General features: G+C 43.8%; 2 protein-coding genes across 2 annotated transcripts in view; both read right to left on the reverse strand.

The window, feature by feature from the left end:
• Nucleotides 1–25,588: 25,588 nt before the first annotated feature.
• On the reverse strand, nt 25,589–27,231 carry LOC127311391 (coniferyl alcohol acyltransferase-like). The gene has a single exon (XM_051341851.1). The coding sequence runs from the start codon at nt 26,818–26,820 to the stop codon at nt 25,627–25,629; it is 1,194 nt and encodes a 397-aa protein (XP_051197811.1). The 5' UTR covers nt 26,821–27,231; the 3' UTR covers nt 25,589–25,626.
• A 43,998-nt stretch (nt 27,232–71,229) lies between these two features.
• The window catches only part of LOC127336270 (triacylglycerol lipase SDP1-like), a 3,206-nt gene continuing 2,346 nt past the window's right edge, over nt 71,230–72,089 (reverse strand). Inside the window, exons 3-4 of the mRNA XM_051363064.1 lie at nt 71,673–71,816; nt 71,230–71,577 (exon numbers count right to left, since the gene is read on the reverse strand). Of these exons, the coding sequence (XP_051219024.1) occupies nt 71,230–71,577; nt 71,673–71,816 (492 nt within the window). The remainder of the gene's footprint in view (nt 71,578–71,672; nt 71,817–72,089) is intronic.

A 72,089-nucleotide genomic window follows, 5' to 3' on the forward strand; every position in this document is an offset into this window, starting at 1 on the left:
CGCTCCTGGGTTCTCGAGGATTTCTCTGTGCTGCTCGAGCGTTAGCATGCTCTGCCCACCTTAACATTGCCTGGAAATTGCGACAATCTTTCTGTAGATGTCCTGACTGTCTTTTCCCGTTGCTATCGAGGAAAAAATGCATCTGACACGGCCCATTCATCATCTCTTCAGGAGACACGAAAGGCCTCGGGAACCTAGGCCCACTATTTTTCCTGTTGTTTCGAGAGTCATCTCTGTTGTCGCCTCGCTGCTCATTGCTTCTCTGATAATCATCTCTGTTGTTTCCTCCGGTGTTTGCTCGAAAACCTGCCGAAATTTGTCCTGGGGCATCATAGCTCGGGTACTGCCGAGGAAATCGTCGCCTCGGTTGATAATTTCGGCCACGGTCCTCTTCTGGCGACCTGTGCCGTTTGTTGTGAACAACATCTTCTCCATCTGCCCATCTGTTTGCTATTTCCATTAACGCGGATACTGTCTTTGGGTTGGTCCTCCCCAAGTCTTCGACAAAATCTCCACGCCTGATTCCTGCGACAAACGCATCTATCGCTCTCTCGTCAGATATATTTTCTGCCGAGTTTTTGATGATGTTCCACATGTGGATATATTTTCTCATTGGCTCGTCTGGCTTTTGTCAGCATGCTCTCAACTCCTCTAATGACGCAGGTTTCTTGCACGTGGACCGGAAGTTCTTAACGAACACATCCTCGAAGCTTTCCCAGCTGTCGATAGATCCTGGGGGAGTTTCTTTATCCAAGATCGCGCGGCTCCACTCAAATGCACTTGGATGCTTTGCATAGCTGTTGCTCTGGTTCCTCCTGTGAGCTTCACCGTCTCGAGATAATCAACTAGCCAATCCTCTGGATCTTGAAGGCCGTCGAATTTTTTGAAATTATCAGGCAACTTGAATCCCGAAGGTACTCGAGTTTTTCGCACTCTCCGCGTGAAGCACGGCAAACCACACATATCCTCGTCGTTTAACTCTGGGGACTGCCGATGTTCCCTTCTGCTTTGTCGCGCTCTGTCGACCCTTGCTTGTGCTGCCGTATCTCTTGCTCCACTTGGTCCTTCAGGAGCTGCTGCAGCTGCTGCCGCAGGTCGTGGACTATTTTGTCTTGCTGTTCCTTCGGGAGGTGTTGATACAAACGCCGTCCCCATGGCTCCAACTCCTGCTATCGCCATGTTGTACAGTGTTTCCCTTGGATCTCCTGGAGGTGGTTTAGATACGAGGATAAAAGCATGTGTCGCCATATACCCAGCCTCTGGTGTCTTAGGGATGATGTTTCCTCTTGTGTCTATCGACATAAAAGACATGTCGAGGTTTTGGACCAGGTGCTCTCTTTCTCCTTCGGGTATGTGTTGTAACCTTGATCTTGCTCTGTTCCGAGCCTCCCTGTGGCTATCACCCGAAGTTTTAGATTGTCGACTCAGCTCTGCCCTTCTCCTGATGGATGCAGAAGCTGCCTCCTTTCTTATGTTTAACTCAGCTGTCTGTTTTTCCAATTCCCTTGCAGCTCGTGCGAGCCTATATTGATATGCTTGTAATTCCTCTGGCGTGGCTGTGGTGGCCATTGGTTCTGAGCCGTCCATAGCTCTCGCGGCTCTATCCCATGCTGCTTGCGGGAGTCGAACTCTGTGTCGCGGCTGTGGCCCAACGTATTTATTGCCCAGGCCTCGTCGCAGATCGGAGGGATCGACGTATGGATTTCCCAGATCGTCGAAAGCCTCAGATGTTTCCTCTTGGTCATGGCTTGGCTCTCCAATGACATAAATCTGATGATATTTTGTATTCAGATCTATGTTGGGTTTGGTGACACCATCGTTGAGATTGGTGAAGACCTTGCCCACTGTAGTAGATTTGTCGATGAAGTCGTAACTGTCGACACTGCTTGAGCCATCGCTTATATATGAGTCCGCAGATGACTCAAACGACATGTCACTGAAGATCTTGGCGAGTTTCTCTCTTGCCCTGGTGCTGATGTAGCATGACGACGAAGTTTCTTCTTCTTCTGATTCGGTTGACGATGTATAGGTTGAAAAATCGGAATCGACCGCCGACGATCCCGACGAAATCGGAATTTCGATACGATACGATCCTTCTTTCTCGACGCGAAAGCGAATCCTTCCGAACGTCATCTCCATAGGCTCCGCCAGATACGCATATGCATCCAAACGGGAGGGTGGGTGAGGAACAAAATCAACATAACCAGTAGCGATCTGTTTACCTCGATCCATTGCGTTGCTTGCGATTGATGAAGTCGATGATTTTGCGGTTGATGAAGTCGATGATCTTGAACTTGCCATCGAGACCAGATCCTTGACACCTCTAGTCCCCACGGTCGGCGCCAATTGACAAGGTATTAACTTGTCAATGCCTACGGATTGTAGACTAGGGTTTAGTTGGAAGTAGAGGGCAAGTAGATCTCGAAGGTTTCAGCCGAAAAGTACTCGACGATTATGAAACTAGGGTTTGTAAACAATGATTCGATGATTTCTGCGTCCCTCGACTCCCCCTTATATAGGAGGCGGAGCCGAGGGATTCGTGCCGTACAAGTTACAGAGTCCGGGAAGGTTTCTAACTCATCCCGCAAGATTACAAATAAGACTTTCTATTACAACTCTAGCTTTCCTTAATAATATCTTGGGCTTCCGAATCTTCTTATTCTTCGGGTAATGGGCCTTCAGTAAACCCGGGTACTATCTTCGGCAGGCCCATTTGGGATGCCTATGTCAGACACGGCGGTGGACCCGGCGACTGATGCCGTGGCAGTGGAGTCGGCGTCGAACGCCGCGACGACGGAGTCGGCGGCTGGGGTTGCAGCGACGGAGTTGGCGGCTGACGCCGTGATGGTGGGATCGGCGATCGGCGCCGCGGCCGCCGAGTCGGCGTCGTCCTCCAGGGCCGACTCGGCCTTCGTGTATACCTCGCCAGTGACTGGGCGAGTGGCGGTGAGGAGTTGGCCCGGTGCGAAGGGGTCGTGTGATCGGCCGGGACGGGGCTCGGTGGGGTCGCTGACGCCGGCGAGCCCAACGAAATGGTTGATCGAGCCGATCGGCACCATCCAGGCGTGCTTGAGGGGCGATGAGGCGGGCCGGTAGGTGCTTGGCTGGATGTGGAAGAAGTTGCCGGTGGCGATCATCCTGCCGGAAGCGACCGGCCGCCGCACTGGCGAGTAGGGCCTCGCCACAGCTCGGAGGCTTGATGTCCCATGCCCCACGGTGGGCGCCACTGTCGTGGATATGACCACGGCAGATGCTACAGGGGGTAGCACTTCGTTAATGCGGGGGCAAGGGAACATTGCCATCTGCGGGTCGAGGTGCAAGGGACGCAAGGTTTTACCCAGGTTCAGCCCCTCCGGAGAGTAAAAGGCCTACGTCCTGCTAGATCTTATTGCTCAATGGAGAATTACAATGGGGGGGGGGGGGGGGCTCAGTCGGCGCAGAGCCAAGAGCTTACAGGGGGAGATCGGATCTCAGATGTTGTGTCCTCTAGGGTTTAGCCCGGGGGTTTATATATCCATCCCCGGTCTAGGGTTACAAGGAGATAACTCCGAATCGTGTCAGTTGCTACTAATCCGGGATACATCACCCTTCTGCAAGTAATCTCCTTATCCGGCCGTACGGATCTCCTCCTTGAATCTTCGGCCCAGTCGCCTTTGAGTCCAGTCGGCCGGGCGACTGGCAGTCTACTTGGGCCTTCATCCTCATGACGAGTGGAACTGGCGACCCACCCCCTATGGGCATATCCCCATCAACAGATGTTGCGCTTGATTTCTTGGCCCTGCCTATGATGCAGAGGCTGAGGCACTTTCTTTTGATAAGAATAGATACTTTTATAGGGGTTTTCAATTTTATTGATGATTTTGCATATCACCTCTATGCAAGATTGAGAGAAATCCATCTCTCTATACACCTAGGTGAAAATCTAGTTGAAGGGTAGTGAGATGGGATTACTGTGTATATTTCTTTTATTTGATCTCATATGTCTATGCAAACTAAGAAAAAATAATATGCTTAATTTTTTGCCCAACCACCTGTTGTTGAGGAATAGATTGGTCCTCTGGTCTGTTGATCCACCTCCTCCTTGTGGCTAGCTTGATCCCCCTCTCTGCTTCTCCTTCTTCCTACTGAGCTAGCTGCAGCTTGGGGTATTACTTGCGTTATTCTAGTGGATCATGATGTGTTCTTGTTGGTTTAGTTCTGCTCTAGCTACTGATATATGGCTGCTATACTGGCCATTTATTTTTGTTATAGATAAGATAATTTACAAGTGGCTCTTCCTAATGGCTTTGATATTATTTGTGGGCTTTCATATTGAACTCTATGGCTGAGCTATTAGTGACTGATATTATTATCAGAGCTAAATAAATCAAGTGTGCCTCTAAATTTAATTTGGAAGGCTAACCATGACATCATCCTATACCCTGTCTATCATGCTCACCGGTTGCTCAAAATGAATGCAGTTTATATGCTCATGCTCACTGGTTTGGTTCAAAATGAATGATCATGCTCACTGGTTGCTATATATGTGTATATGTTGTACATGGTTCTCTGGAAAGTAGAGCATATAGAAATAAAATGGGCATTCTCTAGTTATAAATGATTTGGTCTTTAATTTTATTTGTACTTGCCGATGATTAGAATGTTTGGTCACTACACTCCGGGGTGTGGTGAGCAAACCTAGTGTGATAGCACAAATATCAATCTATTGTGCATCCTACTTGGCTTCACTTACCCCATCCCTGAATGTTAATGTTTGTTTCGACCAACAAAGTATGAGGCATATGCTATCTAGTTGATACCACTTGGCTCTTTCTTCCATTCTAGTGCCGATGATTAGAATGTTTGGTCACCTGTACACTCGGGGGTGGTGCAAGCGAGCCTGGTGTGATAGCCCAAATATCAATCTCTTGTGCATCTGCTTGTGACGGTAAAGCACACGTCCGTTGGGAACCCCACGAGGAAGGTATGATGCGTACATCAACAAGTTTTCCCTCAGTAAGAAACCAAGGTTATCAAACCAGTAGGAGATGAAAGCCACATGAAGGTTGTTGGTGTAGGAGTGTAGTGCGGCGCAACACCAGGGATTCCGACGCCAACGTGGAACCTGCACAACACAATCAAAATACTTTGCCCCAACTTAACAGTGAGGTTGTCAATCTCACCGGTTTGCTGAAAACAAAGGATTAAACGTATGGTGTGGAGAATGATGTTTGCTTGCAGAAAACAAAGAGAACAGATTGCAGTAGGTTGTATTTCAGATGTAAAAGAATGGACCGGGGTCCACAGTTCACTAGTGGTATCTCTCCAATAAGATAAATAACATGTTGGGTGAACAAATTACAGTTGGGCAATTGACAAATAGAGAGGGCATAACAATGCACATACATATCATGATGACTACTATGAGATTTACTTAGGGCATTACGACAAAGAACATAGACCGCCATCCAGCATGCATCTATACCTAAAAAGTCCACCTTCGGGTTAGCATCCGCACCCCTTCTAGTATTAAGTTGCAAACAACAGACAATTGCATTAAGTACTGTGCGTAATGTAAACAATACAAATATCCTTAGACAAAGCATTGATGTTTTATCCCTAGTGGCAATAGCACATCCACAACCTTAGGGTTGCTGTCACTGCCCCAGATTCAATGGAGACATGAACCCATGATGACCCACAAGTATAGGGGATCGCGGCAGTCTTCGAGGGAAGTAAAACCGAAATTTATTGATTCGACACAAGGGGAGGTAAAGAATACTTATAAGCCTTAACAACTGAGTTGTCAATTCAGCTGCACCTGGAAAAGCACTAGCAACAGGGGTGATGTGAAAGTAGCAGTAATATGAGAGCAGTAGTAACAAGAATACAAAGAGCAGTAATAGCAATATGAGAGCAATGGCACCAGAAAATAGTTGATACTACTTCCAATGACATGTAGAACGAGTATGTAATGATGAGAGATGGACCGGGGTTCCCAGCGATCTACACTAGTGGTAACTCTCCAATAAGTAACAAGTGTTGGGTGAACAAATTACAGTTGGGTAATTGATAGGAATCAAAGCATTAAGACAGAACATCAATTCATTAATTATGTAGGCATGTTTTCCAATTATAGTCGTACGTGCTCGCAATGAGAAACTTGCACAACATCTTTTGTCCTACCAGCCGGTGGCAGCCGGGCCTCAAGGGAATCTACTGGATATTAAGGTACTCCTTTTAATAGAGCACCGGAGCAAAGCATTAACACTCCGTGAAAACATGTGTCCCTCACATCACCGCCATCCCCTCCGGTTGTCCCGATTCTTGTCACTTCGGGGCCTTTGGTTCCGGAGAGTGACATGTGCATACAACTTGTAGATACAATCTAAGCAATACATATAGAGCTCAAATCTAAGATCATGCCACTCGGGCCCTAGTGACAAGCATTAAGCATAACAAGATTGCAACAACAATAACTTCACAAACTTTATAGATAGACTAATCATAATGTATCATCCATCGGATCCCAACAAACACAACACCGATTACATCAGATGAATCTCAATCATGTAAGGCAGCTCATGAGATCATTGTATTGAAGTACATGGAGGAGAGAATACCAACTAGCTACTGCTAGAACCCGTAGTCCATGGGGGAACTACTCACGGAGCATGATGGAGGCGGTGGCGTCGATGGAGATGGCTTCCGGGGGCACTTCCCCGTCCCGGCAGGGTGCCGGAACAGAGACTTCTGTTCCCCGAATTGGAGTTTCGTGATGGCGGCGGCGCCCCTGGAGTCTTTCTGGAGTTTCGTCAATTGGTACTGCGTTTTTAGGTCGAAAGGGGTTATATAGGCGAAGAGGCGGCGCAGGAGGGTCGACAGGGTGGCCTCCCCATAGGGGGGTGCGGCCAGGGTGTGGCCCGCGCGGCCCACCCCTCTGGTGGCCCCCTGGCTCTCCTCCGACTCTTCTTCGGTGTTCTGGAGCCTTCCGGGAAAAATAAGATCTTTGGCGTTGATTTCGTCCAATTCCGAGAATATTGCCCGAACAGCCTTTCTGGAACCAAAAACAACAGAAAACAGGAACTGGCACTGTGGCATCTTGTTAATAGGTTAGTTCCGGAAAATGCATAAAAACATTATAAAGTGCAAGCAAAACATGTAAGTATTGTCATAAAACAAGCATGGAACATCAGAAATTATGGATACGTTGGAGACGTATCAGCATCCCCAAGCTTAGTTCCTGCTCATCCCGAGCAGGTAAACGATAAAAAGAATAATTTCTGTAGTGACATGCTACTTACATAACCTTGATCATACTATTACAAAGCATATGAAATGAATGAAGTGACTCAAGGTAATGGTCTATAGTTGCTAACAAATAGATAACATATAGCAAAACTTTTCATGAAGAGTACTTTCAAGACAAGCATCAAAAGTCTTGCACAAGAGTTAACTCGTAAAGCAATAAGTTCAAAGTAAAGGCATCGAAGCAACACAAAGGAAGATATAAGTTTCAGCAGTTGCTTTCAACTTTCAACATGCATATCTCATGGATAATTGTCAACATAAAGTAATATGATGAATGCAAATAAGCAAGTATGTAAGAATCAATGCACAGTTAACACAAGTGTTTGCTTCCAAGATGGAAGGAAGTAGGTAAACTGACTCAACATAAAAGTAGAAGAAAGGCCCTTCGCAGAGGGAAGCATTGATTGCTATATTTGTGCTAGAGCTTTGGTTTTGAAAACATCAAGAGAGTATAAAAGTAAAGTTTTGAGAGGTGTTTGTTGTTGTCAACGAATGGTAGTGGGCACTCTAACCCCCTTGCCAGACAAACCTTCAAAGAGCGGCTCCCATTTTATTTTATTTTTGTGTATCACTCCTTCCAACCTTTCTTTCACAAACCATGGCTAACCGAATCCTCGGGTGCCTGCCAACAATCTCATACCATGAAGGAGTGCCTTTTTATTTTAGTTTTATTATGATGACACTCCTCCCAACCTTTGCTTACACAAGCCATGGTTAACCGAATCCTTCGGGTGCCGTCCAACAATCACATACCATGGAGGAGTGTCTATTTTTGTTAATTAGTTTGGGACTGGGAATCCCATTGCCAGCTCTTTTTGCAAAATTATTGGATAAGCGGATGAAGCCACTAGTCCATTGGTGAAAGTTGCCCAACAAGATTGAAAGATAAACACCACATACTTCCTCATGAGCTATAAAACATTAACACAAATTGAGAAGCATTTTGAATTGTTTAAAGGTAGCACTCAAGCAATTTACTTTGGAATGGCGGAGAAATACCATGTAGTAGGTAGGTATGGTGGACACAAATGGCATAGTTTTTGGCTCAAGGTTTTGGATGCATGAGAAGTATTCCCTCTCGATACAAGGCTTAGGCTAGCAAGGCTATCTGAAGCAAACACAAGTATGAACCGGTACAGCAAAACTTACATAAGAACATATTGCAAGCATTATAATACTCTACACTCTCTTCCTTGTTGCTCAAACACTTTTACCAGAAAATATCTAGACCTTAAGAGAGACCAATTATGCAAACCAATTTTAACAAGCTCTTCAGTAGTTCTCCACTAATAGGTTTAAGCTACATGAAAAAACTTAATCATGATCTACTTGAGAGCTCAAAACAATTGCCAAGTGTCAAATTATCCAAGTCATTATGAGGCATTTTCTGTTTCCAACCAAATAACCATAAGTATTGTAGCTTCCAACTTTTATCATTGAACATTAAAAGTAAAACGAAGAACAAGTGTTCATATGAAAAAGCGGAGCGTGTCTCTCTCCCAAACAAGGATTGCTAGAATCCTAATTTATTCAAACAAAAACAAAAATAAAAGCACACAGACGCTCCAAGTAAAGCACATATGATGTGACCGAATAAAAATATAGTTTCAATAGAAGAAACCTGATAAGTTGATGAAGAAGGGGATGCCTTGGGCATCCCCAAGCTTAGACGCTTGAGTCTTCTTGAAATATGCAGGGATGAACCACGGGGGCATCCCCAAGCTTTGACTTTTCACTCTTCTTGATCATATATCATCCTCCTCTCTTGACCCTTGAAAACTTCCTTCACACCAAACTTCTCATAAACTTCATTAGAGGGGTTAGTACTCAAAAAAAATTTGAATCCACCTTGGTCCTGTAGTGACACATTGCAAGAACTCAATAAAACATTAGCTACAGCTCTCCACGTGTAGAGAGCCTTGCTTAAAGTCCGCAATAGACAATGCAAAAAAAAAGAGACAGAATCTGCCAAAATAGAACAGCCAGTAAAGATGAATTTATAATAATAATTCCGTTGCTCAAATCAGAAAACTCAAAACTAATTAAAGTTGCGTACATATCTGAGGAACACGCACGTAAATTGGCACATTTTTCTGAGTTACCTACAGAGAAAACAGCCCAGATTCGTGACAGATAGAAATCTGTTTCTGCGCAGAAATCCAAATCTAGTATCAACCTTCGATTAGAGGCTTCACTTGGCACAACAAAACACAAAACTAAGATAAGGAGAGGTTGCTACAGTAGTAAACAACTTCCAAGACACAAATATAAAACAAAGTACTGTAGCAAAATAACACATGGGTTATCTCCCAAGAAGTTCTTTCTTTATAGCCGTTAAGATGGGCTCAGCAGTTTTAATGATGCACTCGCAAGAAACAAGAGTAGAGGTAAAAGAGAGCATCAAAAAGCAAATCCAGAACACATTTAAGCCTAACATGCTTCCTATGCAAAGGAATCTTGTACATAAACAAGTTCATGAAGAGCAAAGTAACAAGCATAAGAAGATAAAACAAGAGTAACTTCAAAATTTTAAGCATATAGAGAGGTGTTTTAGTACCATGCAAATTTCTACAACCATATTTTCCTCTCTCATAATAATTTTCAGTAGCTTCATGAGCAAACTCAACAATATAACTATCACATAAAGCATACTTTTCATGATCCATAGACACATAATTTTTATCAAGCTCAAAAATAGTGGGATCCAAACTTTCAAACTCACTGTTATCAATAATATAACAAGGTGATCGATCAATCTCAAGAGATATGGGACACATATATAAAGTCAAGAACTCTCCAATCCCATTTTCATTAGTAGTACAATTAATATTATCAAGTAACATAGGACCATCATCTAAAGCTTTATCATAAACATTTGCCAAGCAAAATTCTTTAGTACCATGCATTTCGACATCAGGCACAAACAAAGCATTATCATAAGATTTATCAAAGTAGCATGGATTATCATAAATAACAATAGCATAATTATTCTCACAAGTTTTACTCATAGGTAATATTTCAAGAGAATCCACAGGAACATAACATTCAACCTCTTTCGGTAAGCATGGAGGACAATCAAATAATGTAAGAGATAAAGAGTTACTCTCATTAGAAGGTTGGCATGGGTAGCTAATCCATTCTTCCTCCTTTTGTTCGTCGCTCTCCTCTTCTTTTTCATCCAATGAGCTTTCAGGTTCATCAATTTCCTCCTCTTTTTCATCCAATGAGCTTTCAGGTTCATCAATTTCTTCTTCCACCGATTCCTGCAAATTGTGAGTGCATTCTTGTGCATTAATGAGTCTCTCTTTATAATCAATGATATAAGGATTATCACTGAAGCATTCTATGCAACAATTAAGGATAGAAGAGACATAATCTTTAAGGTCCTTACAAACAACACAAGTTTCATAATTTTTAGCCATGAAGGATTCTATCTCGGAAGCTCCCATAAATACGACAAATTGTTCTACCTCTTCGAACCCATAATGAATATAGCAATTCCGATTATAGTTCTTAATTAAAAATTCCTCACTAAAGCCACATTGAAATTTAAGATGTTTAGTGTCCTGTTGAGAGCAACAGTTTATATCATGGCGTTTAAGCAAGATTTTAGCAATTGTTTTCAATTTTTCTATCACAGCACTCATTACTTTACCAGTTCTTGATTCTCTATAATTATTATAACATTCTATAAGCTCCAAGTAGGTTGTAGGTTCTCCCATAACAGTAGTTTTTAATTTTTAGATTTTTCAAATTTTTATGGATTTTTGGGTATATGAGAAAAATAAAACAAGACAAAAATAAACTAAGCAAAAGTAAACTACGCAAAATAATACTAGACAGAAATAAACTAAGCACAAGTAAACTAGACAAAAGTAAATTAAGCAAAACAAAACAAAATAAAACAGAGAGAGGTAGAGTGTACTCCCCAGGTGAACTTATGAGTAGAGCTATGCCTCCCCGGCAACGGCGCCAGAAAACAGTCTTGATGACCCACAAGTATAGGGGATCGCGGCAGTCTTCGAGGGAAGTAAAACCCAAATTTATTGATTCGACACAAGGGGAGGTAAAGAATACTTATAAGCCTTAACAACTGAGTTGTCAATTCAGCTGCACCTGGAAAAGCACTAGCAACAGGGGTGATGTGAAAGTAGCAGTAATATGAGAGCAGTAGTAACAAGAATACGAAAGCAGTAATAGCAATATGAGAGCAATGGCACCAGAAAATAGTTGATACTACTTCCAATGACATGTAGAACGAGTATGTAATGATGAGAGATGGACCGGGGTTCCCAGCGATCTACACTAGTGGTAACTCTCCAATAAGTAACAAGTGTTGGGTGAACAAATTACAGTTGGGTAATTGATAGGAATCAAAGCATTAAGACAGAACATCAATTCATTAATTATGTAGGCATGTTTTCCAATTATAGTCGTACGTGCTCGCAATGAGAAACTTGCACAACATCTTTTGTCCTACCAGCCGGTGGCAGCCGGGCCTCAAGGGAATCTACTGGATATTAAGGTACTCCTTTTAATAGAGCACCGGAGCAAAGCATTAACACTCCGTGAAAACATGTGTCCCTCACATCACCGCCATCCCCTCCGGTTGTCCCGATTCTTGTCACTTCGGGGCCTTTGGTTCCGGACAGTGACATGTGCACACAACTTGTAGATACAATCTAAGTAATACATATAGAGCTCAAATCTAAGATCATGCCATTCGGGCCCTAGTGACAAGCATTAAGCATAACAAGATTGCAGCAACAATAACTTCACAAACTTTATAGATAGACTAATCATAGTGTATCATCCATCGGATCCCAACAAACACAACACCAATTACATCAGATGAATCTCAATCATGTAAGGCAGCTCATGAGATCATTGTATTGAAGTACATGGAGGAGAGAATACCAACTAGCTACTGCTAGAACCCGTAGTCCATGGGGGAACTACTCACGGAGCATGATGGAGGCGGTGGCGTCGATGGAGATGGCTTCCGGGGGCACTTCCCCGTCCTGGCAGGGTGCCGGAACAGAGACTTCTGTCCCCCGAATTGGAGTTTCGCGATGGCGGCGGCGCCCCTGGAGTCTTTCTGGAGTTTCGTCAATTGGTACTGCGTTTTTAGGTCGAAAGGGGTTATATAGGCGAAGAGGTGGCATCTTGTTAATAGGTTAGTTCCGGAAAATGCATAAAAACATTATAAAGTGCAAGCAAAACATGTAAGTATTGTCATAAAACAAGATGCCGAAGAGCCAGTTGCTGTTTTTGGTTTCAGAAATCCTAGTAAGGAAATATTCTCGGAATTGGACGAAATCAACGCCCAGGATCTTATTTTTCCACGAAGCTTCCAGAACACCGGGGGAGATACGAAGTGGGGCGACGAGGCGGCCAGACGCTAGGGCGGCGCGGCCCAAGCCCTGGCCGTGCTGGCCTAGTGTGTGGGCCCCTCGCGTCGCCCCTAAACCTACCTCTCCGACTATAAGAAGCCTTCGTCGATAATAACTCCAGTACCGAGAGCCACGATACGGAAAACCTTCCAGAGACGCCGCCGCCGCCAATCCCATCTCGGGGGATTCAGGAGATCGCCTCCGGCACCCTGCCGGAGAGGGGAATCATCTCCCAGAGGATTCTTCACCGCCATGGTCGCCTCCGGAGTGATGTGTGAGTAGTTCACCCCTGGACTATGGGTCCATAGCAGTAGCTAGATGGTCGTCTTCTCCTAATTGTGCTTCATTGTTGGATCTTGTGAGCTGCCTAACATGATCAAGATCATCTATCTGTAATGCTATATGTTGTGTTTGTTGGGATCCGATGGATAGAGAATACTATGCTATGTTGATTATCAATCTATTATCTATGTGTTGTTTATGATCTTGCATGCTCTCCGTTACTAGTAGAGGCTCTGGCCAAGTTTTTGCTTGTAACTCCAAGAGGGAGTATTTATGCTCGATAGTGGGTTCATGCCTCCATTAAATCTGGGATAGTGACAGAAAGTTCTAAGGTTGTGGATGTGCTGTTGCCACTAGGGATAAAACATCGATGCTATGTCTAAGGATGTAGTTGTTGATTACATTACGCACCATACTTAATGCAATTGTCTGTTGTTTGCAACTTAATACTGGAAGGGGTTCGGATGATAACCTGAAGGTGGACTTTTTAGGCATAGATGAATGCTGGATAGCGGTCTATGTACTTTGTCGTAATGCCCAATTAAATCTCACAATACTCATCATATCATGTATGTGCATGGTCATGCCCTCTTTATTTGTCAATTGCCCAACTGTAATTTGTTCACCCAACATGCTTATTCTTATCGGATAGACACCACTAGTGAACTGTGGACCCCGGTCCATTCTTTTAATCGAGTACAATCTATTGCAATACTTGTTCTACTGTTTTCTGCAAACAATCATCATCCATACTATACATCTAATCCTTTGTTACAGCAAGCCGGTGAGATTGACAACCTCACTGTCACGTTGGGGCAAAGTAATTTGGTTGTGTTGTGCAGGTTCCACGTTGGCGCCGGAATCCCTGGTGTTGCGCCGCACTACACTCCGCCGCCATCAACCTTCAACGTGCTTCTTGGCTCCTACTGGTTCGATAAACCTTGGTTTCTTACTGAGGGAAAACTTGCCGATGTACGCATCACACCTTCCTCTTGGGTTTCCCAACGGACGCGTGCTGTACGCGTATCAATCCCCAAGCTTAGATGCTTGAGTCTTCTTGAAATATGCAGAGATGAACCACAGGGGCATCCCCAAGCTTAGACTTTTCACTCTTCTTGATCATATTATATCATCCTCCTCTCTTGATCCTTGAAAACTTCCTTCACACCTAACTCAAAGCAATCTCATTAGAGGGTTAGTGCATAATCAAAAATTCACATGTTCAGCAAGGACACAATCATTCCCAACACTTTTGGAAATTACCCAAGGTTACTGAAATTTAATGGAGCAAAGAAACCCACTCAAACACAGTAAAAGAGGCAATGAGAAATAAAAGGCAGAATCTGTCAAAACAGAATAGTCCGTAAAGACGAATTTTTTCGAGGCACTTAACTTAATCAGATGGAAAAGCTCCAGCTGAATGAAAGTTGCATACATATCTGAGGATTACTCATGAATTTTTTTAAGATTTTACAATTTTTCTACAGAGAGAACAGCTCAAATTCGTGACAGCTAAAAATATGTTCCTGCGCAGAAATCCAAATCTAGTATCAACTTTCTATCAAAGACTTTACTTGGCACAACAATGCAAGAAAATAAAGATACAAAGGTATTGCTACAGTAGTAACAAGCACCTTGACTCAAATATAAAACAAAAATTGCTGTAATAAAATAATGGGTTGTCTCCCATAAGCGCTTTTCTTTAACGCCTTTCAGCTAGGCGCAGAAAATGAAAATCAAGTAACATCAAGAGAAGAAGCATCAACATCATAATTTGTTCTAATAATATAATCAAAAGACATCTTCATTCTCTTTCTAGGAAAGTGTTCCATACCTTTCTTAAGAGGGAATTGATATTTAATATTTCCTTCTTTCATATCAATAATAGCACCAACGGTTCGAAGAAAGGGTCTTCCCAAAACAATAGGACAAGATGCATTGCATTCAATATCCAAAACAACAAAATCAACGGGGACAAGGTTATTGTTAACCGTAATGTGAACATTGTCAATTCTCCCCAAAGGTTTCTTTATATAATTATCAGCAAGATTAACATCCAAATAACAACATTTCAACGGTGGCAAGTCAAGCATATCATAAAGTTTCTTAGGCATAACAGAAATACTTGCACCTAGATTACATAAAGCATTACAATCAAAATCATTGACCTTCATTTTAATGATGGGCTCCCAACCATCTTCCAACTTCCTTGGAATAGAAGCTTCAAGTTTTAATTCCTCTTCTCTAGCTTTAATGAGAGAATTTGTAATATGTTTTGTAAAGGCCAAGTTTATAGCACTAGCATTAGGACTTCTAGCAAGTTTTTGCAAGAACTTAATAACTTCAGAGATATGACAATTATAAAAATCAAAATCATTATGATCTAAAGCAATGGGACCATTGTCCCCAACACTTTGTAAAATTTCAGCACTTTTATCACAAACAGTTTCAGCAGTTTCAGGCAATTTTGCACGCTTTGTAGTAGAAGTACAAACATTGCCAACACCAATTATTTTACCATTGATAGTAGGAGGTTTAGCAACATGCGAAGCATCAACATTACTAGTGGTGGTAATAGTCCAAACTTTAGCTATATTATTCTCTTTAGCAAGTTTTTCTTCTCTATCCCACCTAGCATGCAATTCAGCCATCATTCTAATATTGTCATTAATTCGAACTTGGATAGCATTTGCTGTAGCAAATGACTTAATATCTTTAGTTTCATTAGGCATAACTTTCAGTTTTAAAAGATCAACATCAGCAGCAAGACTATCAACCTTAGAAGCAAGAACATTAATTTTACCAAGCTTTTCCTCAACAGATTTGTTGAAAGCAGTTTGTGTACTAATAAATTCTTTAAGCATGACTTCAAGACCAGAGGGTACACTTCTACTATTGTTGTAAGAATTACCATAACCATTACCATTATTAGAAGGATATGGCATGTAGTTGTTACCAAAATTATTCCTATAAGCATTTTTGTTGAAATTATTATTTTTAATGAAGTTCACATCAACATGCTCTTCTTGAGCAACCAATGAAGCTAAAGAAACATTATTAGGATCAACATGAGATTTACCATTAACAAGCATAGACATAATAACATCAATCTTATCACTCAAGGAAGAGGTTTCTTCAACAGAATTTACCTTCTTACCTTGTGGAGTCCTTTCAGTATGCCACTCAGAGTAGTTGATCATCATATCATCAAGAAGCTTTGTTGCAGCACCCAAAGTGATGAACATAAAAGTACCTCCAGCAGCTAAATCCAATAGGTTCCTCGAAGAAAAATTTAATCCTGCATAAAAGGTTTGGATGATCATCCAAGTAGTTAGTCCATGGGTAGGGCAATTCTTTACCAAAGATTTCATTCTCTCACATGCTTGGGCAACATGTTCATTATCCAATTGCTTAAAGTTCATAATGCTACTTCTCGAAGATATAATTTTAGCAGGAGGATAATATCTTCCAATGAAAGCATCTTTACATTTAGTCCATGAATCAATGCTATTTTTAGGCAAAGATAGCAACCAATCTTTAGCTCTTCATCTCAAGGAGAAAGGAAACAATTTCAGTTTTATAATATCCCCATCTACATCCTTATACTTTTGCATTTCACAAAGTTCAACAAAATTATTAAGATGGGCAGCAGCATCATCAGTACTAACACCAGAAAATTGCTCTCTAATAACCAGATTAAGTAAAGGAGGTTTAATTTCATAAAATTCTGCTGTAGAAGCAGGTGGAGCTATAGGAGTGCATATGAAATCATCATTATTGGTGGTAGTAAAGTTACATAACTTAGTGTTCTCAGGAGTACTCATTTTAGCAATAATAAATAAAGCAAACCGAATTAAATAAAGTAAAACAAGTAACTAATTTTTTTGTGTTTTTGATATAAAGAAAGCAAACAAGACAGAAAATAAAATAAAGTAAAGAAAGACAATAAACAAAGTAAAGAGATTGGGTGTGAGAGACACCCCTTGCAGCGTGTCTTGATCTCCCCGGCAACGGTGCCAGAAAAGTAGCTGCTTGTGATGGTAAAGCACACGTCCGTTGGGAACCCCAAGAGGAAGGTATGATGCGTACAACATCAAGTTTTCCCTCAGTAAGAAACCAAGGTTATCGAACCAGTAGGAGATGAAGGCCACGTGAAGGTTGTTGGTGAAGGAGTGTAGTGCGGCGCAACACCAGGGATTCCGGCGCCAACGTGGAACCTGCACAACACAATCAAAATACTTTGCCCCAACTTAACAGTGAGGTTGTCAATCTCACCGGCTTGCTGTAAACAAAGGATTAAACGTATGGTGTGGAGAATGATATTTGCTTGCAAAGAATAACAGAGAACAGTGATTGCAGTATGTTGTATTTCAGATGTAAAAGAATGGACCCGGGTTCCACAGTTCACTAGTGGTGTCTCTCCAATAAGATAAATAACATGTTGGGTGAACAAATTACAGTTGGGCAATTGACAAATAGAGAGGGCATAACAATGCACATACATATCATGATGACTACTATGAGATTTACTTAGGGCATTACGACAAAGAACATAGACCGCTATCCAGCATGCATCTATGCCTAAAAAGTCCACCTTTGGGTTAGCATCCTCACCCCTTCTAGAATTAAGTTGCAAACAACAGACAATTGCATTAAGTATGGTGCGTAATGTAATCAACACAAATATCCTTAGACAAAGCATTGATGTTTTATCCCTAGTGGCAACAACACATCCACAACCTTAGAACTTTCTGTCACTGTCCCAGATTCAATGGAGGCATGAACCCACTATCGAGCATAAATACTCCCTCTTGGAGTTACAAGTATCAACTTAGCCAGAGCCTCTATTAGCAACGGAGAGCATGCAAGATCATAAACAACACATATATGAGATAGATCGATAATCAACTTGACATAGTATTCCATATTCATCGGATCCCAACAAACACAACATGTAGCATTACAAATAGATGATCTTGATCATGATAGGCAGCTCACAAGATCTAAACATGATGGCACAATAGGAGAAGACAACCATCTAGCTACTGCTATGGACCCATAGTCCAAGGATGAACTACTCATGCATCAGTCCGGAGGCGGGCATGGTGATGTAGAGCCCTCCGGTGATGATTCCCCTCTCCGGCAGGGTGCCGGAGGAGATCTTCCGAATCCCCCTAGATGGGATTGACGGCGGCGGCGTCTCAGTAACTTTTCTCATATTTTGGCTCTCGGTACTAGGGTTTTCCGATACGAAGGCATATATAGGCAAAGAGGCAGCATCGGGGGAGCCAGGGGGTGGCCTCCCCACACCTGGGTGCGGTAGCGGGCCCAGCCGCGCCGCCCTATGGGGTGACCCCCCATGCTGGCCGTATCCGACTCTTCTTCGATGTTCTGGAACACTCCGTGGAAAATAGGGCCGTGGGCTTTTGTTTCGTCCAATTCCGAGAATATTTCCTGTGTAGAATTTCTGAAACCAAAAACAGCAGAAAACAGGAACTGGCGATTCGGCATCTTGTTAATAGGTTAGTCCCGGAAAATGCATAAATATGATATAAAGTATGAATAAAACATGTAGGTATTGTCATAAAACTAGCATGGAACAAAAGAAATTATAGATACGTTGGAGACGTATCAGCATCCTACATGGCCTCGCTTACACCATCCCTGAATGTTAATATTTGTTTCAACCAACAAAGTATGAGGCATTCCATTTAGTTCATACTACTTGTCTCTTATTTGAGTTGGCACTTCTTAATTGCATTGGGCGATGATTAGAATTTTTGGTCACCCATACACTCTAGGCTGGGGCTAGTGAACCTGGTGTGATGGCACAAATATCAATCTCTTGTGCATCCTACTTGGCTTCGCTGACCTCATCCCTCAATGTTAATATTTGTTTCGACCAACAAAGTATGCATGAGGCATATGTTATCTAGTTGATACTACTTGGCTCGTATTTGAGTTGGACTTATTCGTTTATTTTGGTCTTCCTTCCATTTTAGTGCCGATGATTAATTTTTTTGGTCACTACACTTGGGGGCGGTGCCAGTGAGCCTGGTGTGATTACACAAATATCAATCTCTTGTGCATCCTACCTGGCCTCACTGACACCGTCCCTAAATGTTAATATTTTTTTCGACCAAAAAAGTATGAGGCATCACCACAAAAAATTCGCCGATGGTTAGAATGTTTGGTCACTATACTCAGGGGCGGTGCTAGTGAGCCTCGTGTGATTGCACAAATATTAATCTCTTGTGCATCCTAGTAGGCTCTTATTTGTGTTGGCCTTCTTCGTTCATTTTGGTCTTTCTTCCATTTTAGTAACTACACACTCGGGGAGCGGTGCAAATGAGCCTGGTCGGAAAGAGGAGGGAGCAGAGGAGGAACCAGATGAAGATCCCGATGCAAGCGAGCTTGGCGGGAGAGAGGAGGAAACGGATGAAGACCACTTTGTATCTTGAGATGGTGAACTTTGTATGAATTAAGAGTTGTATGTAAAATTTTTTGACACTTGCCACTATATTTATATCTCGATCGGGCTCTAAGTAATGTGATGATGATAGTTTGTATTATATACGTGCAATGTACATGTTATTTATATTATATCTACATATTTCTGTATAATATATGTACATTGGTGTATATAACATGTACGTGTATAGCAGGCAGTACAAATCATGTATAATACGAGCAAATTTTGTGGCGCACCTAACACTAATTCTGTGGCGCACCGAGAGGTAGGTGTGCCACATAATACCTTAATTATGTGGTGCATGGGTATGTCCACCACAAAATTCTTGTTTTTGTGGTGAAGATTCTGTGACGCACCACTAATGCGCCATATAATGTGAATTTAGATGCGTCACGGATAGCCTTTCCCTACTAGTCTTCGTGCTTAGTCAAGTATATCTTGCACCATTTGATTTGCATCTTGATTCGTGCCAGTCATGAATTACAACTGAAATTTGATGATACTAACTGAGGATGAAATTAGTTTCTAGTCGCCTGAGAAATAGTCACGTAAAAAAAACACATAGTGAGCCCAGTGAGCCCATTAGCCGATTAACTCAGTAAACGAAAAAATGCGATGACTCACCAGTGAGAAACACAGGTAGCACACTGGAAGGTACCTAGGGTTTCTCTAGGGCTGGCGATTCCGGCGGCGATCTAGCCACCGGAAGGATCACCGACGTGCGGCGCATCGGTCTCTCTCCCTCCTCTGTCGACTCGGGCTGACAAAGGGGCTAGCTGGTCTAGCTACCCGGCCTTGGGAGATTTGCTGGAGGCGAAGGCCCGGAGTGCGCTGATACGGGGGCGTGATCGTGATGGCGGAAAGTTCACGAGATGGAGAGAAAAAGTCAAGAAAGGAGGTGGACGTTGATGAATTGCTGAAAAACCTCAAGCTCCATGGAGAGGAACTGAACGAGGTAGTGCTTGGCAAGGAGGAGGTGAGGCGCTGGCCGGCGGTGAAGTGGCTGGCAGCGGGGAAGGTCCTGACGAGGAAAACGTACAGTATACAGTCCCTGAAAAATTCGCTAATGGCAGCCTGGAGCACAGCGCATGATGTTATTTTTCATGAGGTGGAGGCAAATCTGTTTGTTCTTCAAGCTTTTTGCCTAGGGGACTGGAAGCGGATCATGGAGGATGGTCCGTGGCTGTTTAGAGGATGTGCACTCATGGTAGAACCTTTTGATGGTGCAACATCGATACCATCAGTTATTCCAAAGGGAGTGCAGGCTTGGGTTCAGATTCACAAAATACCTATCCTTTTCCGCAACAAAGAAGTGCTTAATCTGTTGGCGCAGAGGGTGGGGGAGATTATCGCTGTGGAGATGTCGGCAGTACAAACCAGCGGGGGAGTGTTTCATCGGGTGAGAGTCATGCTGGATTCCACAAAACCCCTAACAAGGTTTGTCCCTCTAGCAATGGAGGGTAGCGAACGGATTTTCCTGCAAATCAAGTATGAGAAGGTACCAAAACATTGTGAGTTCTGTGGTTACATGGGACATACTTACCTCGAGTGCGGCTCGGGTGAACATGAGGAAGCTGATCTCCAGTTTGGTCCATGGATGTTGGCGGATGAGACGACGTGGAAGCCTGGCACACCTGGAGCTCGGCCGGGGTTCTTTAGGGAACCAGGGGGAGGAAGGGGACGCGGGCAAACACAAGCCCGTGGAAGAGGGACAGCAAGATTCAATGCTGGAACCAGGGAGCAGCGAAAATGGGTCCCGAGGCCTGCAAGTGCGCAGCGTAAACGCAACTCCGCGGAAGCAGGGTTGGAGGAGGATGGAAAGGAGATGGAAGACACCGCAACTAGTCCGCTGAAACCTCCTGGATCAAGTGAGGGGGGCGTGCATACTGGAGTGAAGAAGAGCCTGGACATGAATGTTGTGGCGGATATTGGTGGGAGTATGGACGTCCCGCCGCCACCACCTGCATATATAACGCCAAGTGAGAAGAAGAAGAAACTGAAGAGAGCGGAAGTGGGGGTGTCGGGAGAACAGCTTGCGGACGCTAGTAACCTGAAGAGTACGGCGGCTCCTGAGGGAGGCCGCCAGGAGCAATGAGTGCAATAAGTCACAACTGTCGGGGTTTGGGCGGCGCCGCGACAGTAAAAGAAATCCGCGATCTTGTGCGGAGATACGCCCCCACGTTGCTGTGTGTCCAAGAAACCCAGTTGCAGAAGGCGCACGTGGAAGGTTTAGCTCGTTCTATAGGTTTTGATAAATGTTTCGCTGTTAGTAGTCATGGCCGCAGTGGTGGTCTTGCTTTATTTTGGAACAATAATATATCTATAGAAATTTTACCGTATTCGCAGTATCATATTGATGCTATTGTGAAGGAACTGGGGAAAGAACCGTGGCGATTGACGACGGTATATGGCGAGGCCCAGGTGGCTGAACGGTTTAAAACCTGGGATATGCTCAAATTTATTCGATCATTGTCACCATACCCGTGGGTATGCTTGGGTGATTTCAATGAGGTACTGCATCGCCATGAACATTGTGGTGTGCATGAGAGGAGCCACGCACAGATTGCGGGCTTCCGAGACGCAGTGGATGTCTGCGGTTTGCAAGATCTTGGCTATGAAGGGACGAAATGGACGTATGAGAAGAAGGTAGCAGGCGGCTCCTACTGTCAAGTGCGGCTTGATCGTGCCTTGGCATCGCCGGAGTGGTGTGACCGTTTTCCCCATGCGATGGTGCGCCATCTTACGGCAGCAACGTCAGATCATTGTCCTATCCTTCTGACATGGGATGATACGGGGCGTTTGACGCGAAAGAAGGTAGGAGTGAGGCCCTTCCGATACGAGGTCATGTGGGAGAGACATGAAGAATTTGAACCTGCTCTGAAGGATATATGGAACCAGCAGGGAAAGGCAACGTCTTTGGCTGAGCTACAACATAAGATTGAGGTGGTTACTAGCTCACTTCAGAGATGGGGAAATGATACGTTTGGGAATGTCAGGAAGGAAATTTTCAGTTTGCGAGAGGATCTAAAACGTATGCGAGAAGATCCTGTGCGTGTTGGACCAAACCAAGCGGAATTAAAAATTGTTGATCGCCTGGTTGAGCTAGATAGCCGCGAGGAGGTCATGTGGAGGCAGCGCTCACGGGTGCAATGGCTAGCGGAAGGCGACAAGAATACGAGGTTCTTTCATTTAAGAGCTAGTCAGAGAAAGCGGAGGAATAAAATTAGTCAGCTTCGAAAATCTGATGGAGAAATTACTGATGATCCAATTGCCATGGCCAGTGCTACTAATGAGTTCTATCGTGATTTATACAGGTCGGAGGGAACTGAGGAGATGGAGGTAGTACTGGATAGCGTCCCTGTGCGTGTCACTAGGGAAATGAATGAGGGTCTAGTCTCAACAATTACAAATCAGGAGGTGAGAGACGCTCTCTTTCAGATGTTTCCAACAAAGGCGCCGGGGCCGGATGGTTTACCTGCACATTTCTTCCAGCGCCATTGGAGCTTATGTGGGGAAGAGATCACGAATATTGTGTTGAGAGTCCTGCGAGGTGAGGATGATCCTGCAGCTTTCAACAAAACTTATATTGTACTGATTCCGAAGGTTGCCAACCCAGAGGAACTTGGTCAATTTCGACCGATCAGTCTGTGCAACGTTATATATAAGATCGCATCTAAGGTGCTTGCAAACAGATTGAAGCGAGTTTTGCCGGAGATTATCTCGGATGAACAGTCGGCGTTTGTGCCAGGTAGACTGATAACGGATAATATTATTACCGCATATGAATGTTTGCATTTTATGAAGAGGAACAGAGCGGTGAAGCACCGTTTTTGTGCGCTCAAGCTAGATATGCGGAAGGCGTATGATCGAGTGGAGTGGGGATACCTACGAGCAATCATGATGAAGCTAGGTTTCCACTCGAGATGGGTTGACATGGTGATGAGAATGGTAACTACTGTATCTTTCTCAGTTTTGTTCAATGGAGAGAGGCTAGAGGAATTCAAACCCTCTCGTGGCATTCGTCAAGGGGATCCGATCTCGCCATATTTGTTTTTGCTAGCAGCAGAGGGCCTTTCGTGCCTGTTAAAATCCAGAAGTGAATCATCAAGCTTACAAGGTTTAAAGGTGGCTCCCACTGCCCCGGCGGTGAATCACCTACTCTTCGCAGATGATAGCCTGCTGTTCATCAAAGCAAATGGGGAGAGTGCTCGAGATGCTCGGGACACGCTGGATGCATATTTGGGTATGCCATCCAATGTTGGTCGCTCAACTAATGGGGCCTTTAAATTCTTGAAGGACCGTATATGGAAGAGGATTCAAGGATGGATGGAAAAGTGTTTGTCTGCGGGGGGAAAAGATATTCTTATCAAATCAGTGGTGCAGGCAATTCCGACATTCTCTATGTCGTGCTTCAAATTACCTCGAGGTCTTTGTCAACATATCAATTCTCTCATCAGAAATTTTTGGTGGGGAAGCAAAGATGGTAAAAGGAAGATGTGCTGGGTTGCGTGGGAGGAGATGACGAAACCGAAGTATCTGGGCGGCTTAGGCTTCCGAGACATTGAGCTATTTAACCTTGCTTTGCTGGCTAGACAAGGTTGGCGAATTTTGCAGAACCCAGAAACATTGAGTGCAAGGATCCTGAAGTCTGTCTACTATCCTTCGAGCAGTTTCATGCAGGCTGGCCTGGGTTCTCAACCATCTAAGGTCTGGCGTGCGATTTGGGAGGGGAGAGAGGTCCTGGCTCAGGGTTTAGTACGCCGCATAGGCACGGGGGAATCTACTCATGCTTGGGATGATAATTGGATCCCAAGGGATGGTGCACTTAGACCTTTCGCCTGTCGGGTGGCAAATCCACCGAAGAGGGTGAGCGACTTTATCATTCAGAGCACCCGACAATGGGATATGGCAAAGCTGAATGCATGTTTCGTTCCAGTGGACGTTGAAATGATCAGGGCAATACCGATTAGCATGCGTTTACAGCCTGACTTTTGGGCCTGGCATTATGATCCCAAAGGTCTGTTCTCTGTGCGTTCGGCCTACAGGATGTTAGTCTCAACCAGAGAAAGGAGAGAATCATGGTTAGAGGAGACGGCAGCTACTTCAGATCAGCAAGGAAGAAGTAACAGTTGGACAAAGTTGTGGCATATACCAATCCCTTCCAAGCTGAAAATTTTTCTGTGGCGTTTGGCAAGGCATTCTCTGCCAACGTCAGACATTTTGCACCAACGACATATATCACAGACAAGTGCCTGCGGTATTTGTGGGGCTGAGGACTCGTGGCGGCACTCTCTAATTGATTGCACGATGTCTCGCTGCGTTTGGGCACTGATGGACTCTGAGCTTACGGAACATATGAGTCAGGTCCAGGAACCAGAGGCACGCAACTGGCTTTTTGCGATGTTTGACACTGTACCTCACGTGCAGCTAATCCGGATGTGTGTGACGGCATGGGCGATTTGGCATGCTAGACGTAAGGCAATCCATGAAGGTTTATTCCAAAGCCCATTGAGCACCTATCATTTTGTGGAAAGTTTTTTAACGGACCTGGAACAGTCGAAGGGTTTAGCAACCAAGTCTGCGTGTGTGACCAAAGCAGCGGCAGCTCCCAAGCCCTGCTCGCCGGCTTGGATCCCTCCCCCGGCTGGGGTGGTGAAGGTCAATGTAGACGCAGCGGTTGCGAGGAATAAGGACCATGGTGCGATCGCAGCGGTCGCAAGAACGGCAGCGGGTGAGTATCTTGGCTCATCGTCTGTTATAATAACAGGAATTTCAGATCCTGAGATCTTGGAGGCGTTGGCAGTAAGAGAAGGACTGGACCTGGCCCTGGACCTTTCGGTTCCAAGAGTGAAGCTAGCTAGCGATTGCTTGTCAGTGGTGAAAGCAATGAAGGAGCAGAATCTCGGAAGATATAGCCACATTCTACATGATATTACAGCGTCCTCTGTAGCTTTTGCTGAGTTTGGTTTAGTTCATGAAAGTAGAGTTTCAAATAACGAGCCCCATGTTCTGGCTCGCTTTGTGTTAGGCTCTCCGGTAGGGAGATATGTGTGGCTAGGTAATCCGCCGGTTGGCGTTTGTATTCCCCATCTTCTGAATTAATAAAGAGGATGGTCGTTGCTCAAAAAAAAAAAAAAAAAGGTAGCACACTGGAAACCACACACAATTGCGAATCGACCTGACAAGAATTCAGAGCCGAGGTCTGGTGGCGGCTCGCAGCCGGTACTTGCCACGGGTGAGACCAAGGTACTCCGCCGTGAGAGGCTTGAAGATCCGCTGCTCGTCGGACTCGAGCGCCGCCGCGAGGCGCGGCCATATGAAGGCGCTGAGAATCCACGTCCCGGGGTCTGCTGGCTTGGCAGAGATGCATATAAAGCCTGAGCAGAGCCTGCGGAGGCTGGCGTGGACTGGCATGGCCAGCGCGGCCTCGCCGAATCCGAAGTCGGTGTCGCCAGGGAAGGAGGACCAGAAGGTCTGAGCCAGCGTAGGGCTGCCGAGCCCGAAGGTGGACCTCTCCAAGAACTTAGCCGGCTTGTGCACCTCCATCCAGTCCACCATCTGCTGGTACAGCTCGTCGTAGTCCACCGACGTGATGGCCTCCCGCACCATGTCCGCCACCCCCGCCAGCGGCTTGCCCACCACCGCGCCGACCGCCGCGTCCCCGACCACGTAGGACGTGACCGTGCCGATGTAGTCGCGCAGCGAGGCGCGGAGCTCGGGGGACGAGAACCGCTGCCGGCCGTCGATCCACCACAGCATGCGGCAGCGTCTCTCCTCCACGTGCGGCAGCTTCGACGTTCCCACGATGCCCGCAAGGGCCATCCATAGGTAGGCGGACAAGGCCTGGACGCGCGTGGGCACGCCGCTCCCAATGCTGCTCGCCTTCTCGCGGAGCATGGTGATGTCGCGCTCCTCCACGTAGTAGAGACGCTCCACGAAGCTCTCCTCCGCAGTCAGGGCGTTCACCTCGGTCTCGTGGTCCCACGGCATGAACATCCCGGCGACGGATGGGCCGTACGTCGGCGGGTCACGAGGGCCGAACACCGAGCGGTCATGGGTGGGGGCTCCACCGGAGATGCTCCCCGTGCGGACTAGCTCCGACCACATCCTCACGAGCATCGCCCCGACGTTCCCGTCACCGATCAGGCTGTTGGTGGCCCACACAACGGCGAAGCCGCCGCAGGTGAAGGACACCAGCTGCAACGAGAGCGCCACCTCCTGGGCGTGCGGCAGCTGGATCCTCTTGAGGGACCCCTCCGAGAGGCCCCAGTCCAGGCTCCACAGCTCCACACCCGCGTTTCCCACGACGAGCTCAGCGCCCTGGTTGTAGCAGTGCAACTCGGGGACGCCGGAGCTCGGATCCACCACGATGCGGCCAGCCATAGGGTAAAAGTAGTTGAGCTAACGCGGTAGGTGGGCCTCGAAGGTGGCCACTACGGCGCTGAAGTCGCTGGAGCCGGCGGGCTTGGGGTAGACGCATATCACAGAGCCTTGTACGTCGTTGGAGAAGAGGTCGAGGTTGGAGAAGGCCAGCACGTGAGGCTCGATGGACGGGTAGGAGGCCTTCACCAAGCGCCGGCTCACCACCTGGACGACCGAGCCACCGGAAGCCATTGACAATTTCGCGACCTAGCTACCACCTTCGTGTCCTATCTTGCTTGAGCTAAGGATCAGCAAGCTAGCTAGGTGTACATGCATAAGTATTGCAATGCCATTATCTAGCTTTATGTAGGCATCCCCATCAGTAGCGTAATGTATGCTGGGTTCAAGCGAAGAAGGATTTTTTTTGCTAAATCTTGGATGCTCAGCACTTTGTGCTATAGTTGAGAACATATCATACTTAAAGGTGCACCATTGAAGATTTCCCCAGATCGATGAGATCATATCAGAGGAAGTGCACGTTACTGCTCACCCACTCTCTCCATTTTCGGATCATATCAGTTCATCGACATTGTAGCGTTCGTACTTAAGCATTTGAAAATTTAAGGTAGCTCGTGCCTCGTTGTTGCTCAACCTCTAAATTTATTCTAATGCCATGCAAATGCACGATGCATTTCTGTCCCAACAACGCTACATGTCGGGCAAAAACCTACGGGATGCAACGAAATTACGTGGAGGTTGGAGAGAAAACAACGCTCCTAAATTCACGGGAGGCAAACACATGCACACCAACATAATTCATCCACCCAATTCCGTAAGAGCATCTCCAGCCGTTGGTGCTCCCTAGATCGAAATTCGGTGTTATTTTGCGCCGGATTGGACGAAAGTTGGCCCGAGGAGCGCCAAAATTCCAGCCGTCTCCCCGTTAGACACTCGGTGTTCGGCGTTTTTAAGAAAAAAAAACGTCCCTGATAACGACCACAATTAAATATGCAGCATAGTTTGGCGAATTTGACAAGTTTTACCAATATTTGGCTTATTTTTACAAATAAACGTTACAGTTCAATAAAACAAGACGAGTTTTCAAACAAATTAAATGGAAACTAGTTAGTGTTGCCTCCCAGCGTCCATATGTGCTCCACCAGATCATCCTGCAACTGTTGATGCATTGTGAAGTCTCGAATCTCCTGACGCATAGCGATAAACGCAGCCCACGATGCCGGCACCTGGTAGTTAGGCTGTGCAAGAGGACCCTCTCTGTCATATGGTGCAGCTTGCTCGCTCGGAGGAACCGAATACTTCCACTCATTCTCGATAATCATGTTGTGTAAGCACACACAACAGTTCATCACCTCCCACATTTGATCTTTGAACTAAGTCAAAGCGGGAAACCGGACTACAACAAATCTCTGCTGGAGGACACCAAATGCACGCTCGATGTCCTTTCAGCAACCTTCTTGTTCCTTGAAAAACTGCTGCTCCTTCGGGAGGGCGGGGTTTGGGATAGTCTTCACAAATGTTGCCCACTTTAGATAGATACCGTATGCAGGATAGTATCCCTAGTTGTACTGTCGGTCATTGATCACAAAGTTAACCGAGGGAGCATGACCCTCAACAAGCTTGGAGAAGATCGGCGAGCACTGCAAGACGTTGATGTCATTGTTGGATCCCGGTATACCAAAGAAGGAGTGCCAAATCCAGAGATCATAGGTAGCCACAGCCTCAAGTATCACAGTGCAGCCTTTTTGTGACCCCTGTACATTCTCTGCCAGGAAAACGGACAGTTCTTTCATTTTCAATGCATGCAGTCAATGCTTCCAAGCACCCCTGGAAATCCTCGAGCTTCATTGATAGCGAGGATCTTAGCAGTGTCTTCGACAGTGGGTGATCTCAAGTAGATGTCCCCGAACAATGCTATCACCACCCTGCAGAACCGGTAGAAACAATCAAGGGCGGTGGACTCCACCATCCGAAGATAGTCATCGGTAGAATCACCAGGAGCTCCATATGCCAGCATCCGCATAGCCACCGTGCACTTTTGGAGGGCGGAGAACCCTACCATGCCGGTGCAATCCAGCTTGCATATGAAATAGGAGTCGTACTCTCGAAGGGCATACACAATTTTAAGAAAGAGCTTCCGGGTCATCCTAAAATGACGCCTAGAAACAACCTCACCGTGCAGTCGGCGAAGTAGTCGGCGTAGAGCATCCAGTAGCCCTACATTCGCTGCCTCGGCTTGCACTTCCGTGACCTGGTGCCGACCCACCACGGCGACCAATGGCCGATTCGGCGTACAAGCCGGAGAGGCAAGCTAGGATCAGCATGTGCTCCTCATCTTGGGCGACGGCTGCCATTTCTTCTTCAAAAAGCTCGGCGAACATTTGCTCCTCCTCCTCGTCGGAGTCCATGTCCGGCCAGGCAATTGGACGAACACCTGCCGGGCGTGTCGACGAGGAGTGACGCGAGGGAGCGTTTGGAGGGCGGAAAATACGCAGAGGGCACGACGGGCGGCGGAATATAGGCTGCTAAGTGGAGAAACGGCAGAGTTGAGGCAACCAGCCGGCAGATTGGCGAGGGGTGGTGCCGACGGCGACCGAGCAACGGGAGGGGAGGGGGGATTTGCGACGACAAAGTGGTAGGGTTCGTGTGTTCTCTCGCCGACAGAGCGGGCTCGTCCCCACTTTTTTCTCGTCCGGAGTCCCCGAGCACACCCCGGGGGGGACGGGGATGGCCTGAGCTTTCCGGACGGATGAAAGGCCAAATCCGGGGGGAAACGAGGAGTCGGGGCGCGGCTGGGCCGAATAACGCCGTCCGGATGTAAAAAAATGGCTGGCGGAGATGCTCTAAGCACGTTCCGTAAAGACTCTCCCATAAGTTTGTTAGTCACGATGCAGTTTGGTAAGTTCGCTTTCCGGGCGGAGAGATACGAGTGAGCTGGTAGAAAATCTATACCTAATAATAAAAGCAAAAGTGTTTCCGTGGTTTGGTTTAGTTTGGTACGTCATGAAAACTACCCTTCAAGTTGACATAAAATTACCCACCACACCACCCATAAGTTACACCTGTTGAGCTTTTTTCCCGAGCTTTGATCCGTTTGGTGTGCCGTGCCTCCTCAGGAATTAGTAGCCTACCTTTCCAGTCAATCTAATTCTGAATCGGACAAGGAGTCTGTCGCACGAGCCTGTCCAAACCTAATATATACGTACCTAACATAGGCTTCGATGCAGGCCATGCAAAGCTGGATAATCCAGCAACTTGGATTAGATCCAAAAGTCCGGTCGTAACCGCCCACGCGTCTTCTCGATCTCCCTACGGTTCGACGCTTCTTAGGAAGCGCCTCGACCCTTACTCTCGGCTCTCGCTCTACTTTTGCGTCTCTGCGACATGCGGGGCATGAGAAGCGACAACGCCGATGATGGTCGGCTCGACGGTCATGAACCCGTCTGTGCCGATGAAGTGCCCGGCGGCACGGCCATATGGTGACGGCAGAGACACGATCACCGAGGGAGCGCGTTGGCCGCGTGCGTGAGGTGAGAAAAATAATGCGGAACAGGCCCACGTGTTTTCTTGTTGCTGCTCACCGCCTTGGTCGTGGCCATGGAGCTCCGCATCTTGCCGTTCCGTGGCCTAACTCTCAGCTGTATCTGAAGTTTCGAGTGGAGTGTGGTACGTGACCGGGAGCGAGGCCTCCTTTTGGGAAAGATAACGATCGAGGTCCTGCTGTATAATTTTTTTCTCGGAACTAGCTAGAATGAAAAGAGTTTACATGTAGTACGTCTCGTGATGAAAAGCTTGGGATTAAACTGAAAGAAATCAAGTCATCGTGACTGTATGCTGAGTTTCTTTTGCATACGGATCTAGAAGATACAATAAGCCTGTGTGGGCCGTTAGGAGTCCACCGATTGATGGCATAGTGCTGAACATACAAATAACAAATTCGTTCTGATCAACGACTACTCAGGTACGATAGGAGAGAAGTGCCGGAAATAGTGTCGAGCCATAACAGGGGCGGCGACATTGGTAGTGGGGCACTGGCATGCCAAAAAAAAACATAGCAACTTTTTGATCATTGCTAAAAAATTGGTATGGTATAGTTTGGTCACAATCCAAACTCACCCGTACGACGCCTACCCATGCTCGAGTTCATCCGCCGACAGGCGACGTTGCGCCATGTTGTGTACGCGCTCATGAGCTGAGCTGATCGCGGAATGGCTGCATCACGTTGCTGACAAAACCGGCGGCGGTCAAGTGCAGGTCGCACATTGTAGAGTCTGTTGCTCCGTTTTCAGGTGCCGAGCTGATTGAGCAATGGGGCTAGCTGCATTATTTTTCTCACCTCGATGGGCTCTTTGAAATTCTACTACCAATCGGTTTCTATTGCATGTGACGTTGTCATTGCTGACATCATCTGACAAACCTAATTGAGTTTCTCAACACGTGCTCGGGTTGGGTAGCAACTGAATTCGATAAATCATGCAGCAAACTACCCTAAAAAACAAAACAAAAAATATCAGCGCTAACATTGTGTGAAATCTATATCTAATAATAAAAGCAATATAGTAATAAAAGTAGAACTATTTCTTCCCAGCATGCGGCGAATCCAACCATAGGTGCTCTTCGGGTGTGAGGAGCTCTGCGCGCGCACGAGGAGGACTCAGAACCGAGCCAGGGTGACGACGCGGGTGAAGCTTCTTTGTTCCCTAAGGCGGCGTGCGGTGCAGCCCACTAGGACCCCGCGCCGGTTGGCGCAGGCTGAAGGACGTCGGTGCCCTGAGCTAGGGTGGCATGCGGTGAACACCTTTGAGTCTCGAGCAGGGTGACGCCTGGTAGAAAGAGTTGTGGAGCCGACAGCCGTAGGGCATTAATAGGGGTGGAGATGTGCGCTAGCTGCTGAAATGTGTAGTGTGGAAAATGCGGCATCCAAGGGAGAAGGACCCTCACGGGTTGGTGTGGGAGGACCGAAGGAATTGGCCAATGCGGTTTTCTTCGGTGGATGGACGGTTCATTCAGTTCGAACACAAAGGAAGTATATTCAACATATATGGATTTTCGGAGTATTTTAACTATTTCGAATCCGCAGCAACGCGCGGGCATGTTTCCTAGTTAGCTCTAAAAGATAAATAATTTTCGCAGTGATAAACACCAGAACAATCAACATTACCGAAATTGAATAGTAAATATTGAGGGCATAAAACTAGCTTTGTTGCATACAGCAGTGCGCGGACATTCAGCTTGTATATTTGAAAAGAGTAGCGGCCAGGAGATTCGGCTTTCTCGACGTAACCTCGTCGGGTAGTATCTTTGGATTATATAGTGTATATATATTACAAGATACGGTCCTACTCATATATATATACGAATAAGATACTTCTAACACCCTCCTTTAATTTCAGCTAGTGAAATATTAAGATTGCACTTACAATACTTATACAACGGTAATGGTAGTGGCTTAGTAAAAATGTCAGCAACTTGATCATTTGAAGAGATGAACTGAATCTGTAGTTGCTTTTGCGACATATGCTCATGAAAAAACTGAAAATCCACTTCCATGTGATTTTTCCGTGCATGAAAGACTTGGTTGGATGATAGGTATGTTGCACCAATATTGTCACACCATAGAACTAGTGGTTGGTGGATTTGAGTCACACCAAGTTCGTTCCACAAAGACTGTACCTAGACAATCTCAGTTGAAGCATTAGCAAGAGCTTTATATTCAGACTCAGTGCTCGGCCTGGAGATAGTAGACTGCTTACGAGCACTCCAGACGATCAAATTACCTCCATAAAAGATAGCATATCCCCCTGGACCGCCGATCATCCATACTATCAGCCCAGTCTGCATCAGAGAACGCTGAGAGCAGTGTAGATGTGGAAGACCGAAGCTCATGCCACAGTCAATAGTGTGGTGTAGATAGAGAAGAATACACTTGACTGCAGACCAATGGGGTGTGTGAGGCGCATGAAGGTATTGGCCCGTGTTCACCACAAAGGACAAGTTAGGGCGTGTTACTATAAGATATTGAACACCACCAACAATACTACGATACTCAGTAGCTTCCTTAGAGGATAGAGCACCACCATCTGTACTGCAAAGACGCTCAGAGGAAGCTATAGGAGTAGTCACTAGAGTACACTTCATCATATAGCACGGGCAAGAAGCTCTAAAGCATACTTGCACTGTGGAAGAAGAAGACTGCCAGATGAAGGTGATGAAACCTCAATCCAAAAAAAAAATAGTGCAGGACACCAAGATCCTTAACCAAGAACTCAGAACGAAGCTGACTGATCAACCTGGGAATAGCATCAGCAGTAAAACTGAGAATAATGATATCATCAACGTAGACCAACAGGTAAATAGTCACATCTGAGCACTGAAGAATGAATAGAGATGTATCTATCACTGACGGAGAGAACCCCAAGGAGCCAAGTACAGAGCTGAGACGAGCGTGCCAAGCACAAGGAGCATGCTTCAGTCCATGCAGAGACTTGACAGCTGACAATAATGATCAGACTTAGTAGAATCCGTGAAACCATGAGGTTGACACATGTATACCTGCTCATCAAGGAAACCATTGAGAAAATCATTCTAAATATCAAGTTGACGAAGGTGCCATCGGGTGAGAGAGAGCCATAGAGAGTAATAACTGAATTATTGCAGGCTTCACTACATGACTAAAGGCCTCATCATAGTCCAGATCATAGCTTTGTTTGTATCCTTTAGCAACAAGGTGTGCTTTGTAGCGCTTAATGGAACTGTCCACATGAAGCTTGACCTTGAAGATCCAACGAGAATCAATCAAGTTAATACCAAGAACAGGAGGGACAAGCCACTAAGTACCATTAGACTGTAGAGCGGAGAAGTCACCCTCCATAGCATCATGCCAATTAGGGTTGCGAAGTTCTTCTTCGTAATCAAGAGGTTCATGTGAAAGCTTAGCTGCCCCATGTGCGGCAAGAATACAGTTCCATGCAACTGTCCCATCAGTGCGCTCTTTAGGCTTAAGAATGCCACGCCAAAGCCGTGTAACAGGGCCACGTGCTCGATGAGAAGACACATGCGATAGTGTCACATCAGTGTCGATGGAAACATGGGCTGATGTTGTCTCAGATGGAGAAACGTCATTCAGAGTCGCAGCATTCGGCGAGGTGGGAGACCACAATGCCTCGTGCATGGGCGACAGAGGCATGTCTCCGTGGTGCATGGGCAACAATGAGCAACGCGCGGCAGACAGCGGCACTTCACCTGGTCCCGTACGAGAGACTTGTATCCTTTATGAAGCAAAATGTAGCCCAAAAAGACAATCTTCTTCGAACGAAATTTGAGTTTATGACTGTTATAGGGTTGAAGATGTGGCCAACAAGCACACCCAAAAAGACCTTTAAAAGCTATAGTCAGGTGTGTTTCAGGGAGAAGACGCTCAAGTGGAGTTTTGCTCAAGTGGAGTTTTGATATCAATGGTTCGACTAGGAAGCATGTTAATAATAAAACAAGTTTTAACAAAGGCATCATTCCAATAGCATAGCGGGACAGATGCATGAGAAAGTAAGGTAAGACCGGTTTCAACAATGTGACGTTGTTTACGTTTGGCAGTGCCATTTTGTTGGTGAGTGTGCGGACAAGACGCACGATTTGAGATATCCAACTTGTGAAAGAAGGGGTGGATTTTCTTATACTCTCACCACCCCAATAAGTTTGGACATGAATTATTTTACAATTTAGAACATGTTCAACATGCTTTTGGAATTGAAGAAACAAATCATACACATCATATTTATGCTTGAGTAAATAGAGCCAAGTAAAACGACTGTAAGCATGAAGAAAACTCACATAGAAATGGTGTCCACTAAGAGAAGTCTAGGCAGAACCCCATACATCTGAAGAAATAATCTCTAAGGAGAACTTTGTTACACATGTAGAAAAAACGCAACTAGTGACTCTTCCCTTGTTGACAGGCATCATAAATTGACTCATTTTTATGGACTCACGAAGCGATGGCAACTCATGACTACGTAGAACATGTTGAACAACTTGTAATGTTGGATGTCCTAGGCGACGATGCCACATACCCCGCAAAATCTTGACACTGCTGAGGGTTTGCTTGATGATAGGAGCTTTGATTTCGTAGAGACCTCTGTTGAAATGACCTCTAAGAGTGGGTGCTCTCGTGTCCCGATCTTTTACAAAAAGATCATCAAGATGAAGTTAAATAAACACATTATTATCATGTGAAATCTTACTCATGGATAACAAATTACGAGTGGCATGAGGAACATGAAGGACACGATTGAGAGCTATAGATCTAGAAGACAGAGTGGATAAACTAGCATGACAAATGTTATGAATGTGCATACCTGCTCCATTGGCGGTGTAGATTTGATCGGTGTCGTGGTAGGGCTCACGAGTAGTGATCTGTCCAACTCATGGGTGATGTGGTGTGTAGCGCCCGAGTCCGCATACTGATACATCCCAAACGTATCTATAATTTTTGATGCTCCATGTTTGTTTTGTTACAATTCTTATATGTTTTATGTGCACTTTTCCACACTTTCTAGCATTTTCTGGGACTAACCTATTAACGCAGTGCCGCAGTGCCAGTTCCTGTTTTCTGTAGTTTTTGTATTTCAAAAAAGTTGTACATGAAAGTTTCTCGGAATTGGACGAAACAAAAGCCCAGAGTCTTATTTTTCCGGGACGAAGACGGAGCCAGAAGGACACGCGCAGGAGAGCTGACGTGTTAGTACATATGGAAGGCGCGGCCCCACCCTTGGCCATGCCTGGCCCATGTATTGGCGCCTCGTCGTCTCGTTTGCTCCGCCCTTCCGCCTATATATTCCTCGTATCGGGAAAACCCCAGGGACGAGAGCCTCCATCCACGAAAAGTTCCAACGCCGCCGTCAACCGAAACCCCAGTTCGGGAGGGTTCTGCAGTCCATCCCGGCACCCTGCTGGAGAGGGAATTCACCGCCGGAGGCCTCTACATCGCCATGTCTTCATCCGAGGTGATGCGTGAGTAGTCCTCCATAGGACCATGGGTCCATAGCAGTAGCTAGATGGATGTCCCCTCCTTGTTGTGCTTCATGTATAGATCTTGTGAGCTGCCTAACATGATCATGATCATCGATTTGTAATTGCTACATGTTGGTTTGATGTGGATCCGATTTATAGAGAGATTTCTTTGGTTGAGATTATGTATTATGTTATTATGATCTTGCATGCTCTCCGTTTCTAGTAGATGCTCTGGCCAAGTAGATGCTAGCGACTCCAAGAGAGAGTATTTATGCTCGATAGTGGGTTCATGCCTCTGTTTAACCATGGGAAGTGACCTTGTTCTCTACGGTTGTAGATGTGTTGTTGCTACTAGGGAGAAAACATCGGTGTTCTATTCAAGGGTAGTTTCATTGTTTACTTTACACACATTGCTTAAAGCGATAGTCTGTTGCTTGCAACTTAATACTGGAGGGTGTTGCGGATGCAATCCTGAATGTGGATTATTAGTCATAGATGCAGTTGGATTACGGTCTATGTATATTGTTGTAATGCCCGCATACTTTCATATCATGTATTCTGCACCAACCATTAGCGTAGAATCTATGTTTGTCAATTGCCCATATGTAATTTGTTTGCCCAACATATTTATTTTATTGGGGATGCGCCTCTGGTGAACTATGGACCCCGGTCCTTCTTCTTTTAATTTCAATCTTCTACAATATTTTTCTGTTCTGTTCTCTGCAAACATTTCTTCTTCCACACGGTTCGTTTAATGTTTTGTTTTCAATAAAACCAGTGAGCTTGACAACCTGGCTGAAAGTTGGGGACAAAGTACTTGGTTGTTTGTGTGCAGGTCTCCACGTTGCTGCTGACGCCGGTAGTGCGCCCTGCCACGAGTTGGTTCGCAACACCTCGGGAGAGAATGGTTTTCTCCTACTGGTCGATAAACCTTGGTTTCTTACTGAGAAAAAAACTTTCTATTGTGCTCATCATATCTTCCTCTTGGGGTTCCACTCAATGTTGCGCATAAATTCTCCTTCATCAACTCCGCGCTCAGCAAAGACTTTTTCTGGTGCCGCTGCCGGGGAGAAAAGCATCTCTTCTGCGAGGGAAGTCTCTCACTCTCAACTCTTTTACTTTGTTTTTGTTTTGCTTGCATACTTTATTTTTATCTTGTTTGCATTTTATATCGAAAATCCAAAAAAATAGTATATCTTTTATTCTGTTGCTTGCATTATTTTTGTTCAATGGATAGTCTCATTACTATGTCGCATGCGGGCATGATTTTCACTTTCAAGCAAGGTAGTGAGAAAAGTTTTAAGGAAGCTTACGATAGGAATTTTGATTGGATTGTTCCTGAGAATTTATTTGATGAAGAAAGTAAACCTAAAAGTGCTGAGATAGGAACTTCAAAAACCACTATAGATAGCATAGAATGCCTGGTTGAAACTACTTTCATTCCAGATCTTAATGATTTCTCTCTTGATAACACTTGATTCACACCTTTTTTGCGCCTAGCTCAAAGGCGTTAAAGAAAAGCGCTTATGGGAGATAACCCATGTTTTATTTCTGTTATTTTTGCTTTGTTGAGTCTTGGAAGTTATTGCTACTGTAATAACCTCTCCTTATAATTTTTATTTCGTTTTTGTGCCAAGGGTAGCCTCTAATAAAAAGAAAGCAGTGTTTGGGGTATTTGCAATTCTGAAACAGATTCTGTGCTGGTCACGTAAAATATTCTTAAAAATCGCCAGAACGTTATTTTGAGCTGAAAATATTTGTGCTTATGCCCCAGTATGTTAGCTAACTTTCGTTAGTTTAGAATTTTTCGATTTGAGCAACATAACTATTTCGTTAATTATGATCTCTGCCTGCTGGTCTGTTTTGACATATTTCTGCCATGTTTTGCATTTGCGTCTTATGCTTCTTCTTTTTGAGTTATTTTGTGAAAAAGAGCTTTCGAAAGAAGTAGCTACAGTATCATATGTTAAAATGAGTGTTAGATATGTGCCATTACTGAAGCCTTGCTGATTATATATATTTTTATTTGCACTAATGTTGCTAATCAATTGTGCTGAGTTTTGTGTGAAGAAAGTTTTCAAGTGTAGGGAGAGAAAAATGATGCAATAAGATGAAGCATGGACAAGAGCTCAAGCTTGGGGATGTCCCCTGGACCCCCCCAAGAAATATCCAAGAAGTACAAGCGTCCAAGTTTGGGGATGCCCAAGGCATCCCCTCTTCATCAACAAAAAGCACCAAGTTATTTTTCAACACGCTATATTTTTATTCCTTCATGTGATATGTGTTATCCTTGGAGCGTTTTTACTTTTTGCTGTGTGTTTATTTTCAATAAAGTTAGATCCCATCATTCATGTTTACTTTGGATTGAGACACGCTCCACCGCTTTGCATATTTACTTTGGAGTGAGACACGTGATACGTCTTCGACGTATCGATAATTTCTTATGTTCCATGCCACATTATTGATGATATCTACATGTTTTATGCATACTTTATGTCATATTTATGCGTTTTCCGGAACTAACCTATTGACGAGATGCCGAAGGGCCAGTTCCTGTTTTCTGCTGTTTTTGGTTTCAGAAATCCTAGTAAGGAAATATTCTCGGAATCGGACGAAATCAACGCCGAAGATCTTAGAATCCCCGGAAGCATCCAGAACACACGAGAGAGGCCAGAGGGGGGCCACAGGCCCACCAGACCATAGGCTGGCGCGGCCAAGGGGGGGCCCGCGCCCTCCTATGGTGTCGTTGCCTCGTTGACCTTCTGACACCGCCTCTTCGCCTATTTAAGGGTCCTTGACCTAAAACTTCGAGACGGAAAAACCACTGTACGAGAAACCTTCCAGAGCCGCCGCCATCGCGAAGCCAAGATCTGGGGGACAGGAGTCTCTGTTCCGGCACACCGCCGGGACGGGGAAGTGCCCCCGGAAGGCTTCTCCATCGACGCCACCGCCATCTTCATCAACGCTGTTGTCTCCCATGAGGAGGAAGTAGTTCTCCATCGAGGCTCGGGGTTGTACCGGTAGCTATGTGGTTAATCTCTCTCCTATGTACTTCAATACAATGATCTCATGAGCTGCTTTACATGATTGAGATTCATATGAGTTTTGTATCACAATTCATCTATGTGCTACTCTAGTGATGTTATTAAAGTAGTCTATTCCTCCTCCATGATGTAATGTTGGCAGTGTGTGCATCATGAAGTACTTGGTATATGCTATGATTGTGATCTCTTGTAGATTATGAAGTTAACTATTACTATGATGGTATTGATGTGATCTATTCCTCCTTTCATAGTGTGATGGTCACAGTGTGCATGCTATGTTAGTACTTGGTTTAGTTGTGTTGATCTATCTTGCACTCTAAGGTTATTTAAATATGAACATTGAATATTGTGGAGCTTGTTAACTCCAGCATTGAGGGTTCTTGTAGCCCTACGCAATTAGTGGTGTTCATCATCCAACAAGAGAGTGTAGAGTCTAGCATCTATCTATTTATTTATGTGATCAATGTTGAGAGTGTCCACTAGTGAAAGTATAATCCCTAGGCCTTGTTCGCAAATACTGCTATCGCTGCTTGTTTACTGTTCTACTGTATTTGTACTGTCTGCAATATTACCACCATCAACCACACGCCAGTCCTGGACAGCAAAGCACTTTTCTGGTGCCATTGCTACTGCTCATACTTATTCATACCACCTGTATTTCACTATCTCTTCGCCGAACTAGTGCACCTATTAGGTGTGTTGGGGACACAAGAGACTTCTTGCTTTGTGGTTGCAGGGTTGCATGAGAGGGATATCTTTGACCTCTTCCTCCCTGAGATCGATAAACCTTGGGTGATCCACTTAAGGGAAACTTGCTGCTGTTCTACAAACCTCTGCTTTTGGAGGCCCAACACTGTCTACAAGAATAGAAGCACCCGTAGACATCAAGCACTTTTCTGGCGCCGTTGCCGGGGAGGAAAGGTAAAAGGCACTCATACTCCGGTTCAGTGTACAGATTTCTTCTGGCGCCATTGTGTGTGTGCTCGAAGCTATTTCCTTTAGATCCTGCAATTGCATCTTTTTGTTTCTTGTTTACACTAGTTAGGCATAATGGAAAACAACAAAAATATGAGAGATCTTTATGAACTCTATCTTGAATTAGGACATGATGTGTTTGAAGAGAGAATTAAAAAACCCATGGAACTTTATATGCATGCTAATGGGAATGTTATTAATATGAATGCTTTGAACACTATTGTTGCTAATGCTATGGAAAATTCTAAGCTTGGGGAAGCTGGTTTTGATGAGCATGATCTTTTTAGTCCCCCAAGCATTGAGGAGGAAATTTACTTTGATGATACTTTACCTCCTATTTATGATGATTATAATGATAGTAGCCTTTTGGTGCCACCTACTATGGAGAGTGAATTTGATTATGATTACAATATGCCTCCTATATTTGATGATAGCTACTTTGTTGAATTTGCTCCCACTACAACTAATAAAATTGATTATGCTTATGTGGAGAGTAATAATTTTATGCATGAGACTCATGATAAGAATGCTTTATGTGATAGTTATATTGTTGAGTTTGCTCATGTTGCTACTGAAAGTTATTATGAGAGAGGAAAATATGGTTGTAGAAATTTTCATGTTACTAAAACACCTCTCTATATGCTTAAAATCTTGAAGCTACACTTGTTTTATCTTTCTATGCTTGTTGCATTATGCTTCTTGAATTTATTTATTTACAAGATTCCTATTCATAGGAAGCTGATGTCTACTTCCCCCTCCTTTTCCTGTAGACAGTGTTGGGCCTCCAAGAGCAGAGGTTTGTAGAACAGCAGCAAGTTTTCCCTTAAGTGGATCACCCAAGGTTTATCGATCTCAGGGAGGAAGAGGTCAAAGATATCCCTCTCATGCAACCCTGCAACCACAAAGCAAGAAGTCTCTTGTGTCCCCAACACACCTAATAGGTGCACTAGTTCGGCGAAGAGATAGTGAAATACAGGTGGTATGAATATATATGAGCAAGAGTAACGGTGCCAGAAAATAGCTTGCTGGCGTGTAGTTGATGGTGGTAGTATTGCAGCAGTAGTAACGCAGTAAAACAGTAAACAAGCAGCGATAGCAGTATTTAGGAACAAGGCCTAGGGATTACACTTTCACTTGTGGACACTCTCAACATTGATCACATAACAGAATAGATAAATGCATACTCTACACTCTTGTTGGATGCTGAACACATTGCGTAGGATTACACGAACCCTCAATGCCGGAGTTAACAAGCTCCACAATTAATGTTCATATTTTAGTAACCTTATAGTGTAAGATAGATCAAAAGACTAAACCAAGTACTAACATAGCATGCACACTGTCACCTTCATGCATATGTAGGAGGAATAGATCACATCAATACTATCATAGCAATAGTTAACTTCATAATCTACAAGAGATCATAATCATAGCCTACGCCAAGTACTAACACGGATGCACACACTGTCACCATTACATCGTGCAGGAGGAATAGAACTACTTTAATAATATTGCTAGAGTAGCACATAGATAAATTGTGATACAAACACATTGCAATCATAAAGAGATATAAATAAGCACCTCACTATGCCATTCATCAGTGAATAAGTATTCTGTGAAATATAGCCTAAGAGACCCACACGGTGCACACACTGTCACCTTTACACACGTGGGACAAGGAGTCTCCGGAGATCACATAAGTAAAACTCACTTGACTAGCATAATGACATCTAGATTACAAGCATCATCATATGAATCTCAATCATGTAAGGCAGCTCATGAGATTATTGTATTGAAGCACATAGGAGAGAGATGAACCACATAGCTACCGGTACAGCCCCGAGCCTCGATGGAGAACTACTCCCTCATGGGAGCAGCGGCGGTGATGAAGATGGCGGTGGAGATGGCAGCGGTGTCGATGGAGAAGCCTTCCGGGGGCACTTCCCCATTCCGGCGGCGTGCCGGAACAGAGACTCCTGTCCCCCAGATCTTGGCCTCGCGATGGCGGCGGCTCTGGAAGGTTTCTGTGGTTTTCGTCGAACGTATCAGGGTTTTCAATCCAGGGGCTTTATATAGGCGAAGAGGCGGCGCAGGAGGGTCGAAGGGGCGACGACACCATAGGGCGGCGTGGCCAGGGCCTGGGCCGCGCCGGCCTATGGTCTGGGGGCCCAGTGCCCCCCCTCTGGTCCTTCCCGGGTGTTCTGGATGCTTCCGGTGAAAATAGGAACTTGGGCGTTGATTTCGTCCGATTCCGAGAATATTTCGTTACTAGGATTTCTGAAACCAAAAACAGCAGAAAACAGGAACTGGCACTTCGGCATCTTGTTAATAGGTTAGTTCCAGAAAATGCACGAATATGACATAAAGTGTGCATAAAACATGTAGATAACATCAATAATGTGGCATGGAACATAAGAAATTATCGATACGTCGGAGACGTATCAGCATCCCCAAGCTTAGTTCCTACTCGTCCTCGAGTAGGTAAACGATAAAAGATAATTTCTGAGGTGACATGCTACCAACATAATCTTAATCATACTATTGTAAAGCATATGAGATGAATGCAGTGATTCGAAACAATGTAAATGCAATGAGTAAACAATTGAATCATATAGCAAAGACTTTTCATGAATAGTACTTTCAAGACAAGCATCAATAAGTCTTGCATAAGAGTTACTCATAAAGCAATAAATTCTTAGTGAAGGTATTGAAGCAACACAATGGAAGATTAAGTTTCAGCGGTTGCTTTCAACTTGTAACATGTATATCTTATGGATAGTTGTCAATGCAAAGCGATATAACAAGTGCAATAAGCAAGTATGTAAGAATCAATGCACAGTTAATACAAGTGTTTGCTTCTAAGATAGAGAGAAATGGGTAAACTGACTCAACATAAAAGTAGAAGAAAGTCCCTTCGCAGAGGGAAACATTGATTGCTATATTTGTGCTAGAGCTTTTATTTTGAAAACAAGAAACAATTTTGTCAACGGTAGTAATAAAGCATATGTATCATGTAAATTATATCTTACAAGTTGCAAGCCTCATGCATAGTATACTAATAGTGCCCGCACCTTGTCCTAATTAGCTTGGACTACCGGAATTATCGCAATGCACATGTTTTAACCAAGTGTCACAAAGGGGTACCTCTATGCCGCCTGTACAAAGGTCTAAGGAGAAAGCTCGCATTGGATTTCTCGCTATTGATTATTCTCAACTTAGACATCCATACCGGGACAACATAGACAACAGATAATGGACTCCTCTTTTATGCATAAGCATGTAGCAACAATTAATTTTCTCATATGAGATTGAGGATATATGTCCAAAACTGAAACTTCCACCATGGATCATGGCTTTAGTTAGCGGCCCAATGTTCTTCTCTAACAATATGCACGCTCTAACCATAAGGTGGTAGATCGCCCTTACTTCAGACAAGACGAACATGCATAGCAACTCACATGATATTCAACAAAGAGTAGTTGATGGCGTCCCCAGGAACATGGTTATCGCACAACAAGCAACTTAATAAGAGATAAAGTGCATAAGTACATATTCAATACCACAATAGTTTTTAAGCTATTTGTCCCAAGAGCTATATATTGCAAAGGTAGAGGATAGAAATTTAAAGGTAGCACTTCAAGCAATTTACTTTGGAATGGCGGAGAAATACCATGTAGTAGGTAGGTATGGTGGACACAAATGGCATAGTGGTTGGCTCAAGTATTTTGGATGCATGAGAAGTATTCCCTCTCGATACAAGGCTTAGGCTAGCAAGGTTGTTTGAAGAAAACATAAGCATAAACTAGTACATCAAAACTTACATAAAAGACATATTACAAGCATTATAAGACTATACATCGTCTTCCTTGTTGTTCAAACACCTCACTAGAAAATATCTAGACTCTAGAGAAACCACTCATGCAAACCAAATTTTAACAAGCTCTATGTATTTCTTCACTAATAGGTGCAAAGTATATGATGCAAGAGCTTAAACAAGAGCACAACAATTGCCAAGTATCAAGCTATTCAAGACATCATACCAATTACTACATGTAGCATTTTCTGTTTCCAACCATATAACAATTAACGAAGCAGTTTCAACCTTCGCCATGAACATTAAAAGCTAAGAACACATGTGTTCATACGAACCAGCGGAGCGTGTCTCTCTCCCACACAAGCATTTATTCAAACAAGAACAAAAACAAGAAACATACAGACGCTCCAAGTAAAGTACATAAGATGTGACCGAATAAAAATATAGTTTCAAGAGAAGGAACCTGATAATTTGTCGATGAAGAAGGGGATGCCTTGGGCATCCCCAAGCTTAGATGCTTGAGTCTTCTTGAAATATGCAGGGATGAACCACCGGGGCATCCCCAAGCTTAGACTTTTCACTCTTCTTGATCACATTGTATCATCCTCCTCTCTTGACCCTTGAAAACTTCCTTCACACCAAACTCAAAACAACTCATTAGAGGGTTAGTGCATAATCAAAAATTCACATGTTCAGAGGTGACACAATCATTCTTAACACTTCTGGACATTGCCCAAAGCTACTGGAAGTCAATGGAACAAAGAAATCCATCCCACATAGCAAAAGAGGCAATGCGAAATAAAAGACAGAATCTGTCAAAACAGAACAGACCGTAAAGACGAATTTTATTGAGGCAACAGACTTGCTCAAATGAAAATGCTCAAATTGAATGAAAGTTGCGTACATATCTGAGGATCACTCACGTAAATTGGCATAATTTTCTGAGTTACCTACAGAGAATTTTGCCCAGATTCGTGACAGCAAAGAAATCTGTTTCTGCGCAGTAATCCAAATCTAGTATGAACCTTACTATCAACGACTTTACTTGGCACAACAAAACACAAAACTAAGATAAGGAGAGGTTGCTACAGTAGTAAACAACTTCCAAGACACAAATATAAAACAAAGTACTGTAGCAAAATAACACATGGGTTATCTCCCAAGAAGTTCTTTCTTTATAGCCATTAAGATGGGCTCAGCAGTTTTAATGATCCACTCGCAGGAAATAGTATTCGAAGCAAAGGAGAGCTTCAAGAGGCAAATTCAAAACAAATTTAAGTCTAACATGCTTCCTATGAAGAGGAATCTTATACACAAATGAATTCATGAAGAACAAAGTGACAAGCATAAGAGGATAAAACACGAGTAACTTCAAGATTCTCAACATAAAGAGGGGAAACTTAATATTATTAAGATGCATACAACCATATTTCCCTCTCTCATAATAACTTTCAGTAGCATCATTGATGAAATCCACAATATACCCATCACTTAAAACATCCTTATCATGGTTCATATGCATAGAAGTATCATTAATTTTGGCATAAGAAGAGTTATTCTCATTAATAGTAATTGGAGCAAGATTATTATCAAGAATTTGAACATGGTAAACAAGTTGCATATTAAGGGAATTGTTTTTGGTAATCCAATCATGACTATGACAAGTTTCATAAGGATAGTTAGAACCTATATCATAGCATTCTTTATAATAATCATCAAAGATCGGAGACACAGTGTCATCATAAGAGATAGAATAGTTATCTTTCACAGTCGGTTTATCCGTGTCCATACCATCATTGTTATTAGAAGGAGATGTATCAAACACATAGTGATCAGTAGCAAAAGGATTTTCAAACACCTCTTCCCCAAGCTTAGAGATTTCTATATCATTATGGGAGGAAGCATCGATAGCACTGACACTATGGCAATTATTATCATCATCATTTTCAGAATTAGTTTCCCAGAGATTTGCAATATCAAAAGTAGTGTGCTCATTCAAATCATGATCTCTAATGTATGTAAAGGGCATAGGAAGATCATCATATTTAGATTCATTATCACAATAATCATTAGGAGCAACATACTTACGGTTACTTAGCGTTATCTCATTCACGCGGGGATACGCCGTTACCTCTTTCTTTTTATTCTCCTTCTTCTTCCTCTTCTTCTTCTTCGTTCCCTTCTTCTTCTTCTCTTCCTTCTCCTCATTTCCTTCTTTAGGAGGAAAAGGCTTGAAGGGTGGCTTGTCCGCATAACCTGATTTACTTTTAGAAACAATAGAAGAAACTTGGGAGGATTCCTCCTTTTCATTAATTAGTTCAAAACACATGGCGGTCCTATCATATTTTGGAAAGGTGTCGTCTTCTAAAATATTTTTTATGTAAGTATTTGTATGGCTATTATCAATGCAATAAGAAAAACACCCATGCAGGACATCATCAATATCAAGATCACTCATATGTAACAAAGAGATTTTTCTCGACAGTTCTTCACACCCCAAAAATAAAGTAAGTTCATCATGCTGATTAGGAGTAATTTCATCATCACAATACAAATTTGCAGCACTCATTGGGTTCAAATTATCATTGGAGGAGCATTGAAAATTAAAATGACCCACTTCATGGCAAACTTCACAAATAAAAGGATAGAGGACACAAACTTTTTTACCAAGATCATCTAGCGCCCTAGACCACTTTCTAGTTTTTTCATTAGTATGATGGATACAATATTCATCTTCGATTTGATTAATTCCACAAGGTCTATGCATTCCACAAAAATTAACATGCTTATAGGAAATAGCATTCTTAGGAGTTTGAGCATGCTTATTGCAATAATTAACAACAATTTCATTCTTCATGCAAGCCTCTTTAAAAGGTTCATGATACTTATCAAAATTCTTCTTAGGCAATTCAAAATGAGAAGCAAAGGATTTATAAAGATTTGCAGCAACTTGAGAGTCAAGACCATAAGTAGCACTCATATTTCGAAATTTATCGGTATCCATAAAAGCTTCAATGCATTCATAATCATAATTTATACCTGACTCTTTACCTTCATTGTTCTCCCATCCTTCAAATGCGTTTCTCCTTAATCCGATCAAGAAGATCCCACCTAGCTTCAACCTCCTTGCTTGTGAAAGATCCCTCCGAACACGCGTCCAGATAGTCCTTGTGTTGTCCTGAAAGCCTCGCATAAAAATTATTAACAATAACATTACGGGGGAGCTCATGAATGGGACATTTGAGCATTAGTGATTTCAATCTCCCCCACGCTTGAGAAATACTCTCTCCATCACGAGGATAAAAGTTATAAATATAATTCCTATCAATATGCACTTCATGAGGAGGATAAAATTTAGAATAAAAGAGAGATGCAATTTCCTCCCAACCAAGAGAATGACTATTCTCCAACAATTTATACCAATGCGCCGCTTTACCAGACAGCGAAACGGAGAATAGCTTCTTCTTCACTTCATCCATAGAGATACCTGCACACTTGAATAACCCGCATAATTCGTACAAAAATAGTAAATGATCTCTAGGATGGACAGTTCCATCCCCTTTATAGTGGTTGTCCATAACACGTTCAATAATTTTCATAGGTATTTTATACGGAATACTTTCAGCAGGTGGATTCAAAATATCAGAAGCATCATTAGAGTTATCGCATATGGGAGATAAAGCATTATCAGAACAAATTTTCTCCCCTAAAGATGGGAAGCTAAAAAGATCACAAAAACTAGCTTCCCCAAGTTTAGACTTCTCCATAGCATTAGCAGTAATTGCATTCATACTAATAACATCGCTACTAACATGCAAATAAGGTTCCATAGGTTTTTTAATTTTCGCATCAAACAATTCTAAATCAGGAAAAAGATTAAAAAGCTCACCAATTTTTTTGTTGTTTTCCATTATGCCTAACTAGTGTAAAACAAGAAACAAAAAGTTGCAATTGCAGGATCTAAAGGAAATAGCTTCGAGTACTTACGGCGCTGGAAAATAGCTTAGTAGCCGAGATCCGGAGTGTGAGTACCTTTTACCTTTCCTCCCCGGCAACGGCGCCAGAAAATAGCTTGATGTCTACTTCCCCCTCCTTTTCCTGTAGACAGTGTTGGGCCTCCAAGAGCAGAGGTTTGTAGAACAGCAGCAAGTTTTCCCTTAAGTGGATCACCCAAGGTTTATCGATCTCAGGGAGGAAGAGGTCAAAGATATCCCTCTCATGAAACCCTGCAACCACAAAGCAAGAAGTCTCTTGTGTCCCCAACACACCTAATAGGTGCACTAGTTCGGCGAAGAGATAGTGAAATACAGGTGGTATGAATATATATGAGCAGTAGCAACGGTGCCAGAAAATAGCTTGCTGGCGTGTAGTTGATGGTGGTAGTATTGCAGCAGTAGTAACGCAGTAAAACAGTAAACAAGCAGCGATAGCAGTATTTAGGAACAAGGCCTAGGGATTACACTTTCACTTGTGGACACTCTCAACATTGATCACATAACAGAATAGATAAATGCATACTCTACACTCTTGTTGGATGATGAACACATTGCGTAGGATTACACGAACCCTCAATGCCGGAGTTAACAAGCTCCACAATTAATGTTCATATTTTAGTAACCTTATAGTGTAAGATAAATCAAAAGACTAAACCAAGTACTAACATAGCATGCACACTGTCACCTTCATGCATATGTAGGAGGAATAGATCACATCAATACTATCATAGCAATAGTTAACTTCATAATCTACAAGAGATCATAATCATAGCCTACGCCAAGTACTAACACGGATGCACACACTGTCACCATTACATCGTGCAGGAGGAATAGAACTACTTTAATAATATTGCTAGAGTAGCACATAGATAAATTGTGATACAAACACATTGCAATCATAAAGAGATATAAATAAGCACCTCACTATGCCATTCATCAGTGAATAAGTATTCTGTGAAATATAGCCTAAGAGACCCACACGGTGCACACACTGTCACCTTTACACACGTGGGACAAGGAGTCTCCGGAGATCACATAAGTAAAACTCACTTGACTAGCATAATGACATCTAGATTACAAGCATCATCATATGAATCTCAATCATGTAAGGCAGCTCATGAGATTATTGTATTGAAGCACATAGGAGAGAGATGAACCACATAGCTACCGGTACAGCCCCGAGCCTCGATGGAGAACTACTCCCTCCTCATGGGAGCAGCAGCGGTGATGAAGATGGTGGTGGAGATGGCAGCGGTGTCGATGGAGAAGCCTTCCGGGGGCACTTCCCCATTCTGGCGGCGTGCCGGAACAGAGACTCATGTCCCCCAGATCTTGGCCTCGCGATGGCGGCGGCTCTGGAAGGTTTCTGTGGTTTTCGTCGAACGTATCAGGGTTTTTAATCCAGGGGCTTTATATAGGCGAAGAGGCGGCGCAGGAGGGTCGAAGGGGCGACGACACCATAGGGCGGCGCGGCCAGGGCCTGGGCCACGCCGGCCTATGGTCTGGGGGCCCAGTGCCCCCCCTCTGGTCCTTCCCGGGTGTTCTGGATGCTTCCGGTGAAAATAGGAACTTGGGCGTTGATTTCGTCCGATTCCGAGAATATTTCGTTACTAGGATTTCTGAAACCAAAAACAGCAGAAAATAGGAACTGGCACTTCGGCATCTTGTTAATAGGTTAGTTCCAGAAAATGCACGAATATGACATAAAGTGTGCATAAAACATGTAGATAACATCAATAATGTGGCATGGAACATAAGAAATTATCGATACGTCGGAGACGTATCAGAAGCATGTTAGACTTAAATGTATTTTGAATTTGCCTCTTGATGCTCTCTTTTGCTTCAAATACTATTCCTTGCGAGTGCATCCTTAAAATTTGCTGAGCCCATCTTTATGGCTATAAAGAAAGAACTTCTTGGGAGATAACCCTTGTGTTTATTTTACTACAGCAATTTTGTTTTATATTTGAGTCTTGGAAGTTGTTCCTACTGTAGCAACCTCTCCTTATCTTAATTTTGTTGAATTGTTGTGCCAAGTAAAGTCTTTGATAGTAAGGTTCATACTAGATTTGGATTACTGCGCAGAAACAGATTTCTGTCTGTCACGAATATGGGCCTAATTCTCTGTAGGTAACTCAGAAAATTATGCCAATTTACGTGAGTGTTCCTCAGATATGTACTCAACTTTCATTTAATTTGAGCATTTTCATTTGAGCAAGTCTGGTGCCTCAATAAAATTCGTATTTACGGACTGTTCTGTTTTGACAGATTCTGCCTTTTATTTCGCATTGCCTCTTTTGCTGTGTTGAATGGATTTCTTTGTTCCATTAACTTTCAGAAGCTTTGGGCAATGTCCAGAAGTGTTAAGAATGATTATGTCACCTCTGAACATGTGAATTTTTGATTATGCACTAACCCTCTAATGAGTTTGTTTCGAGTTTGGTGTGGAAGAAGTTTTCAAGGGTCAAGAGAGGAGGATGATACAATATGATCAAGGAGAGTGAAAGCTCTAAGCTTGGGGATGCCCTGGTGGTTCATCCCTGCATATTTCAAGAAGACTCAAGCATCTAAGCTTGGGGATGCCCAAGGCATCCCCTTCTTCATCGACAAATTATCAGGTTCCTTCTCTTGAAACTATATTTTTATTCGATCACATCTTATGTACTTTACATGGAGCGTCTGTATGTTTCTTGTTTTTGTTTTTGTTTGAATAAATGCTTGTGTGGGAGAGAGACACGCTCCGCTGGTTCGTATGAACACATGTGTTCTTAGCTTTTAATTTTCATGGCGAAGGTTGAAACTGCTTCGTTAATTGTTATATGGTTGGAATCGGGAAATGCTACATGTAGTAATTGGTAAAATGTCTTGGATAATGTGATACTTGGCAATTGTTGTGCTCATGTTTAAGCTCTTGCATCATATACTTTGCACCTATTAATGAAGAAATACATAGAGCTTGCTAAATTTGGTTTGCATATTTGGTCTCTCTAAGGTCTAGATAATTTCTAGTATTGAGTTTGAACAACAAGGAAGACGGTGTAGAGTCTTATAATGTTTACAATATGTCTTTTATGTGAGTTTTGCTGCACCGGTTCATCCTTGTGTTTGTTTCAAATAACCTTGCTAGCCTAAGCCTTGTATCGGGAGGAAATACTTCTCATGCATCCAAAATCCTTGAGCCAACCACTATGCCATTTGTGTCCACCCTACCTACCTACTACATGGTATTTCTCCGCCATTCCAAAGTAAATTGCTTGAGTGCTACCTTTAAAATTTCTATCCTCTACCTTTGCAATATATAGCTCATGGGACAAATAGCCTAAAAACTATTGTGGTATTGAATATGTACTTATGCACTTTATCTCTTATTAAGTTGCTTGTTGAGTGATAACCATGTTCCTGGGGACGCCATCAACTACTCTTTGTTGAATATCATGTGAGTTGCTATGCATGTCCGTCTTGTCTGAAGTAAGGGAGATTTACCGCTAGAATGGTTAGAGCATGTATAATGTTAGAGAAGAACATTGGGCCGCTAACTAAAGCCATGATCCATGGTGGAAGTTTCAGTTTTGGACAAATATCCTCAATCTCATATGAGAAAATTAATTGTTGCTGAATGCTTATGCATTAAAGAGGAGTCCATTATCTGTTGTCTATGTTGTCCCGGTATGGATGTCTAAGTTGAGAATAATCAATAGCGAGAAATCCAATGCGAGCTTTCTCCTTAGACCTTTGTACAGGCGGCATAGAGGTACCCCTTTGTGACACTTGGTTAAAACATATGTATTGCGATGATAATCCAGGTAATCCGAGCTAATTAGGACAAGGTGCGGGCACTATTAGTATACTATGCATGAGGCTTGCAACTTGTAGTATATAATTTACATAACACATATGCTTTATTACTACCGTTGACAAAATTGTTTCTTGTTTTCAAAATCAAAGCTCTAGCACAAATATAGAAATCAATGCTCCCCTCTGCAAAGGGCCATTCTTTTACTTTTATGTCGAGTCAGTTCACCTATTTCTCTCCACCTCAAGAAGCAAACACTTGTGTGAACTGTGCATTGATTCCTACATACTTGCATATTGCACTTGTTATATTACTTTATGTTGACAACTATCCATGAGATATACATGTTACAAGTTGAAAGCAACCGCAGAAACTTAATCTTCCTTTGTGTTGTTTCAATACCTCTACTATGAATTATTGCTTTATGAGTTAACTCTTATGCAAGACTTATTGATGCTTGTCTTGAAGTACTATTCATGAAAAGTCTTTGCTATATGATTCATTTGTTTACTCATGTCATTTACATTGTTTTGATCACTGCATTCATTACATATGCTTACAATAGTATGATCAAGTTTATGATGGCATGTCACTCCAGAAATTATCTTTGTTATCGTTTACCTGCTCGGGACGAGCAGGAACTAAGCTTGGGGATGCTGATACGTCTCCGACGTATCGATAATTTCTTATGTCCCATGCCACATTACTGATGATATCTACATGTTTTATGCATACTTTATGTCATATTTATGCGTTTTCTGGAACTAACCTATTGACGAGATGCCGAAGGGCCAGTTCCTGTTTTCTACTGTTTTTGGTTTCAGAAATCCTAGTAAGGAAATATTCTCAGAATCGGACGAAATCAACGCCGAAGATCTTAGAATCCCCGGAAGCATCCAGAACACACGAGAGAGGCCAGAGGGGGGCCACAGGCCCACCAGACCATAGGCTGGCGCGGCCAAGGGGGGGCCCGCGCCCCCCTATGGTGTCGTCGCCTCGTTGACCTTCTGACGCCGCCTCTTCGCCTATTTAAGGGTCCTCGACCTAAACCTTCGAGACAGAAAAACCACGGTACGAGAAACCTTCCAGAGCTGCCGCCATCGCGAAGCCAAGATCTGGGGGACATGAGTCTCTGTTCCGGCACGCCGCCGGGACGGGAAAGTGCCCCCGGAAGGCTTCTCCATCGACGCCACCGCCATCTTCATCAACGCTGCTGTCTCCCATGAGGAGGGAGTAGTTCTCCATCGAGGCTCGGGGCTGTACCGGTAGCTATATGGTTAATCTCTCTCCTATGTACTTCAATACAATGATCTCATGAGCTGCTTTACATGATTGAGATTCATATGAGTTTTGTATCACAATTCATCTATGTGCTACTCTAGTGATGTTATTAAAGTAGTCTATTCCTCCTCCATGATGTAATGTTGGCAGTGTGTGCATCATGAAGTACTTGGTATATGATATGATTGTGATCTCTTGTAGATTATGAAGTTAACTATTACTATGATGGTATTGATGTGATCTATTCCTCCTTTCATAGTGTGATGGTCACAGTGTGCATGCTATGTTAGTACTTGGTTTAGTTGTGTTGATCTATCTTGCACTCTAAGGTTATTTAAATATGAACATTGAATATTGTGGAGCTTGTTAACTCCGGCATTGAGGGTTCTTGTAGCCCTACGCAATTAGTGGTGTTCATCATCCAACAAGAGAGTGTAGAGTCTAGCATCTATCTATTTATTTATGTGATCAATGTTGAGAGTGTCCACTAGTGAAAGTATAATCCCTAGGCCTTGTTCGCAAATACTGCTATCGCTGCTTGTTTACTGTTCTACTGTATTTGTACTGTCTGCAATATTACCACCATCAACCACACGCCAGTCCTGGACAGCAAAGCACTTTTCTGGTGTCATTGCTACTGCTCATACTTATTCATACCACCTATATTTCACTATCTCTTCGCCGAACTAGTGCACCTATTAGGTGTGTTGGGGACACAAGAGACTTCTTGCTTTGTGGTTGCAGGGTTGCATGAGAGGGATATCTTTGACCTCTTCCTCCCTGAGATCGATAAACCTTGGGTGATCCACTTAAGGGAAACTTGCTACTGTTCTACAAACCTCTGCTCTTGGAGGCCCAACACTGTCTACAAGAATAGAAGCACCCGTAGACATCAACACGCTCCGATGTTTTGCATGTTTATTTTGGAGTGAGACACGCTCCACTGTTATGCATTTTGCATTGGAGAGAGACACGCTCCACTTTTACATTTATTTGAGTTTCAATATCTATCTGGACATTTACTTGTTTTTCATATATGAGAGTTGTTTGGTTTCATTTGGTTGGCGTTGGAAGCATGAAAAAAAATTATGTGTATGTGATGCAAATGGAAGCATTTTTATACTGTGGCATAATTATTTTTCCATATCTTTCTAGATGTTATTCTCATGATGAGATTGTTAATTTTGTTTTCATTATGATTAGTCTCAAATACTGAGAGTGTTTAGTGTTCCATTGAAGGTTTCATGCATTGTTTTTAGCATAGAAAAGCATAATATTGTGGTATATATTCTCTTGCGAATGTTTTTATTTGGGTCGACTTGGCACATGTTTTGCAATATGTTATGACTACTCCAGTCAATTCTTGCCTCTATGATCATTTAGTTTGCAACTTGTGTATCACTTTATGCTTTGATTAATATATTTTGTCATTGTGCATGATTATGACCATTATGCTCTCTTAGTTGGTCGCACCCGGTCTTTTTCTAGCCTCCATTTGTGTGAGTACTTTATTCATGCATCCAACCACCAAAAACCAAATATGCCAAAGTGTCCACCATATCTACCTATATGTGGTATTTCATTTCCATTCCATAGTAGTTTTCTCATGTGCTACCTTTAAATTTTAAAGTATTATATTTTTGTTGCTCATGGGAAAGTAGTCAAAAATGACTATTGTGCCTAACTTGTGTTCCTTGTGTAACCGTAGCTCTTTTAAGTTGCTTGTTGTGTGATAACCATTGAAATACTGGGGAAACCTCAGCGTGCTTTGCCGCTGAATATCATGTGGGTTGCTATGCATGTTCATCTTGTCTGAAATGAAGGAGATTATCCATGCAAAATAGTTTGAGTATATATTTTTGTTAGAGAAGAACATTGGGCCGCTAACCGAAGCCATGTATCATGGTGGAAGTTTCAGTTGGACAAATCCTCAATCTCTTATGAGAGCTTCTAGCAATAAAAAAAATAAGAGGAGTCCATTTATCTGTTGCTCGTGTCGTCCCGGTATGGATGTCCCAAGTTGAAGATGCTTTAAAAATGAGAAATCAAAATCAATGCATCTCCTAGTACAGGAGGCATGGGGGTACCCCTTTGTGATACTCGGTTAAAACAACTTGTATGTGATGAGAGCTAATGGTGATCCGAGGTGAGTAGGATGAGGTGTGAGCACTAGTAGCAATTATGCATGAGGCTTGTGATTTAGAAGTAGCATTTTTGCACAACCCATATGCTTTATACTTACCGTTGACATCATCCACCTCTCAAAAGTGCATTTTATACTCTTGTTGTTTCAATAAATAGCTCTAGCACATGAGTGATCTTACTTGCCTCTCAAAGAGAGACCTTCTTTTACTTTTATGTTGAGTCTCCACCTTCTAGTTTATGCACCACTTATGAGAGCATAGTTGTCATTCTTAGTTTTATGTGCATGGTCCCAAGATTTTATTGATTGATTCATAATTATGGTATTGCTTGTTCAAACTTTTTGTTTCTAGTCATCCTTATAAACTTTTAAAGGTGTCCAAGCATTTATGTTTTGCTTCCACTTATGGGACAAACTGAGTACCACTTTATTATGTATCTATGATATGCCCTTGACAATCACTTTGCTTTCCATGCACGTTATACATTTTCTTTTGTTTGATTACTATTCTAGTTTTAGCATGGTTATTAAGTTTCATTGTTTGATTATATCTATCATGCTTATGTTAGGATTCTATGATTCCAACTATGTTTGCTTTTACACTTAGATTGATCAAAGTAGTGTGACAGCATGTCACCTCAAAAATTATTTGTTTGTTATCACTTACCTACTCGAGGACAAGCAAGAGTTAAGCTTGGGGATGTTGATACGTCCCAAACGTATCTATAATTTTGATGCTCCATGCTTGTTTTGTTACAATTCTAATATGTTTTATGTGCACTTTTCCACACTTTTTAGCATTTTCTGGGACTAACCTACTAACGCAGTGCCGCAGTGTCAGTTCCTATTTTCTGTTGTTTTTTGTGTTTCAGAAAAGTTTCACATGAAAGTTTCTTGGAATTGGACGAAACAAATGCCCATAGTACGTCTTATTTTCGGGATGAAGACGGAGCCAGAAGGACACGCGCAGGAGAGCTGCCACGTGGCATTACATAGGGCAGGCGCAACCCCACCCTTGGCCGCGCCTAGCCCATGTACTGGCGCCTCGTCGCCTCGTTTGCTCCGCCCTTCCGCCTATTTATTTCCCGTATCGGGAAAAGCCCAGGGACAAGAGCCTCCATCCACGAAAAGTTCCGACGCTGCCATCAACCGAAACCCCAGTTCGGGAGGGTTCTGCAGTCCATCCCAGCACGCTGCTGGAGAGGGAAATCACCGCCGGAGGCCTCTACATCGCAATGTCTTCATCCGAGGTGATGCGCGAGTTGTCCTCCACGGGACCATGGGTCCATAGCTGTAGCTAGATGGCTGCCCTCTCCTTGTTGTGCTTCATGTATAGATCTTGTGAGCTGCCTAACATGATCAAGATCATCTATTTGTAATTGTTACATGTTGGTTTGATGTGGATCCGATTTATAGAAAGATTGCTTTGGTTGAGATTATGTAATCTTGCATGCTCTCCATTTGTAGTAGATGCTCTGGCCAAGTAGATGCTAGCGACTCCAAGAAGGAGTATTTATGCCCGATAATGGGTTCATGCCTCTATTTAACCATGTGAATGTACTAGGACGTCGCCTAGATGGGGTGAATAGGCGGTGTATAAAAGCTTCTACTTGAGAGCTAAACTAGGCGGAATAAAACTACACATGTGTTTACTAGTTTAGCTCAAAGCATATCAACAAGGGGTTTGCCTAAGAGCACCAAAAACCTATGCTAGCATGATGAGCAACAAGGTGATAACAAGATAGGTATAGCATCAAGCATGATAGATATCACAATGTAAAGCGCGTAGGTAAAGGAGCTTGGGATGATAAGTAACCGGTGCACGAGGAGACGACGATGTATCCCGAAGTTCACACCCAAGGGTGCTACGTCTCTGTTGGAGCGGTGTGGAGGCACGAGGCACTCCAATGAGCCACTAGGGTCACCGTATTCTCCTCGAGCCTTTCCTCCAAGGAGGAAAGCCTTGCTGCTTGTGACGGTAAAGCACACGTCCGTTGGGAACCCAAAGAGGAAGGTATGATGCGTACAGCGACAAGTTTTTTCCCTCAGTAAGAAACCAAGGTTATCGAACCAGTAGGAGTCAAGAAGCACGTTGAAGGTTGATGGCGGCGGAGTGTAGTGCGGCGCAACACCAGGGATTCCGGCGCCAACGTGGAACCTGCACAACACAACCAAGATACTTTGCCCCAACTTAACAGTGAGGTTGTCAATCTCACCGGCTTGCTGTAACAAAGGATTAGATGTATAGTGTGGATGATGATGTTTGCAGAGAACAGTAGAACGAGTATTGCAGTCGATTGTATTCGATGTAAAAGAATGGACCGGGGTCCACAGTTCACTAGAGGTGTCTCTCCGTAAGATAAATAGCATGTTGGGTGAACAAATTACAGTTGGGAAATTGACAAATAAAGAGGGCATGACCATGCACATACATAATAGATTGATAATCAACATAGCATAGTATTCCATATTCATCGGATCCCAACAAATGCAACATGTAGCATTACAAATAGATGATCTTGATCATGTTAGGCAGCTCACAAGATCCAACAATGATAGCACAATTAGGAGAAGACAACCATCTAGCTACTGCTATTGACCCATAGTCCAGGGGTGAACTACTCACACATCACTCCGGAGGCGACCATGGCGGTGAAGAGTCCTCCGGGAGATGATTCCCCTCTCCGGCAGGGTGCCGGAGGCGATCTCCTGAATCCCCCAAGATGGGATTGGCGGCGGCGGCGTCTCTGTAAGGTTTTCCGTATCGTGGCTCTCGGTACTGGAGTTATTATCAACGAAGGCTTCTTATAGGCGAAGAGGTAGGTTTAGGGGCGACGCGAGGGGCCCACACGCTAGGCCGGCGCGGCCAGGGCCTGGGCCGCACCGCCCTGTTGTGTGGCCGCCTCGTCGCCCCACTTCGGTTCCCTTTCGGTGTTCTGGAAGCTTCGTGGAAAAATAAGATCCTGGGCGTTGATTTTGTCCAATTCCGAGAATATTTCCTTACTAGGATTTCTGAAACCAAAAACAGCAGAAAACAGCAACTGGCTCTTCGGCATCTCGTTAATAGGTTAGTGCCGGAAAATACATAAATATGACATAAAGTATGTATAAAACATGTGTGTATCATCATAAAACAAGCATGGAACATAAGAAATTATCGATACGTTGGAGACGTATCAAGCCCCGATCCACTAAGGGACCCTTGAGGGTGGTCACCGAACCCGTACAAGCTTGGGCAAAACCCCAAGTATCAAGATTGAGGCAACTCCACAGCACGGAGGCTCTCAAGTACAAGGCCACAAGAGGCTACAACACGCCACACCGGCAACAAAGCCACCAAGACACCAACGCGCCACAACCGGCTCCAAAACCACAAAGGCTAACACACTCCACAAAGGCAACACCGCCACAAAGGCTACAACGCCACAAAGATGACAAGGCCATAAAAGGCTACAAGGACACCACTAAGGTCAACATGCCCTCTACGAGACCGAAACTCCGGAGAGAACCCAAACCGATGCACCTAATGCAATGGCTAAGAACACCACTAAGATGCCCAAGTTCTTCTCTCCCAAATTCTAACAAAGCTACAAAAGCTATTGGGGGAATAAGGGAGGAAGAACAAATATGAGGAGAAACACCAAGCAACTCCAAGATCTAGATCTAGCAAGATCCCCTCACTTGGAGAGGGATTCAATTGGTGAAGCTCTAGATCTAGATCTCCTCTCTCCTTTGCCCCAAAAATACGCAAGGAATAGCGGGGGGATCAAGAGGAGGAAGAAATAACTCAAGGTCAACAATGGAGGAGAGAGAATGGAGGGGAATAAGTGTTTGGGTCGGAGGTGGAAGAGAGGTATAAATAGGGGCCCGGAAATATAGCTGTTGGGGCAGAAAAATGGTCAGATTCGCGCCCGAGCGGTACTACCGCTTGTCAAAGCGGTACTACCGCTCGCGCACAAACTGAGCAGATAACAAACGAAAAGATGCCCCAAACCGGTAGTACCGCTCCGCAGAGCGGTACTACCGCCCGTGTCAATAAAGCAGATCTGGATCTGAAAACTGCGCAGCAGAGAGAGAAAACGGGCCGGCCGGTAGTACCGGCCCCGGTACCGGTCTAGTACCGTAAATGGGTTACGGTACTACCGGGCCGGTACCGCCCTGGTACCGCTTTGAGTCCAGTAAGCCTGGAAGGCTGAAGCGGTACTTGGGCCAGTACCGCCAGCGGTAGTATCGCCCGGCCCAAAAGCAATTTCCTTTTTTCTTTTTCAAATATGACGATACGGAAAACGCGATATCTTGAACTAGGAAACTCGGAATGACATGAAACCAATTTTGCCGGAAAGAGGACGACGAGAGCTATCACTACAAAAAGTGAGTGATGATTTTCTCATGATCATAGAGGTGTAACCTCTCAATATGGTATATCAGGAAAATCATCACCCTCGCACATGCAACATGCGATGCATCCGGAATCCGTTTCCGATGAGCTAGAGCTTGTCATGAGAATGAACACAAGCTCTCGAACATCTAAAGGATAAGAACCAAGAACAACCAAGAAATACGATACAATGCATGCAAGGTTTGAGCTCTCTCCGACGATGCGACCTACTATCCTATCGAGCACAAACCTTAACCTTGCGCGTTCCTCTCGAGTCGGCAAGCTCCGTCTTCATCCTCTTCATTATTGTACATGCCACCGTCTTCCTCCAACATACATGCCACCATCTTCATCCATATTCTACGCACGCCACCGTCTTCATCCATCTTCTACGCCGTCTTCATCTCTCTTCAACACTATCTTCGTCATTGTACTCCATCTTCTCCATCTTGCAATCTTGAGACCAACACATGGCTATGGATCTAAGATAGATTCTCAATGCAACCGTTAGTCCATAGGGATTGTCATCAATTACCAAAACCACACATGGGGCAATGGACATGTTCTTTCACCATGGGAAGTGACCTTGTTCTCTACGGTTGTAGATGTGTTGTTGCTACTAGGGAGAAAACATCGATGTTCTATTTAAGGGTAGTTTCATCGTTTACTTTACACACATTGCTTAAAGCGATAGTCCGTTGCTTGCAACTTAATACTGGAGGGTGTCACGGATACAATCCTGAAGGTGGATTATTAGTCATAGATGCAGTTGGATTACGGTCTATGTATATTGTTGTAATTCCCGCATACTTTCATAGCATGTATTCTGCACCAACCATTAGCGTAGAATCTCTGTTTGTCAATTGCCCATCTGTAATTTGTTTACCCATCATATTTATTTTATTGGGGAGGCGCCTCTAGTGAACTGTGAACCCCGGTCCTTCTTCTTTTAGTTGCAATCTTCTACAGCATTTTTCTATTCTGTTCTCTGTAAACAACTCTTCTTCCACATGGTTCGTTTAATCCTTTGTTTTCAGCAAAACCAGTGAGCTTGACAACCTCGCTGAAAGTTGGGGACAAAGTACTTCGTTGTTTGTGTGCAGGTCTCCACGTTGCTGCTGATGTCGGCAGTGCGCCCTGCTACGAGTTGGTTCGCAACACCTCGGGGGAGAACGTTTTTCTCCTACTGGTCGATAAACCTTGGTTTCTTACTGAGGGAAAACTTCCTGTTGTGCTCATCATACCTTCCTCTTGGGTTCCACTCAACGTTACGCATAAATTCTCCTTCATCAACTCCGCGCTCAGCACATACGATGCCGGGTGTACATATGACTGTGTAGCATCATGGGAGACCGAACTTGGCATGGACATCTGGCGCTCACTGTTGCTCCCATCATTGCCAATGCCCAAGAAGTCACAATTTGATTGTTTGAAGCACTCTGATGCAGTGTGACGCGGAATCCTGCACAATTGACAAACAACAACACCACAGCCACTGTTGGTATTGTAAATGGTGGAAGGTGGACTTGTCTTGGTTGGTGGCGAGGTGATGAGCGCCGACGGGCGAGGTCCCAAGCATACAACACCAAAGGCCGCAACCGGTGACCTCGTGCGAGCGACCTTGTTTGTTGCAGGGTAGTGTTGGCATGGGCACCACTGGTGCATCGCTGAGACAGATTGCGTTGCTCTATAGACTGGAGTTGCATGAACATGTGACGTATGGACATATGCATGGGGGTGGTGCGAGCAGTGACCACCTCATAAAGAGCATCATAGTCGTCCTCAAGACCGCTGACGATGTATGACATAAATTCCTTATCGCGAAGAGGCATCTCGGTGGTGGTAAAAGAGTCCAAGAGTGCCTTCATATGATGAAAATAGACGAAAATAGACGGTGATACTCTTGTTCTCCTTCTTTAGCTCGGCCATCTGCTGGCGAATCACCGAGGATTGTGAGATAGAGATGGAGGCAAAGGCGCCATTCAGCGTCTCCCAGGCTTCATGTGACATACCAGCAAACATGATCATTCCAAGAACGCATTCCTTCATCTAAGAGACAAAGATGGAGAGGATCGTCTCGTCCTACTGGGTCCAATATGTTGATGCACCGGATTTGCTGTTGATGCATGCCGCTGGCGTGACTGATGATGATGTGTGGATCGGGGCAGACTATTGAACCATCACCATATCCCATGAGCATGTGACTGTGGAGAAGGGGACCAACTTGCGCATGCCAAACCATGTAATTTCACTCGTCAGTTTGATGGTGATGGCAGAGGCGATGGTGATGATGTTCAGCATGACGTTGTTGAAGAAGGTTTCCAGCTGTTGGTGCGGGAAGAAGTGCCCCCCTCCCATACGAGGGAGGGGTCGTTAGGTGATACCCTGCAATGGGCGGCACCATAGGATAGGTGACCGGGCCTAGCATGCCTAGGGAAGTACAACCCACCATCGGCAGGTAGCCATGCACACCCGTTGCATATCCCTTCATGGCCAGGAAGCCCGACTGCTCAAAAATGGAGAAACCCAAGGTCACGGAGAAAAGGGTGTCCGAGAGAACGAATTTCGTGGCGGATTGGGGTTGTGGAAGCATGCCGAAGAAGCGTATAAGAGTCCCAAGGCCGGAAACGTGCGGCACCGACACTGCGCTAGGCAAGTTGAGGGGCGACATCCAGCAGGCAGGGATATAGTCATTGTCGGCGCCATGTGCATAGAGGCCGGCGAGGTACTTCTTGGGGTAGACGTGGACGAGGTTGTCGCCATAGATAGGGTGGAGGACCCGGATGCCATTGCAGGGAAGGTGCAACGAATGAAGCAAGGACGGCGACGGTGCAAGCCCTAGGTCAGGTCGTGACACCTGATAGCATGAAGAAATTAGTGATCGGGAGATTTGGCCATCCCGATGTAATCTCGTCGGGTAAGTATCTTTGGATTATATAGTGTAGACATATTACAAGATACGGTCGTGCTCGTATTTGATACTTCTAACAATATTAACAACAACTATCAATGCCATAATATCTTCTATTGAGATTTCCCGCAGCCTCAGATCAAAGCCAAAGGTCGTGTGGGTTGAAACCTGAGCACTCGCTGATGTCTACGGGAGCTTCTATTCTTGTAGACAGTGTTGGGCCTCCAAGAGCAGAGGTTTGTAGAACAGCAGCAAGTTTCCCTTAAGTGGATCACCCAAGGTTTATCGATCTCAGGGAGGAAGAGGTCAAAGATATCCCTCTCATGCAACCCTGCAACCACAAAGCAAGAAGTCTCTTGTGTCCCCAACACACCTAATAGGTGCACTAGTTCGGTGAAGAGATAGTGAAATACAGGTGGTATGAATAAGTATGAGCAGTAGTATCGGTGCCAGAAAAGTGCTTGCTGGCGTGTAGTTGATGGTGGTAATATTGCAGGCAGTACAGATACAGTAAAACAGTAAACAAGCAGCGATGATTGCAGTATTTAGGAACAAGGCCTAGGGATTATACTTTCACTAGTGGACACTCTCAACATTGATCACATAAATAAATAGATAGATGCTAGACTCTACACCCTCTTGTTGGATGATGAACACCATTGCGTAGGATTACACGAACCCTCAATGCCGGAGTTAACAAGCTCCACAATATTCAATGTTCATATTTAAATAACCTTAGAGTGCAAGATAGATCAACATAACCAAATAGATCACATCAATACCATCATAGTAATAGTTAACTTCATAATCTACAAGAGATCACGATCATAAACTACACCAAGTACTACATGATGCACACACTGTCCACATTACATCATACAGGAGGAATAGAGTACTTTAATAACATCACTAGAGTAGCACATAGATGAATAGTGATACAAAACTCATATGAATCTCAATCATGTAAGGCAGCTCATGAGATCATTGTATTGAAGTACATAGGATAGAGATTAACCACATAGCTACCGGTACAGCCCCGAGCCTCGATGGAGAACTACTCCCTCCTCATGGGAGACAGCAGCGTTGATGAAGATGGCGGTGGTGTCGATGGAGAAGCCTTCCGGGGGCACTTCCCCGTCCCGGCGGCGTGCCGGAACAGAGACTCCTGTCCCCCAGATCTTGGCTTCGCGATGGCGGCGGCTCTGGATGGTTTCTCGTACCGTGGCTTTTTCGTATCGAGGTTTTAGGTCGAGGACCTTTATATAGGCGAAGAGGCGGAGTCGGAGGGGCGACGAGGCGGTGAGGGGGTATGGCGGCGCGGCCAGGGCCTGGGCCGCGCCGGCCTACCTCCTGGGCCCACCAGGGCTCCCCTCTGGTCCTTCCCGGGTGTTCTGGAAGCTTCGTGTATTTCTAAGATGCTGGGCGTTGATTTCGTCCAATTCCGAGAATATTTCCTTACTAGGATTTCTGAAACCAAAAACAGCAGAAAACATGAACTGGCCCTTCGGCATCTCGTCAATAGGTTAGTTCCAGAAAATGCACAAATATGACATAAAGTGTGCATAAAACATGTAGATATCATCAATAATGTGGCATGGAACATAAGAAATTATCGATACGTCGGAGACGTATCAGCATCCCCAAGCTTAGTTTCTGCTCGTCCCGAGCAGGTAAACGATAACAAAGATAATTTCTGGAGTGACATGCCATCATAACCTTGATCATACTATTGTAAGCATATGTAATGAATGCAGCGATCAAAACAATGTAAAATGACATGAGTAAACAAATGAATCATATAGCAAAGACTTTTCATGAATAGTACTTTCAAGACAAGCATCAATAAGTCTTGCATAAGAGTTAACTCATAAAGCAATAATTCAAAGTAGATGTATTGAAGCAACACAAAGGAAGATTAAGTTTCAGCGGTTGCTTTCAACTTGTAACATATATATCTCATGGATATTGTCAACATAGAGTAATATAACAAGTGCAATATGCAAGTATGTAGGAATCAATGCACAGTTCACACAAGTGTTTGCTTCTTGAGGTGGAGAGAGATAGGTGAACTGACTCAACAATAAAAGTAAAAGAAAGGCCCTTCAAAGAGGAAAGCATCGATTGCTATATTTGTGCTAGAGCTTTGGTTTTGAAAACAAGAAACAATTTTGTCAACGGTAGTAATAAAGCATATGTGTCATGTAAATTATATCTTACAAGTTGCAAGCCTCATGCATAGTATACTAATAGTGCCCGCACCTTGTCCTAATTAGCTCGGATTACCTGGATTATCATCGCAATGCACATGTTTTAACCAAGTGTCACAAAGGGGTACCTCTATGCCGCCTGTACAAAGGTCTAAGGAGAAAGCTCGCATCGGATTTCTCGCTATTGATTATTCTCAACTTAGACATCCATACCGGGACAACATAGACAACAGATAATGGACTCCTCTTTTATGCATAAGCATTCAACAACAATTAATTTTCTCATATGAGATTGAGGATATTTGTCCAAAACTGAAACTTCCACCATGGATCATGGCTTTAGTTAGCGGCCCAATGTTCTTCTCTAACAATATGCAATGCTCTAACCATTTTAGTGGTAAATCTCCCTTACTTCAGACAAGATGAACATGCATAGCAACTCACATGATATTCAACAAAGAGTAGTTGATGGTGTCCCCAGGAACATGGTTTTCGCACAACAAGCAACTTAATAAGAGATAAAGTGCATAAGTACATATTCAATACCACAATAGTTTTTAGGCTATTTGTCCCATGAGCTATATATTGTAAAGGTAGAGGATAGAAATTTTAAAGGTAGCACTCAAGCAATTTACTTTGGAATGGCGGAGAAATACCATGTAGTAGGTAGGTATGGTGGACACAAATGGCATAGTGGTTGGCTCAAGTATTTTGGATGCATGAGAAGTATTCCCTCTCGATACAAGGTTTAGGCTAGCAAGGCTATTTGAAACAAACACAAGGATGAAGCGGTGCAGCAAAACTCACATAAAAGACATATTGTAAACATTATAAGACTCTACACCGTCTTCCTTGTTGTTCAAACTCAATACTAGAAATTATCTAGACTTTAGAGAGACCAAATATGCAAACCAAATTTTAGCATGCTCTATGTATTTCTTCATTAATAGGTGCAAAGCATATGATGCAAGAGCTTAAACATGAGCACAACAATTGCCAAGTATCACATTATCCAAGACATTATAGCAATTACTACATGTATCATTTTCCAATTCCAACCATATAACAATTTAACGAAGAAGAAACTTCGCCATGAATATTATGAGTAAAGCCTAAGGACATACTTGTCCATATGCAACAGCGGAGCGTGTCTCTCTCCCACACAAAGAATGCTAGGATCCATTTTATTCAAACAAAACAAAAACAAAAACAAACCGACGCTCCAAGCAAAGCACATAAGATGTGACGGAATAAAAATATAGTTTCAGGGGAGGAACCTGATAATGTTGTCGATGAAGAAGGGGATGCCTTGGGCATCAACAAGCTTAGACGCTTGAGTCTTCTTGATATATGTAGGGGCGAACCACCGGGGCATCCCCAAGCTTAGAGCTTTCACTCTCCTTGATCATGTCGTATCATCTCCCTCTCTTGATCCTTGAAAACTTCCTCCACACCAAACTCAAAACAACTCATTAGAGGGTTAGTGCACAATCAAAATATACATGTTCAGAGGTGACATAATCATTCTTAACACTTCTGGACATTGCACAAAGCTACTGAAAGTCAATGGAATCGAAATATCCATCGAACATAACAAAACAGGCAATGCGAAATAAAAGGCAGAATCTGTCAAAACAGAACAGTTCGTAATGACGAATTTTATTGAGGCACCAGACTTGCTCAAATGAAAATGCTCAAATCGAATTAAAGGTGCGTACATATCTGAGGATCACTCACGTAAATTGGCATAATTTTCTGAGTTACCTACAGAGAATTTTGCCCAGATTCGTGACAGCAAAGAAATATGTTTCTGCGCAGTAATCCAAATCTAGTATGAACCTTACTATCAACGACTTTACTTGGCACAACAATGCACTAAACTAAGATAAGGAGAGGTTGCTACAGTAGTAAACAACTTCCAAGACACAAATTTAAAACAAAATTACTGTAGTAAAATAAACACATGGGTTATCTCCCAAGAAGTGCTTTCTTTATAGCCATTAAGATGGGCTCAGCAGTTTTAATGATGCACTCCCAAGAAATAGTATTTGAAGAAAAAGAGAGCACCAAGAAGCAAATTCAAAACAAATTTAAGCCTAACATGCTTCCTATGAAAAGGAATCTTATAAATAAACAAGTTCATGAAGAGCAAATTAACAAGCATAGGAAGATAGAACAAGTGTAGCTTCAAAAATTTCAGCACATAGAGAGGTGTTTTAGTAACATGAAAATTTCTACAACCATATTTTCCTCTCTCATAATAATATCCAGTAGCATCATGAGAAAACTCAACAATATAACTATCACATAAAGCATTCTTATCATGAGTCTCATGCATAAAATTATTACTCTCCACATAAGCATAGTCAATTTTATTAGTTGTAGTGGGAGCAAATTCAACAAAGTAGCTATCATTATTATTCTCATCATCATATATAGGAGGCATATTGTAATCATAATCAAATTTACCCTCCATAACAGGCAGTACCAAAAGACTACTATCATTATAATCATCATAATAGGAGGCAAAGTATCATCAAAGTAAATTTTCTCCTCAATGCTTGGGGGACTAAAAAGATCATGCTCATCAAAGCCAGCTTCCCCAAGCTTAGAATTTTCCATAGCATTAGCAACAATAGTGTTCAAAACATTCATATTAATAACATTCCCATTAGCATGCATATAAAGTTCCATGGGTTTTTTAATTCTCTCTTCAAACACATCATGTCCTAATTCAAGATAAAGTTCATAAAGATCTCTCATATTTTTGTTGTTTTCCATTATGCCTAACTAGTGTAAACAAGAAACAAAAAGATGCAATTGCAGGATCTAAAGGAAATAGCTTCGAGCACACACACAATGGCGCCAGAAAAGTACTGTTACCTGGAACCGGAGTATGAGTGCCTTTTACCTTTCCTCCCCGGCAACAGCGCTAGAAAAGTGCTTGATGTCTACGGGAGCTTCTATTCTTGTAGACAGTGTTGGGCCTCCAAGAGCAGAGGTTTGTAGAACAGCAGCAAGTTTCCCTTAAGTGGATCACCCAAGGTTTATCGATCTCAGGGAGGAAGAGGTCAAAGATATCCCTCTCATGCAACCCTGCAACCACAAAGCAAGAAGTCTCTTGTGTCCCCAACACACCTAATAGGTGCACTAGTTCGGCGAAGAGATAGTGAAATACAGGTGGTATGAATAAGTATGAGCAGTAGTATCGGTGCCAGAAAAGTGCTTGCTGGCGTGTAGTTGATGGTGGTAATATTGCAGGCAGTACAGATACAGTAAAACAGTAAACAAGCAGCGATGATTGCAGTTTTTAGGAACAAGGCCTAGGGATTATACTTTCACTAGTGGACACTCTCAACATTGATCACATAAATAAATAGATAGATGCTAGACTCTACACCCTCTTGTTGGATGATGAACACCATTGCGTAGGATTACACGAACCCTCAATGCCGGAGTTAACAAGCTCCACAATATTCAATGTTCATATTTAAATAACCTTAGAGTGCAAGATAGATCAACATAACCAAATAGATCACATCAATACCATCATAGTAATAGTTAACTTCATAATCTACAAGAGATCACGATCATAAACTACGCCAAGTACTACATGATGCACATACTGTCCACATTACATCATGCAGGAGGAATAGAGTACTTTAATAACATCACTAGAGTTGCACATAGATGAATAGTGATACAAAACTCATATGAATCTCAATCATGTAAGGCAGCTCATGAGATCATTGTATTGAAGTACATAGGAGAGAGATTAACCACATAGCTACCGGTACAGCCCCGAGCCTCGATGGAGAACTACTCCCTCCTCATGGGAGACAGCAGCGTTGATGAAGATGGCGGTGGTGTCGATGGAGAAGCCTTCCGGGGGCACTTCCCCGTCCCGGCGGCGTGCCGGAACAGAGACTCCTGTCCCCCAGATCTTGGCTTCGCGATGGCGGCGGCTCTGGATGGTTTCTCGTACCGTGGCTTTTTCGTATCGAGGTTTTAGGTCGAGGACCTTTATATAGGCGAAGAGGCGGAGTCGGAGGGGCGACGAGGCGGTGAGGGGGTATGGCGGCGCGGCCAGGGCCTGGGCCGCGCCGGCCTACCTCCTGGGCCCACCAGGGCTCCCCTCTGGTCCTTCCCGGGTGTTCTGGAAGCTTCGTGTATTTCTAAGATGCTGGGCGTTGATTTCGTCCGATTCCGAGAATATTTCCTTACTAGGATTTCTGAAACCAAAAACAGCAGAAAACAGGAATTGGCCCTTCGGCATCTCGTCAATAGGCTAGTTCCAGAAAATGCACAAATATGACATAAAGTGTGCATAAAACATGTAGATATCATCAATAATGTGGCATGGAACATAAGAAATTATCGATACGTCGGAGACGTATCACTCGCCACCTTACTGATACACATTGTTCGGACTATGCATGTTTGGCAAAAAACGGGTCTGAAATTCAGGCCAGTTTGGGCCAAAAAGACATTGTGTCTGCCCGTCCATATCCACCTCCACGCCGACCACACGTATCATCAGGCCCAACCAAGAGGAAGAAGGAGGAGGAGGAGGAGGAGGAGGAGGAGGGGGAGGTGACTGGGCCTGGCATGCCTGGGGAAGTACAACCCACCATCGGCAGGTAGCCATGCACGCCCGTTGCATATCCCTTCATGGCCGGGAAGCCAGACTGCTCATAAATGGAGCAACCCAAGGTCACGGAGATCAGGGCGTCCGAAAGAATGGATTTCGTGGCGGAGTGGGGTTGTGGCAGCGCGCCGAAGAAGGGCATAAGAGTGCCAAGGCCACATACGTGCGGCACCGGCATCGCGCTGGGCAAGTTGAGGGGCGACAATCCAGTAGGCAGGGATATAGTCATCGCCGGCGCCATGGGCATAGAGGCCGGCGAGGTACTTCTTGGGGTAGAAGTGGACGAGATTGTCGCCATTGATAGGGCGGAGGACCCGGACGCCATTGCAGGGAAGATGCAACGATGGAAACGGAAGCGAGGAAGGCGACGGTGGAAACCCTAGGTCAGGTCGTGACATCTAATAGCATGAAGAAATTAGTGATCTGGAGATTTGGCCGTCCCGATGTAATCTCGTCGGGTGTCTTTGGATTATATAGTGTAGACATATTACAAGATACGGTCATGCTCGTATTTCATACTTCTAACAATATTAACAACAACTATCGACGCCATAATATCTTCTACTGAGATTTCCTGCAGCCTCAGATCAAAGCCAAAGGTCGTGTGGGACGAAACCTGAGCAGTCGCCACCTTACTGATAAACATTGTTCGTACTATGCATGTTTGGCAAAAACGGGTCTTAAATTCAGGGCCAGTTTGGGCCAAAAGGACATTGTCTCTGTCCGTCCGTATCCACCTCCACGTCGACCACACGTATCATCGGAGAGCACAAGCATCTCAAGTCCAAATTCTACAAAAGCGACTTCTCCAAGAAGGAAATAGTGCACAAGCATCGTTCTTCGCCCGATCATAGATCTTAGGTTTTCACCTTGAAGATATTCTCCGCTTTCAAAACAAAGCCTTCAACAAGATCATTACCATGCATAACCAATTAAGATCAGACCTTGGATTTTCATCCCGAAAGGTTAGACTATGAACTTCTCATGTGGTGTCATCCCCCGCTGCTATGAGTACTAAATCACCAAGCAAATTCCTCATCGCAGCAAAGACTCGAACCACCATTATTAGTCCTCAGCTCCTGGCTTCCATGACATTCTCCGCCTCTAACTTCATCATGGAATGAAACATGTCGCAAGATGGCAACAGATAGCATGCTCCCTCCTGAAACCAAATGGTCGGAAAAAATCTGGGTGCGCACGAACGAATCTCATCCGATCCAACAATCTCACAGTATGATGTGCCAAATGGAGTTGGCGGAGCCTTCCGGAACTCGCCACTCCAGTCAGATCGAAGGGGACAAGCACCAAGCAGATCATCGTCATGGTGCAAGACAAACCCTAGGACCGTTGCCATTATTCTGGTGAGCAAGCAGCCCCCTCGTCATCACTCACTGGTCGACCCCATCCAGCGGAAGAGGAGGCTAGCTAACACATGATCCACGCGCTCGCGCCGACCAACTGGTCTTCGCTCATAGCAAGATGCCCAACACGACATCACAGGAAGGCCGGTAGCGTGCACCACACCGCCTCCCAACGCATCTTCGGGCGACACCGGTAGCCACACCAGAACGATAGGTGTGGACTGAGCAATTAAAGGGAATAGTGCATGGTGGGGGTAGAATGATAGGCGCGGATGGAGCAGAGTACCAAACCACTGGAACCTAAACTTTGCGTGCCCCCTGGCCCAAACGGACATCTGGGGGCCGAATTGGGCCTCCCATTGTAGTTTCCCAAATCTTATCATCACAATTATAGAGGTCATTGTAACAACACATACACTTTCTTCATCCACTGAAACATGCATATGCCTAACCACCTCTCGTTCTACACAACCAAACAAAATAACTTGATATCTCTAGCCATTTGGTTGGGGACGCCCTCATCCTCAAATCATATCCCCTAAAACAATCACACCTCAAGTACACCCGAGCAGCCCACTTATAATGGATTAAGCTCCGGAGGAAACCAATATTAAGTCAAACTCCGGATAGAACATTACCCCCAAACACATCTTTCTGATGCACATGCATTGGAATACAAAGATGGATATTGATGGTAATGAGGCATGTGCACTAAACAAGTCCACTTTGACTCGCATTTTCCCTTTCCAGATAATTGATGAGCTTGTCAGCCTAATGAAGTCCACATTAGAGGTCCGCTATTCTTTTTCCATAAATTAAACTCTATTGCTTCCCAGGCGTTAAAACTTTCATCATTTCAGTTGCAAGGAACATGGTGAGGCTTATTTGGTCGGCCATCAATCTGCCTAGTACCTACGTGACTACATGAAGGAGTCCCTAAAGAATCCCCTTGGATGATGTAGCTCCACGTTGGTACCCTCCTTGATGTTCTTAATTGAGCATTGTTGTTAGTAGAAGCTTGTGTGGTTGCAGTTTTTCTTCTTTGAATTAGTTTTTTGTTGAGAACAGCACAAGACTCATCCAACGCAAGTTCAATTGCACAGTTCGCTCTTATCCCCGATAGTTTCTCCCATGTGCACCTACGACCCAGATTGGCGGCCATTTGAAATTCTGCTTTGGTAGGATTTTGTATAATCTTCAAATACTGAAATTTTGAAAGATTCATTGAGGTGGATATTTTGGATCCAAAGAACATGCAGTTACAAATACAAGCTAATAAATTTCTATAAACAAAAGTACCTGAGCTATTGTTGCTGGCATAACAATGGTGACATCACCTTCCCAATCCTGAGCAAAGAACTTGGCAACTCCTCCCAGTGGGAGGCCAAGTTCTAGAACTTGGTTACATCGATACTTCACCTCCATTTCAGCAAGATGAGCGAGCTACACATTTAAATCAGAACTGACTTGTCAATGCAATAAATAGGAATGTCATTTGGATGGCATTGCAATACTCGATGTTCAAACACAGAAACAACACTAGTGATTTCTGACATAAACTAGTTGCAAATACCAAAAACTGTGAATACATAGGTATGGATTTTGTTGTAACACGTCTCAAAATAGTGATTAGTTTTTTAGTGAACAAGTATTTAGCTATAGGAGAACAAGGAATTACTTGCAAAAAGAGCACATCCCTGCATGGTAAGATATATA

Source organism: Lolium perenne, chromosome 1 (genome assembly GCF_019359855.2).
Source record: "Lolium perenne isolate Kyuss_39 chromosome 1, Kyuss_2.0, whole genome shotgun sequence".
Classification (NCBI taxonomy): Eukaryota; Viridiplantae; Streptophyta; class Magnoliopsida; order Poales; family Poaceae; genus Lolium; species Lolium perenne.

Excerpts from the sequence above, each read along its gene's own strand:
- LOC127311391 (XM_051341851.1), bottom strand. The coding sequence starts at position 26,820 with ATGGCTGGCCGCATCGTGGTGGATCCGAGCTCCGGCGTCCCCGAGTTG.